At 37.6% G+C, this 72,089-nt stretch overlaps 1 protein-coding gene across 2 annotated transcripts; it reads left to right on the plus strand.

Moving 5' to 3' along the window:
- Positions 1–8,660: 8,660 nt before the first annotated feature.
- BNIP3 (BCL2 interacting protein 3) lies at positions 8,661–46,312 on the plus strand. 2 transcript variants are annotated; one of them, XM_065237378.1, is made up of 7 exons: positions 8,661–9,687; positions 40,106–40,377; positions 44,961–45,080; positions 45,265–45,267; positions 45,849–45,925; positions 45,992–46,153; positions 46,220–46,312. In XM_065237378.1, exons 1-7 carry the CDS (start codon positions 9,609–9,611, stop codon positions 46,269–46,271), a joined length of 765 nt encoding a protein of 254 aa, XP_065093450.1. In that variant the 5' UTR covers positions 8,661–9,608; the 3' UTR covers positions 46,272–46,312. The 2 variants fall into 2 exon arrangements, with proteins under 2 accessions (XP_065093450.1, XP_065093448.1); XM_065237376.1 differs by lacking the exons at positions 44,961–45,080; positions 45,265–45,267 and having other exon boundaries at positions 8,662–9,687.
- The last annotated feature ends 25,777 nt before the right edge of the window (positions 46,313–72,089 follow it).

Below are 72,089 nucleotides of genomic sequence, written 5' to 3' on the forward strand. Positions count from 1 at the left end.
TTCTCTAGCGTTCAAAACGTCAAATACACCAGGGAAAGGTTTTGTAGCTGAGTAATTACCGAAAGAGAAAGTCGTTGACAAGAATTGATCAATACAGATAGGACCTATTCAAATGTTTAACTTTATTTATTTCCCAAGCAGTTGCCACTCCCCTTACCCCATCTATAGAGAGCTGCACCGTCGGGTTAACTCGAGGGGTGCGTCACATTTCAAACTCAATCCTTGATGCTCGAAAAATCTCTCACTAGCAAATCAATCTACGAAACATCTTCTTTCATTTCTCGCACCTACTTGCATCGCGCATCATCTTTTTTCAGGAAATCTTCAAAATCGTCACCAATCTCCTTTCTATCTACTCAGCGTGCGCACAGCTAACCAAACCAAAACCAAATCTTATCTGTATCGTAGATAGAGTTACCCCCCTGGGGTTAACTTCACTTTTTTGACATCTTGTGGTGGTTTGTTTACATGGACTTGATGATTTTTTAGATGTTTTAGAGAGGATTTTTTTATAGAAAATAGTCGGATAACATATCTTTTGGCCCTTTTTATTTAAAAACTCGAATCAACTTGAATGGACTAACAGGTAGAGGATAAACAAACCATCATTGAATGCCGAACTGATAAATGAACGGTAGCGCTGGTGTAGTGGTAAACGGGAATGCCTCTCACCCCAAAAGGCCTGGGTGTTATCCCAGTCGGCACCGCCGGGATTTTCTGAGGCATACAATCAGTGATCAATGGAAGTAAAGCCATCAGTCAACATGAAACACATCAGAATTCGACGACAAGATCCTTTTCAAAATGGGTCATAGCGAGTTTCCAAACCACATTTGGATCTAGCCTCGAGAGAGTTGCCAGCTTCAAACTAGAACTAAACCCCATCATGCGACACATAACATTACTTTAGAACTCTAAAATATGGTCATTGCTGGTCACATTAAGAACCCAGGACCGCATTGGCCAACACCAGATACCAAAAAGGAAGTTACTCAAAATTTGATTTAGTAAGAAGGTCAGATCTAGGGTCAGATCTCATGTTCTGAGACTGACATGTACGAGCCCAGAGTCAATGTTAATAAAGACTGAACGCGCAAAAAATGGTCGACAAAAAATCGTTTCTTTCAGTCAAAATTCATATCACAAAGATCTTCTTTTTCTTCTTATGGCAGTTCAATTCATGTATTTAAAGGAAAAATGTTCGTTTATTCTTTTGGTTTGGCAAATCTGAATGCTTTTTGCCCACACACTTAGAAAAATTGATGTAAATTTAGGTGCTTTGAGACTGACATATACAAGCGTCAATTTTGACATAAAATTGGGTCATAATAGACGTGAAATTCAGCTCAATCAAACGTACTTTCAAACTTTTCAGTCTCGGAGCACTTAGTTTTACACGACATGTTTGTTTACGTCTCATCCTTTATGTCAAAAATGGATTCCGTTACGTGTAATATTAAGCATTTCTAAGTGTGCATAGTGTCAGCTCGCCAAGTCTGGCCAGAACAGCACTATTATGTTGCTTTAGGAATGGTAGCAGGCGCTTTTCCAGGTACTCCTGGACGTAGATCTCGTGATTGATGGTTCCCGTAGTAATGAAAATGCCGCTTTTTAGACCACACGTTCATATGACCTGCTAGACGAGATATTTTTTTCGGGAACTTCGATAGTTTGATGGTCTTGAAAGTTTCAGCCACCTTCCCTTTTCCTGATGCGGTATAAAACTCCTGTTCCGGAAGCTGCTTGAAATCCGCCGTTACATTATTTTCGTGGGAGAACGTCGTTTGCTCTTGCTGCGCGAGCAAAATTTTGACACGCTGCTCCTCTAGCTTGGACGTCATTTTGAAAACTGGAGAACAAACGATGAAAACTCATCAACTTCCAAATGTAGTATTTCAGGTTTTTTTAAATGCATTTTTCACAGAAATACACCAAATTGACCAATTTTTGCGCGTTCCAGACTTTAAGAGTCCCGCCAAGAGTGAAGCCATATGTACCAATTGAACTTTCAAGCGGGATATCAAACAAGTAAAGTAAATAAACATTATTGTTCCCACAGCCAGTGAACTACAAATATTGCATTCATTACTGACAATATATAAGTAATTTTAGATGTAAAACATATCTTCGCTTCATTTAGTACATTGTCATATTTATAAGTGATACCAAGCACTTGTTTGATCTTTTTTCAGGTTTTATAGTTGTTTTTGTCTCGCAGATGGTCCGTTATCGACATGCAATTTGTCACTTCTGAACAGTGCTGAGTTGCATCACGGTACTGACAGCCTTTAGATTGACAAAAGAGATTCCTATACACTCAGAATAATTTTCACGTAAATGCTACGTGAAAACATACGTAGATTTATTCCATCGTACTTTTCACATAAGAGCTACGTTAGGCTTCCGCTTTTCCAAATCCGAATTGCCGGGCCTTACGCTTGACCCCTGCCATCAGATTTTGTACAGCCACCTTGTCCAACTTCTTCGCCGCAGAAAGCCAGTTTGCCTTGAACTGCTGCTCGCCCTTAGCAGTTTTTTTGGTCTTCTTTAGGTTCCGCTTGACAATAGCCCAGTATTTCTCAATTGGGCGGAGCTCTGGCGTGTTGGGAGGGTTCTTGTCCTTGGGAACCACCTGCACGTTGTTGGCGGCGTACCACTTCATGACCTTTTTACCGTAATGGCAAGATGCCAAATCCGGCCAAAACAGTACGGAACAACCGTGTTTCTTCAGGAAAGGCAGCAGACGTTTATTATTTAACACTCTTTCACGTAAATTTCTTGGTTGACAGTCCCGGAAGCTATGAAAATGCTGCTTTTCAAGCCACAGGTACAGATGGCTTGCCAAACCAGATATTTCTTTGCGAACTTTGACAGTTTCATGTGCTTGAAAACATCTGCTACCTTTCCCCTTCCTTTTGCCGTACTCCTGTCCCGGAAGCTGCTTGTAGTCGGCTTTGACGTAGGTTTCGTCGTCCATTACCACGCAGTCAAACTTCGTCAGCATCGTCGTGTACAGCCTCCGGGATCGCGCTTTGGCCGTCGTATTTTGTTTATCATCGCGATTTGGAGTCACTACCTTCTTGTAAGTCGATAGTCCGGCTCGTTTTTTGGCTCGATGCACGGTTGTAGACGATACACCCAGCTTATTTGCGGCATCTCGGAGAGAGAGGTTAGGGTTTCGCTTGAAACTACCGGCAACTCTCTTTGTCGTCTCAGCGGCTTCCGGTTTTCGATTTCCCCCCGATCCAGACTTCCTGGCTGTCGACAAACGTTCCCCAAACACTTTAATTACATTTGTAACGGTTGATTTGGCAACTTTTAGCGATTTAGCCAACTTTGCGTGCGAGTAGCTCGGATTTTCGCGATGTGCGAGCAAATTTTTTTTTTTTTTTTTTTTCCTTTATTTACAAGGCTTTCAGCCATTGGCTGGTTCGCCTTGGGACAATGCGCGAGCAAAATTTTGATACGCTGCTCTTCTTGCTTGGACGGCATTTTGACAACTGAAGAGTGAATTCCAAAATCAAAATAGGAGCAACATTCTACACACACACCTTCAAAATGAGGGGTGTTCAGGTTTTTTAAATGCAAAATTGAAAGAAATACGTCAAGTTGATATTGACCAAATTTTGACCGTAACACCCTTTAGCAGTTACGTGATTTGATCAGTGACATTCATTGGACGATTCTAGTATAAATATTTTGATACTTTTTTTACAAATATATCCTTAATATGTAGATACAATCCTAGTAGTATAATTTAATAATATTTCTTTAATTTATTCAGATATTCTAAATACACCACATAAGATTTTTTTCAATATTCGATATGCAGCACAAAAAATCTGGACGATCATGCAGATGGGCTGAGATACATTTTTCCTTAGAGGAATTAACTGATGGACAGCTTGACATCATTCTGTTGAGCACGATGAAACATACCGTTTATATTTGTTTAAGAGAATAAAATAATCGATAATTTTATACTTACATCTTGCCACTATCGAATACCAAACAAAAGCACATTATGATCCCGCCATGATTTGCAGCGCTCTGAGTGTACGTACCTACCACTCTTTTTTAGATGTGGAAATCACATAAGCTTTACGTGAAACGCACATAGACTCAGTGCTATGGGAAAATCACGTACATTTCATTGATTATGTAGGTGTGTTAAAAAGAAACTTTTTGTGAAATTCAAGGGACATCACATACATTCTACGTGAGTCACGTAAAACTGAGAGGAGAGGAAAAATTGAGAGCTTACGTGATTTTTCACGTAGCTTCAACGTGTAGATTATTTTGGGTGTACGGTTAATAATCAAAACAACTGAGAACCCTCTCTCCGTAAAACTTCTCACCAGTATGACACATCAACCGTGAGATTTCGTTGTTTTGCTTTTCTCACTCATTCGCAATATCACTAACATCTGCCATGTGTTACCATCATATCACCGAGGAAATATAAACAGACATATAAATTGACCGTCATCTCATTTCGAGCATAAGTACGGTTATGACGGTCATTCCCCTTCCAAAATCACGGATTAGGCAATAGCTGTGATGTATCAAGGAAAAAGTCTTATCCTGCGTTATACAATCGTATCATAACCAATAATTATTATTGTGAGAATTCATATCTGCATGAACATGTACTACCTGCAGTCACGAATGCTTATTCATGGATAGAGATTTTGCAGCTATTCATTTGAGCTCCAAGAATAAGGATGCTGACCGCATACCGTATCCACATTACCGAAGCCCAAGTATCAAGGGATCCGCAAAAAGCAAAACCAATAAAAACAATTCTTGCGTGAATAGGAATTCCCCTCTAAATATTGGAATTGTGGCTAGAAATCAAAGCAACCATTGGTATCCATCAACAAAGAAAACTTTAAATCGTTACTTTGAAGTCCGTAAGGGAACGCAATGTATTTCAATAAATCTTCGCTAAAATTAATAGCGAATTCGTTTATTATTCAGTTCCAACCTGGATCGGGTATCAAGATTGGATCTGCTTGTTTTCGGACAAACGTCAGTTTGATCGTTTGCTTTTAAAACCCAGCTCAGGTTGAGGTTTGCACTGACAAAAAGTTCGGTTTCGCACTGATTTCGAGACTGATTTGTCGAAGCTCTATATGTTGGTGCCATGATGGTCCTTGCAATTTTTCGGAACAATTCAAAAATTTAAGATTTTTCGCTTCACTTTTCGCACGAATAACGTTGAAAAGATATTTGTTTTGACAGTAAAATTCTCGTGAGCTTGTCAATTGTGAGTTGTGTCTGTTTTTAGATTTATTAAGCATCGTAAACAATGACACGTACGTAAAAGAGAATTGATATTGCCGATGAATCATAAAAAAAGTGAAAGTGGCTTTAATTTGCATATTAAGACATGGAATTTTTGAAGATATACGGATATTTTCCGACATCGTAACGTAATAGCACCCACATATTTATTTTTTACAAGGAAAATGAAAATCCAACGTTTTCTTCAAAATGTTTCGTATGTTCTGAACTCAACAACTTTTAGCAAGAACAGGAAAATGAGGGAGCATTATTCTCACTTCCCACTAACAACAGAGATGATCAGTAAGTGAATGATTTTGCTACTCTCTCCTTGTCATTTAATCTAACTGTCATGGATGGCTTTTATGAAGACGGTCTAGTGAGGTAGAGGTGTTTCCAAGTGATATGCTAGTTGACCGTCATTTCTGAGATGTGACGGTTATGCGAGGAATACCGTCAAGGTACAATAACCGTTATGATAATGCACAGCACTGCTTCTGAATGAAAGTCATCCGATGGTAACGCAAAAAATCTGGTTGCCGTTTACTCTGACGAAAAATAAATCACAAACAGTGCTGCTTGTTTGCAACATTTTCTCTTGGCGGGACTTTTATTATTACATCGACTCTGCAGCACACAGGAATGAATGGATGATTTGTTTTCCCACTAATCTGTTTCTCTCTTGCTCACACTCCTTCACTTTTAATGGTGAATTAGTGAGCGCCGATTAAACGTCAAAAAGCTCTATATATTCAACATGGCGTCCAATATTTTTGTTTTGTTTCTCAGTACTCATTTCCTTAAAAAAATATTGCAACCCGATTGAAACATTGATTGATGTATCGAAATTCCAAAACTAGTTCATTTATCTTAATGAGCCCTTTGTCCCATTGCACCAGTTTTAGGGTAAACCAACAAGAAAGTGGGTACCAACAACTTAAGTATCAACATAAATGTGAGGTAGATGCATTGTATGTTGGATTTGACAGCCACAGCATACCTCTTGTCATTATTGACACGTAATTCAGCTCAATAAAACGTTCTTTTAGTCGAGTAACTTTTTAGTCTCGGAGCACTTAATTCTACAGGTCATGTTTATTTACATCACATCCTTTATGTCAAAGATGGATACCATCACATGTAAAATTGATTATTTCTAAGTGTGATTAATTAATCATTTTGTTCGACTCTTTTCCACAGAGATGGCGCTGTTCCGCTGGTAGGAAGTGATAAAAATCCCCATATATAAATTGAGAGAAGTCGGAATAATTCGCTTTCGGTGCATATTCAGGTGAAAAAAAGTGAACGACAATCTAAAGAAATAAATCAGGGACTTTGCCGTTCGGTTTTTTCCCGAAAATTATTGTTAAATAAGCTACAATTAAATAAAAATGATTATTCCCCATACAGTTTTACCTGCTTTACTACCAGTTCTCAGAGAGCCAAAAAAATTCAAATTGGTGAGAGAGAATTTGTCTCACGACCTCAATATCTCAGCATGCCATATATTTTGTTGACACTCGATTTGTGATTTCCCTTTCACAGATTATAAAATAGAGTACCTGTCACTGCAAAACATGTCTGGTACCTCTATACATGCATTTACTTTAACATTTGAAATTCCCCCCTTTTTTACATATTGTGCGCAAAAGATACTTAATGCCCCGCCCCATACATAAATATCAGCGGGAAATTCTGTGAGGGGTGAGCAATTTTGTGTGCAGAATGTGTAAAAAGGGAGGGACTTCGGATGTTAATCTAAATGCATATATAGAGGTACCAGACATGTTTTGCACTGCAGTGTCCTCTGTGAACAATTATAGGAAAACAGATTGTGTGTAGTTTCCGATAGATGTCACCACAAACAACAGCAGTGACATCTGATGGAACATGAATGCAGAAGCTTGACAAAATGATTAATTCAGGTTTTTTAGTTGCAGGGCTAAAAGTATCCTTCATAGAGATATAAAAAAGGTTTTTTTAGTTTGAGTTATCTCAAATTATCACCGGGTCTATAATTTCAAGATATTCGAGATTTAAATAAAAATACTAAGCTCAGGTCGATGTTTCCAAAATACGACCTAATGACCCATTCAGACCAAATAGCATCCGGTGCCCTTTTTTATATTCTGACTTTAATTTTTTTTTGCGATTTTGGGCTTATATTTTCTTTGCAAGATTGTTGAGCTCTACACTGAAAACTCACTCTCTCTGTTAGATTCGTTTTCAGCATACACACTTATTAAAATTCTGAAATTAAATATTGTTACCGAATAAGGAGGGTGCCTACTCAAAGAAGAAGTGTTAGTTTGTTTACTAAAATGAACTATGACGATGTACACTGTTATATGGCAAGTTTTGCTTGCGTTTATTCGTGAAATTCTCATCAAATAATGATCACTTAACCCGTAAAAAATCCAATAAATATACAATGATTTTCATTGTCATTGTAACCAAGATATTTAATGTCAAAACATTGGACATTTTTGTCGATGACCACAGAATCTCAACGAAATGTTTGGTTCACAACAATGAAAATCATGGCATTTGAAAAAAAAAAAAAAAAAAAGACAGTAAAACAACCCTTCTTTGTTAAGCATCTTAACAATAAAAAAAAACTAATTTTTCTCGAACAAATTTGATCTTATCACATTATTTTTCATGGTTTGAGCATTGTATCGTTAAAAATCGAAATTAACGTTTTCTCCCGTACAACAATTTAACAATAAATTTTAATGTACTCGATATTCAACAGTAAGAATTATTGTAATTCCGTTGTTTTATTATAATTTTTTTTCGGATAGGAAATCAATTTGGCAAAACATTTGTAACCAGCATACATCTTCCGGTCGTATGAAACACTTCCAAATGTATTCAAATACGACCGTTTTTTTGCACTGTTTATGGCAAATTAGTGAACTTTACATGATAATGAATGGCAAATAACTCACCAACACGAACCCTGAATACATGAGCACCTATACATCTATCACTCTAGGGATCCCCCCTATTTCCTGCTGGCTAAGGCTATGTGCATGAAAGTAATTTAAAAATTGATAATTGATATAGCATTTCTGCTTTGAGTGCTTGCCCATTTTACCACAGTTGTTCATTGACGAGTTTATAGTAAATGTGGTATAAAGCTACATTCATGTTGTTCCATAATTTTGATTCAGAGAGCTTTTATAGCGCAGATGGTATGACAGTAGTTTTCCTCAATTATCACAGATGCCACCGACATCCGCAAGAAGACTCTCACTTTCTGGCAGGCCTCATTTCTTTTTTGCAAACACAGCGCTTCAGTGGTTGTTTGCTAAACTACAAATCGTCACGTACGCAAGAATCACCACCAAAACAAAGAGCTGGACAAAACGAACATCAAAACAAAGTTGAACTGCAAACAGTGAAGTCGTGTTTTCGCGAGTCTCTTCGGTTTTTAAACAGGGAAAAACAGGGATTTCGATTTGTAGTTGTGAGATGCGCAAACTGGTGTACTGAAACGGCAAGAGAGATTGTATGACGTACACTGGGAGAGTAACTCGATTCTGTTGTTGTTTTGTACAGTCGCCCATCCCCATCGTGCATAAAACAAGATTGCTCGAATACGACGTAGCCTTTTTGATTCATTCTTTTATGTGCCGAGTCCAAATGCGCAGTGACCAGCTGGCAATTGGAAAAACATCACAGGGAAATTGACTGCAAAAGTGAATCGTTGGTTGAACTGTGAAGACGCGGGCCGTTTTAAAAGTTCCATCAGAGTAGTGTTTCATAAAACTTTTGCTTGACATTGTAATTAGAATGCAAATTTGAAATCTATTTGTGATCGCCATTTTATTACACCTTTCCTATGTGTTCCAGACTGTGGATGTAAACAAAGAAAAGAAGTCGAAAATCGTTTGCTTTGACATCCTTTAAGACATCAATACTTTATGTCTGACTGTTTACAAGGCAGAAATCGTTTAGTTCTATGTTGAAAGTCGCAGAAAACAAAACTAGTTCGCTAAAAAACTAGTCGACGTAAACAGTAGTGCGAGAGAGAGAGAGTGTGTGAGTTTCACAACAAATTGCGCGTCGGGTGGCAGTGCACCTGTATCTGTGTTTTGTTTATTCACCGTTCTACTGTTCGCTGTTGCGTGTAGCCAGGAGACACGGCTCTGGCTGCTTGACGAGTCTCACGTACACCTTCGGACCCTTTGTTTACAAATATAGTGAAGCGGGAGAATTGATTTTTCGCTTGTTTTCGTGCATCAGCGCGCATAGGATATCTTCCTGTGGATCAATTCGGGATACCTTTGTACATTCCAAACAAAGAAAGGCAGAGCATGTTCAAATCTATCAACTTAACAAGTGAAACGAACAAGATGTCAGCAATGCCTAGAAACAGTGAGGATTTGTTAGGAGGTAAGTGCATATGGAAAATTGTCTTAAATAGGTTTTTCCTATGATTCATAGGAACAAAGATCAGTAAATGCGTTGCCACGTTTGCAGTGGCATATTTTTGTTTATCATTTCATATTTTCCCATTATTGGCCATTGTTATTGTTGTTGTTGTTGTTGACCGGTTACTTTCATTCGGAGTTATTGCGACGTAGTTAGGCAATACGTTGTCGATACTGTAGACTATTGTGAAATGCCTAATGTGACTGATGTGACCAATGTGGTCCCGGGCTTTCTAGATAACTTTCATTGAACTACTTTTTGAATTCTCATGTGATTTGAGGTATCGTGTGTTGGATTTTGACTCTAGTCAGGAACTGGCCACTTCCACGTAGGAACATGTCCGGATGTGACCAGTGTGGTCCTGTGTACTTCTAATGACTTCCATTGAACTAGTTTCATATTTCTAATGTGATCTGTGACACATCATAGGTTTTAGCCGTTTCCAGTCAGATTTAGTTCCATTTTTTTCTTTATTGAGATTTTTTAACCAGTCGACTAGTTTATTTCATAATTCAGTCTCATGACTCTTACAATGCGGAGAATTTTCCGGCCATATCGTCAAAACCATTTATTTCTTTATTTTTATTTTTAAGAAAAATAAACTGCTTTTTTTTTGTACTAGTCTACGTTGGTTGAAGAAATAGAGAAATAAATAAATAAAAAAATAAATAAATTAATTTAATAAAAATAAATTCTCAAATGAATTTTACGCAATCTCAGTTTTAAAATTATGAATATGTTTTGTAAGATTGTGCTACATGATCCCAAATGCCGTTACTTCGAATGTCACTTCTCCGTACGCCATTCGGGGTAATGGCGTTCAGGGAAATGACATTCGGGGTAATGTAGCTCAACCGTTTTGTATGTATTGCCTGTGAACTTTCATTCGACTGCACATAATGTATGTGTTTCAACTTATCTGGAAAATAATACATAGAGTCTGGCGGTTACAACAAAGTAGCAATAAACAAATAACAAATGTACGATGCCACAGAGTAAATATCAACAAACCATAGGTATCGGTCAAAGGAGAACGCATTCACAAACGCGATTAAAAACAAAACTCAGACTACAAAGACCTCTCTTATGGCCTAGAAAATCTACTTCTGTGCTTGGGTGTCAGCATCGCCGGCGGAAGCACTGATAAACAAACATGGTTCGAGACCGTTCGGTAAGATTGCCAGAGCGAAAGAGAGATAGAGCGGGAATGATTCAGAATGGTCAGCCAGTTGTATGTGTCGTTGACATCGTTTTCTATTTTTGGAAGTATATTAACATGCGCTGTTAATGAGACGAAGCATCTGGTGTCCAGAAAATCGAGTGAAACTGTCGCTTTATCTAAAAAAGTGCAATCAAGCTTCATACATACCGGTCGCTAGTACATATATTGTTTTGTGTGCTTTGGTATTTTGTATGCCATGTGCATTGACGTGGCATTATTTACAGCATCATTCTGACGTAAACAAAGATGGAGATCAAGAGATAAGGAGTTTTCATTAGCTGGTTACAGCTGATTTGAGTGATTATGTAGGAGTAGGAAACAACGTGATAGGTAAACTTCAAAACAACCGTCATCACTTTTACCAGAGGAGGCTTGTAGAATGAGCTTATCATGTTGATTTGCTGCTTGACCTTGTTATATTTTATATACACATGCCAGAATATGTGTTTCCAATATTGTTATGGATTGAATGATTTCATTTAAGCTGTAATCTTTGTTATCTAAGTACACACTTTTTCACTATGATAAAACACGCTGCATACAAAATCACAAAAATCTTTATTTTGCGGATTCACCATTACTCGATAGCACCAAGTGGAAGTAATAAAACATCCAATTTGTGCCCACTCATTCACACGCATATGAAACATTAGCAGAGTAAGTAGAGCATGCTGTCTTGCAACCATTATCTTAATAAGGCAAATGCACTAAATGCCTGCACACAAATACAAGTGTGTACTGTTTATAAACAACTAAACGAGTGGTGCGGTGAAATCTAAATAGAAGTTTGTTTCATGCTACATCGAAAACTAATGGAAGGAAGCGTGTTGATTGGCTCGCTGTGATAATTTCGCCATCCAGTTGTAATTGTATTCTTTATACTATAAATAATTCTTGATTTAATACTCATAGCCCCATTGTGCGCATTTTAAATACTTTATCAGTCATGCGTCAGTTGTTTGTTTGCCATGAAATAAAATAAAAACCGCTACGAAGCCATAAGCAATTTTTACCAAAATTCGATAGCTTCAGTGTGCGCTGGCTTCCCAAGGTGAACTACTTCGTTTTTGTTATTATGTTTATTATTTTTTGTCGCATCAAAATATACCAGCCTCTGCACAACACAGAAACCAAAAAAGAAAACACAACTGCAGACTGTCTATTGACTGTATACAGTTTGATTTTGAATTATTATGGCCTTACTCGTTCACGGGGGCTTGTTTGTAAACATGGGTGAGGTGAGTTCACGCATACATACAAATGTTAAATCAATCATAGTTGGAAGGTGTTCGAGTTTCGACAGTGCTTCTTCTTCTTTTACTTTATTATAGAGACTTTCAGCCCTTAGCTGGTTCGTCTCTTCGGAGTTTCGACAGTTATATCCATCTTACGGTAATAACTCATTTGGTGGAGAATGTGTCCTGCATCCCAGTAGCAGTTTCGATTTTATCACGGTAGAAATTTTTGTTCGCGTGATTTATTTGAAACCCATTGAATTTAGATCAGAAAACACTGCAATTCTATGCCAAATGCATGATTCAAAGACCAAATTTGATTTAAGAACATGTATGGTGTTAAGCTTCAACCGGTATTATTCTCGGCACGGTATTAAAAGTTAATTCGAGCTGGAATTTATCGTAAGTAATGTATTAATTTATTATGTTTAATGCAAAACATAGCACTTAATTAGTGATGCAGTTTACGTATACAACAATTTCTACTCAAAATAACCGCAGACGGGGAAATTGTCAGAAGATTCGCAATTGCAATTTCTTTACATTTTTCTTAAATTGAAGACAACATATCAAGAAGACTGGCAACCCTACCAGCATTTAAGAGACAAAAACTGTAGCACTGCGCTTGAGCAGCACTGGATAAAAAATGAGCAAATACGGTAACCTTTCTTTTGAGGTTGGCATCTTTGTTATCAAGTTCGCTTTGAGATTTAACCTTATAGGAATAGATAGTGAGATTTTGTCTGTCTTTTGGCATTTGTGTAAGTAAGTTTAAGAGCTGTTAGTCTTCTTGATATGATGTAAAACTCGATTCAAAGTAAATCTGGACGCACGGTTTAATACACCGTCCCTGGTGGTTGGAACAAAAAACGTTTGACAGGCATTTGTTGATGTTTCATTGACGAAGAAATTGGTGAAAAGTTTTTCTCGATACGGATCATGGAACTTGAGAAAAGAAAATTAATTGTACACAAACATCTAGAGAACCCTTCGTGGTCTGCCTCAAAAATAGCAAAAGTGTTAAAATTCCCAAAGTCAACGGTGAGTCTTGTAATCAAACGTTACAAGGATACTCTGAGTGTGGATAGAGCACAGCGCATCTATCATAAAAGTGGCACTAGGGGAAAAAAGCTAAGGAGAAAGGTGTTGAGGTACGTGAAAAGCAACCCAGGTGTCTCCATACGTGATTTGGCAAAGAAATACGATTTCAACTTTTCCACCGTGCGTAACATCCTTTCAAGAGAAGGATATAAGTATTTTTGTGCCAGTAAACATCCGAATCGCTCCCTGAAACAAAATTTAGTGGCCAAAAAGCAAGCACGATTACTATACGAACAAGTTTTGACGAAATTTGATGGCTGTATTTTAATGGATGACGAAACATATGTCAAATGGATTATAAACAAATCCCCGGACGAAAATTTTACCTGGCAACTGGTCGTGGGGATGTCCCTTCCAGGTATACATTTGTTTTTGCTGATAAATTTGCTCGGAAACTAATGATTTGGCAATGAATCTGCAGTTGTGGCCTTAAAACCAAGGTTTTCATCACATCTCACACAATGACGTCTAAGGTTTACATTAAAGAGTGTCTGAAAAAGCGGATTTTACCCTTTATTTGGCAACACAAGACCAACGTTATGCCGGATCTAGCCTGCTGCCAGTACTCTAAGGAGGTACTAGAATGGTATGCTGCAAACAATGTTAATTTCGTCGCCAAAGAGATTAATCCTCCGAATTGCCCTGAGTTCATATCGATCGAAAAATATTGGGCAATTGTCAAGCGAAAACTTCGAGGATGCGGTAAAGAAGTGACAAATGCACAACAAATGCGTTTGAAGTGGGATAAGTTCACCGGTACAGTGTCACCAGCGACTGTGCAGATCATGATGGCATCGATCACAAGTAAAGTATGGCAGTTCGTTCGAAACGGTGAAATGTAATAACTTGTTATATATCGTTTGAAAGCTGAATAAATACCCTTTTGTTTGAGGTTTTGATCAACCGTGTATGTTGTTTAATTCTTGAGTTATGATCACTTGAATGCGTCCAAATTTATTTTGAATCGGGCTTCATTCGTTTAGAGATAAGCTATAAGCACAGACATAACTCTTGCATATTGTTCATTGAACACGTATTTAACGGTCAATTTATGTTTTTTTCTTAATTGGTAGTACATTGCTTGTGGCACTGAAAGAAAATTTCTTTGCGTTTGACGTTTACACACTACCGCCATTTGTTGAGCTTGCTGTCCGTGAAAGTGTACTAATTTAATTTCTAGTTTTTTTTTGTGAAATGCTATTCTGCCCAAATGTAATATTGTTTTGTAAACTCTATGAGAATACCTTGCTCTTTATGTTCAGTAGGAAACATATAATAACAGTGCTATTAGAGATTGAATGTGTGCCCTTGATAGAAGTAATGTGCGTTCTCAAATATCGATTATGACGATGGTCCCGCCACTTACCCCTACAAAAGATTGAACTTGATGATTTATCCATACAATAATTGAGTAGATTTGCAAAAAGACGAAATAATTTTATCTACAGGCGATTTCTTTGAATGTTTTCAATTTCTTTAACAGTAAGTGAGCAATTCCCTACAAATTCACAAATCGGTTTATTTTTGTATTTTTTGATTTGGTTGAAAATTTGCAGAAACGTTCCTTATGACCGACTATGCCATTTTGCATCTTCATTTCGCCAATTTGAATCCAGTCTTATTTTTAAAAATGGCATATAGAAAATATCAAGCTTATTTTCAGAAAATTTTTACTCGAAAACTGTTTGCCCGATCGCTTTGAAAAAAAAATGCACTTTAATAAAAATCACCCAACTTAAAATCTTAAAAACAGAAATTGGTTGATCTGGGTTTTGCGTAACAGAACCAACTTAACAGTAAATTAAAAGTTTGTGATTCTTGTCGTATACAGCTTTCTAAACCTACCGAACTATCAAGTAGCGACGAGTTATTGAACTGCGATGAACAAGATATCAACATAAATGTTTCAAGTCAGGATCTAGTATTTTGACCAGTGTTCGGAAAAACTCAAAAACACAAATCTCATGCATGAGTTTATGCGCCTATGAGTTTTGCCTTGCAAAATTCAACGTCGCAAAAATCACCTTGTATGCTTGTACATCAGGGGCTGGAAAAGTAACACAACATGCATAGACATGATATCAATTGACGTTTGAGTGGTTTTTATAAGTTTAAAGCTGGAATGATTTTTCGGCGTTGTGAGTATGAGTGCGTGAATATGCATGAGAATCTCAAGCGTGAATTTTGTTTGCCGCATTCGTACGCGAGTTTATTCTCACAAGGAGGCTCAATTAATGAGATTTGAGAATGATTTTCCGAACACTGATTTTGACATCATCAATTGATAGGAAAAAATAAGTTGTGTAAATTATGCTGTGAAGAAATACCATGAAATTAATCAAAGAATTAGAAAGCACATATTTGCACTTAATTCAGAAGCAAACTTAGATGATAACAAAACTGACGATACAACGAAAACTGAGAAATTTCAGCTCTTGGCAGTATTACCTAGATCATGGACAGTTCAGAAAATCATGGAAACATTTAACACAACCAGGTATATGGCAACACAATCTAAACAACTTTTAAACGACAAAGGTGTACACTCCACTATTACTTCGAGGTTAGGCAGTAGATGATACGAAGGAACTTGCTCTGCAGTTTTTTTTTTGAAGACGAGGGTTTCAGCAGAGCAAAGCCTGGGCATCGTGATTGAGAAAACCGAAAAGCCACTGAATTTTTAAATTTGTTCTTCGATATACAAACCCAAAACCCTAATTCAGATTTAGGATCTTGTTGAAAAGGGTGTTAGGATAGTGACGGGTTCGGTGGTTGATTCTGTAAATTCCGGATAAATTTTGTCATATCAGAAGACTAACCGCTGATTGATTACAACCAACATATTTGTCCATGAAAACAAGACCTGATTGATTTCAACCAACATATTTATATCTAATCAGTGGCGGCCTGTAACCTCACTTTTTACCTTTTCAACAACTTTCAAAACCAGATTGCTACATTCATCCTCGAATCGATTGAAAAATACATTTAATCCTTTAGTTTATTCGATATCTATCCATTGCAAGCAATATTTTGATAGTTGTTTATGTTTTGAGAGTTGGTGCACAGGTAGATTGTGGTTAAGGAAACGCCACTGTATCTAATAGAATGCTCCATGGTCAAATGCTGTCTGATTAGTGATCTTCGAATGATTTTGTCAACAAAATATTAATCCAAACCACAGGGTGTTATTCAGAGTGGCAGTTATCTCGAAATAATTCTTCAATTATTGTAAATTTTACCACCAACCTTGTATTTTTTTTTAAATTCTCGTGTTGTTGAATCTGTTTATGTTTATATTTTATTTGTTTTTGTATAGGGTTAACTACCCCATTTCCGGCCTATTAAGCACAACTCGCACTTAGTCTTTCTTAATCTAGCGCAGGTTAGCACCAAACGGAATGTTATTAGCATTGATGCCTTCCAAATTTATTTACCTTTCCGTACGTAAGATTTGATAATGAGAAACCAATCGTTGAGATATTTTCAAAAGTATAACACTGCTTCTTGACGCCAAACTCGGCCCACGGATTCTAAACTCGGTCTAACGCATTGAAACGCCATTGAAACGCTAATGAATTCACTTCGGCCTATCGGATGAAGATAAAAATTGATTCAATCGGAGCGCTTTTTTGTTTTTGGGAATAATGAGTGCAAACCTTCATATCACGCGTTCTCATTGACTTCGTTCTGTAGCTTATTAACTAAAGTATCGTATTAAACGCAAAATTGACTGGTTAACTCTGAAATCATGGATTTATTTGAAGTTTTCTGCTCGATAGGCCCAAAATGGGCGATTAGGCCGAAGTAGTTCTCTACCCTATTTCTTTACATTAAAAATTTAAACAAATCAAAACTAAACATGTTTAGCACAATTCCATATCCGAGATCCCCGTTTTTTTTTTCTAAGTCTCAGCATCATTATAATCATTACGTTGTTTATTCTAAGTCTGAGATTTCGAATCTTTCTCCTGGGTCCAGATTTTCAAAATGTTGTCAGGTCCTAGGGTTCTTAAAATATATTAAATTCGAGATCGTAAATTTTTTCCGTGTCTCAGAATCTTGATCAAAAGATCTCGAAAAAATGTCCAAGATGCATGCAAATTGGTCTATGTTTATAAGCAACATCAATGATAATTTAGAGGTTGTGGAGCATTATTCAGAGTGGCAAGTGCACCAGAAAAACCGCGAAATAGTCAGTATTGTATGTTCACCAGGAAAACCGGGAATTCGAGTAATTTTCTAGGAAAATAATCCTGTTGCTATAATTCCAATAACTTCTGAATTTAACATAATAGATAATGGCACAAGTTTTAGCAAATCGGATATCATCGTTTATATTTATGAGCAGGTCAAAGATAATCATTTTATTCAAACTTAAATACACATACTTACAAACAAGATGAATACATTTAACGTATTTATCGTTATTTTCATTAAAATTTTCGAAACATAAATCGTACATTGTTGACAGGGTTGCTTCCACTCAATTGCTATAAGCCCTCTCAGTTCCTCATCATGGAAGTTCTATTAAAAACAAAGAACTAATCGTTTGATGCATACTGAAGCATTATGACGGTAATATGTTTCACTATAGGATATCATCATAGTTGCAAATATAAAGCTACTAAACTACTAAACATAACCCTTTGCTTCAGTACCGTCAACCTCCATGCCCATGGGAGGCTATCTGATTAAATTTTAGATCAATATGATGATGATTTTTGATTTGATGATCGCAATTTAATTTTTTTAACTAGGTATTTGATCAGATTACTACTTTTTTGGGCACTACCAGCCTGGAATTTATCATTATTTATCGGGGCTTCCCTCAACCTAGTCACTAAAGTAAAAATTCGGCTACAAAACAAAACATAGCTTGAGGACAGGCGTAATGCCATGAAGAAGAATAATGTTTATTGTCATTGAATAACAAAGATTGAATATACTCACAATTAACCACTTCATTCGAGCAGTTAAAATGACGTTTACTACCACTCGAACTTCGACACAAAACAATATTTCGTGATTTTTTCTTCTAGAACCTCGAGAATGGTAGCCAATATTTGTGCATTTAAAAAAATAGCAATTTGTTGATCCAGTTTTGTGCAATCGCTGGTAGAAGGTGACGCCAAAACTGCTTGATCCATTGCTTGGTCTATTATTTTCGAGAATAAATACTATGTTTTTACTACTAACAATAATTTGCTATTTAGCTGTTGAATTCCGTTGCGCTCCACTGAGTTCTATGTGATGCAGGACGAGCAGTGAAGCGTAGTATACACACATTCATTGTAGTCTATTTACACTTATGCGGATTTCCCGGAAATAAAATCGTTGCCAATGTAAACAACGTTCGACTCGAAACGCCCACAATCCGTAGTATCTTGTTTCTTGTCTCATTTCATACTCATTCTTTATGCTACTGAGATTGTAAATTGTTCTACAATTTTCCCATTTTCAACAGTGCGAATCATCACCGCACCGGTCCGAGTGAACCAAATCAGACTTGGCTGCAAACAGCGCCAGGCAGCAAAGGCGTTTTCTTTTTTTTTTATTCTCAGTGACAGATATTCTCATAAACAACGCAACAAAGATATTCTAAACGTTAATTTACACTGCCATTACCCAACGCCTCAGTTTGTTGCGTTTGTTGCAAAATTCTTTAGATGAGGACATTCACTGTGCGCGTGTTATTCTGTGTTACTGTTTGCTTCTATATTGTGCGCTGTAAGAGCGTAGACTGTTATTGCTATGGACTCAATGAGCTAAAAAGAAAGGCTAGCTAAATGTTTACCTCAGTATTTATCTCGTTTTCAAGTGCCAAGGCTGTTGATATTATTTGAAAAAAGATTTCATATTTGTTTTTATTCGGGCGCATTCAGACTGTTTGCAAAACAAAATAAATGGAAAGCACTTCCTCCACACGATAAGGGACTTCAGAATCATGCAAATCAAGGTTGAGCTTCTGCTCTTCCAGGTGACTTAGGTACATGCCAAGGACCAAGCTAATTATAGTTTGTTTTTAAATAAATGCTAGCTAAAACAATGCATTATGATAAAACATTCTAGTTCGTTTACTTCAACCCGATTATAATTGTGTGCTTCAGTGACCGGAACGTGTGCGTTTTGTTTTTTTTATATCGAGTGCATGCTGAATTTCAGTAAATGCTGAATCTTGCAATGAAGAAACTTTCGTTGCAAGTGTACCTGAAGCAAACAGATCCATCTGACATTTAACCTAAGTAGAGTGGAAATTGATCAAGGTGTGATGCTGACTGTCGCAGCAACAATGTTTACGTACTCGGTCGTTACAGAACCGGTTTGTAAATCGAGTAGCTTTTCCATCTGGTATTTACTTCTATGTTTTCCCATTACGGATGGTTAGCGATGTGTTGGGCACCCTAATATGGAAGATGGAAACATACAGAAACTCATGTTGTGCTGTAAATGGGTGAGTTTCTTAACTTGACGCTATGTTGGTCAATGCTAGTTGGATTCGTTCTTCGGTTTCTGAAAATATTTTTCATCGGCTTGTTCTTTAAAAATTCTGTTTCCAACTGAAATATTAGGTGAAATTACTTGAACACAAATCAAAATTTTCTGTTTAAAATCATGTAGAGATTTTGAGTTCAGTAATTTTCATACGTTAATTTTCAGTATATTGAATCCAAGTGACTTCTATATACAGTGAGTCACAGTCAAAAACATCCTGATTTTTTTTCTTTTTAAATTAATAAACTGCACATTCATGGAAAATAATCATGGAAAACAAATAATCAATCAATGGGTTCATATGTATCAACAAGATAAGATCATGCTTTAGGCGGATTATGAGTTGATGGGTCGATAGGTAGGGTCCAGTTGTGGGAGCTGCCTCCCTGACGTCGGTAGCATTGGTGCACAGCACGGAAAACAAGATCGACGGAAAACAAACCAAAAGGAAAAAAAAAAAAAAAAACTTCTGAACCTGCCGGAACTCCAAGAAATTTAAACATTAAAAACATAAATCATTTCACAAATCCTTCAGTGTGTTCCAGAAGTACCCTGATGTTATGTTTCTGGAAGGATTTGGAATGATCGAAGCTATCGAAATTCTAGTTGCACAAAATTTTCCGATTTTATCTCCAATTTTTAGAGATTACCGTAGGTTACACTAGTTAACAAAACAACATAAAAGTGTGAACTTTAGTGGTTGATCAACGTTTCTAATGCAAAATCCTACGCTGAATTCAATGCCGTGGTCAGAAAAAATTAAAGTAGAGCCATTTTTGAGATACACAAAAATTTTGATTTTTTGAATTTTGGACAAAAGTACGATTACTAAAATGTCAATATCTTTAGAACTAGAGCACCAATTTTATTTTTTTTTATGAAAATGAAGCTAAATAAATTTGCTATCGTTCACTAGAATATTGTGTCTTGATTAAAAATTTAATTTTGAAGTTATTTAAAAATTTACAGCATTTTTTTTTTATTTTTCCTGCGAATTTTCCATAAAAATCTTGTTTTAATCAACATTTTTAATGGGATAAAAAGATTCAAAAAATCATTCCATAATTTATTCTTAAAGTCCATTAAAAACTGGAGAAAATGAGCCTTTAATGGATGAAATCGGTTGGAAATTGTCGAAGTTATGAAATTTTTTGTAAAATCATGGAAATTGAATGTTCCAAGATTGGTCGTTGTCCCGCTCCTAGGTTCATGCACCACTTCCAGTAAGCCTTTCTGCGGACGTGTATGCATATGGTGCATTTCACTAACACTACCAGCTGTCACGCAAAATTAAATGGGATATTTTCAACAATATAATTTACGCTAGTGTTTGTGAGACCGCTCGGCGAGAACCTAACGCAACCAACTCAATTTGACAGCTTTCTTTCTTTAACATTGCTTAACGATGTATACGACAAAACGTGAATTCAAGTGTAAAAATGATCCTCAAAAGTTTTGTTACGCGTGTGGCAACTATATATTTACAAAATCGGTCAATTTCACTGCTTCGTTGCAAACTGCATACAGGCTTTATTTTAAAATTGATCCTGGAGACTTTGACAAACCGTGGATTCCAAAAGTATTATGTAGTTCGTGCAAAACGTGCTTGGCTAGGTGGATGTCAGGTGCAAGGTAAATTGATTTTTTGAATAACTTTCATATAAACAATTTATGTACAGCATGGTAGTGCTTTGTTCTTTCCTGATCGACATTATCTTACTTCATCTATTTTTGATAAGTGTTAATGTCTTACTTACTAACTCACTTATTTGTTATCTGTCAGTCGCTATTTGTCCTTTGACATGCCCACCATATGGCGTCGACCGTTTTGTCATGCAACGGATTGTTATTTCTGCTTGACAAAAGTTAAGCAACAAGGACGTCACAAAACAGTTGAGTATCCACAAGTGGCTTCTATGAAAAAACCTGTTCCACATTCATGTTCGGTCCCGTACCCTATTTATCCAAAGCGGAAACGAGCGCCCTCTGTTGAATCGACCGTTACAAAAAGTGAGGAAGAATTAAAGGAGGAATGCGAGGAAGACTTCGAGGTGGAATTGGAAAGAAACCCAGAACTGTTTACACAATCCGAATTTAATGATTTGGTGCGAGATCTCGACTTATCGAAGGAGAAATCCGAATTGCTGGCATCACGCTTGAAAGAACACAACATGCTGAGCAAGGAGGTCAAAATTTCTTGTCACAGGAATCGTCACAAGAAATTTGACAAATATTATTCTACAAAGGACAAGGCATGTTTTTGCCATGACGTAAACGGCTTGTTTGAAGAGTTTGGTGAGCCATATGATCCGGCTGAATGGCGTTTATTCATCGATAGCAGCAAGTTGAGCTTGAAAGCCGTTTTACTGCATCAAGGGAATGAGAAACCTTCTTTTCCATTAGCTCATGCCGTTAATATGAAGGAAACGTATGAATCAATGGCTCTATTGCTCAATTTGATAAATTACAATCAACACAATTGGAAAAGTGGTTGCCATGTTGACTGGATTGCAACAGGGATACACAAAATATATGTGGTTTTTGTGTAAATGGGACAGTCGAGCTCGTAAGGAACACTACGTCCGAAAAGATTGGCCAAAACGGGATAATTTCACAATTGGTAAAGACAACGTTAAAAATGATCCTCTTGTGGTAAAAGAACGCATAATACTTCCACCACTACATATAAAACTTGGGCTATTCAAAAATTTCGTCAAAGTGTTGCAAAAAGAAGGGCCGGCATTCCAGTACTTGAAATCAGTATTTCCAAATTTATCTGACGCAAAGATAAAGGAAGGTGTTTTTGTTGGCCCACAGATCAAAAAACTGCTCAATGATTCCGCATTCAATACAGTTTTGACACCAGATGAGGAAGAAGCGTGGAAATCGTTCCAGCGTGTTGTCACAACCTTTTTTAGGAAATTTCAGAAGCCCAGATTATGAGGAAGCCGTCGATGAATTGTTCAAAAATTATGAGAAAATAGGTATAAATCAAAAATATTGTGTTTGTTACATATAATTAATTTCAAATCCTTTTATTTCACTGAACACAGGTGTGAATATGTCTTTGAAGATACATTTCCTACATTCTCACATGGATTTTTTCCCGGAAAATCTTGGTGACGAGAGTGATGAGCACGGCGAACGTTTTCACGAACGAAGATGATGGAACGTCGTTACCAAGGGTTTTGGGATGAAGCAATGATGGGTGACTATTGTTGGTTTCTGATTCGAGAAACAAGTTCAAAACATCGAAGACAAAGTCATTCGATTCTCAATCATTTTTAATAAAACCTAAATAAATTTCTTTTGTATCAACTCGGTTTTAAATCCTGATATGCCTTAATCAAATTGATATGTAGAGAAAAAAATCTCCCATGAAAACTTTACATGCGATTTGGATGCTTACAACGACACCTAGAAAAGGAACTCTAAAGCTGTTGTATTTCAGCAACATTTTTAAGTGTTTTACAAAAATGCTCATAACTTCGACAATTTCCAACCGATTTCATCCATTAAAGGCTCATTTTCTCCGGTTTTGAATGGACTTTAAGAATAAGTTATGGAATGATTTTTTGAATCTTTTTATCCCATTAAAAAATGTTGATTAAAACAAGATTTTTATGGAAAAATCGCAGGAAAAATAAAAAAAATGCTGTAAATTTTTAAATGACTTCAAAATTAAATTTTAAATTAAGACATAATATTCTAGTGAACGATAGCAAATTTATTTAGCTTCATTTTCATAAAAAAAAAATTAAATTGGTGCACTAGCTTCAAAGATATTGACATTTTAGTAATCGTACTTTTGTCCAAAATTCAAAAAATCAAATTTTTTGTGTATCTCAAAAATGGCTCTACTTTAATTTTTTCTGACCACGGCATTGAATTCAGCGTAGGATTTTGCATTGGAAATGATCATCACCTTACCAAGTTCAAAAATGCTGTAAACTAGTGTTATATTCAATTCTTAGAGTTGCTGGGGTTTTCTGGTGTATCCGAAATTGAAGCATTGCCATGAATTTCTCAAGCTGGTTTTCTGGAAAATTGGGAAAACTACTATTTTATGAAGGAGACCCTAGAGTTCAGAGATGGGTTCGAAAAAACTTGTTGTTATGTTTCAATTAATTTGGGATAGTGATAGGGGAATTTACGTATTCTCGGCAATCTAAGCAGACTCCGCAATTCTATTAGCATTTCCTCAGTGTCACGCACACATATGACGTGTCTGTTTGTTTACATTTATCTGCTGCTAGCTACTGTATCCATTCCAATCGACAGAACTGTCCAAAACGGTTTGAAAACGTTTTTAAGGCGCTCCAAACTTCTCAGGTGAGTGTGACTATTGTCGGCAGCCTCTTTTACTTCGGCAACCTTTCCGTTTAAACTGTTTGTTAACCAGTTGTTCTATTATCGGCAACTCGAAATCAGCCGTATTTTCATGTGTTTATGTTTCATTTGAAGAAACACCTGACATAACATAATATTAAATAAGACTTAGGAAAAATCAAATGGTGCGTTAGAAAACAAAACTGCAATCTTAATTAGTAATTTAGATTAGAATCCGACTGATATTAACCCTCTACAGCAGAATAATTTGCACAAAAGCCATCCAGGTTGCATAACATGTATCCCACGGTGTAATCAGATTTCGCGTCTCGTTGAAAGGAGAATAAAAATAAAATTCAACGCCTTAGGGAACGCGTCAATTATTGCTTCAATCAGACACAACATCCATCAAGCAGTAGTGAGCCGTCACGAAGTCTGTCACGTGTACGTCCTGTAAAAGCAGTTATGCACGCATGGGCATCGTGATGGCTTCAATCCAGCATATGCGGTATCATGTCATCTCCAGTAAAAATAAACAACTCTCTAGAATTCACCGTCGGTCTAATGTCAAACAGAATGCTTCAGACCGATCGCCAGTGCGCTTCAGGGAATCAATCGTAGAAGTATCACGAACTACAATGATAACCTTGAACCCATACCACTTGGTGGGAACTTCACAAAGAGGGGGTGTTTTTGTTCGCAGAGATTGAAGCGGTCTCAATTGGTGCGATAATGAAAGTTCACTACCAACTTGGACAAAGTAAAAGTTGTTCGCATGATGTGAGCCATGTGCTATGATCACCACTGGTGTGGTGTTGAAGTGATTGTGACTGAATAGTGGTTCACTTACTATCAATTCCAATAATGGCAACGAATGTGTGTAGGCAGGGTTGCTTCCATTCACTTTGCTATGAAATGGTTTTTTTTTAATTATGAAATCATTAGATACTTACTTACTTTTGCTGGTCCCTACGTCCCTCCGGATTCTACGTGCATCACAATGTTGCGCCTACAAACTCGGTTCATGTCTCTAGTTTCTCGAGCGTCCCACACTTCCTAGATCTGGCTCCACTTAGTTGTACCGGGTGGATTCGAGCTATATCGCACTTGGTTGGTCCAGCCAACAGATACTTCATCTTCGACGTCTTCTTAATCGTTGACTATATTACATCCCTACTGGGACTTTACGCCGGTCATCAACTTAGTGTTCTTTGAGCACTTCCACAGTTGTTAATTGATAGCTTTCGTATCAGCCTGGTGTACTGCTCAGCAGCCGTCTAGAACGTTATTCCGATAATGTCCGCGTCGTCAACGATGTAGAGCCACAATCAACGACTTTATGACTCGTGAGTGTTCACTCAGAGTGGAGCGCTCACGAACAATAAAATTGCTGATTGTGGCTTTCTAAAAGCGAAGTTAACAGGTACTTTATAACCTTTTCTTTTAGCTTACAAGAACAAAATATCGTTATAGCATATAATTATTGAAAAATTCTATTCTTGTAAAGCAAAGTGAGTGGAAGCAACCCTGTAGTATAGGTATGCCTTGCAATTTGTAATCGCGTCAAATGGTTCTCTCAACATCTGATGTGATGATGGGGGAATTAATATTTGCGCCTGATACGGTAACACTGGGAGCCAGATGGCACATTGTGTAACACGATTGAAGCGATTTTATTTATACATATAAAATCCATTTGACGAAGTCCGATTCACTTTCACGATTGTGCTCTAGGGTTGAATATTCATTGACGAGTTAGAATTGAGGGGTGATTCAAATATGACATCCAAAAAAATTTTCGATTACCTACAGCTACATCTTCTCCCCTGTGTCTCGCATTTTCCCATACTTATTACACGTAGGGAAAATTGGTGACACTTTATTTCTGTGGACACTTGATCCTCCCTGTTTTCTCGACATCCAAAAGTGATTTCTTTCGTTTAAGTTGCTGGAAAGTGCATTTATTTTCATATAAGAGTTATTCAAAAGTTCCTGATTCATGTAGCTCAAAATTGTTTGGTCAGCAGCTGTTGAGTAGTTGCAGTGGAGTAATGCAAAACGTTGTAACGTCACGCAACATAACCACTTGCCAAATCGTTTTGAACTATTAAAATCAGAAGCTTCTGATCAATTCTTATAGGAAATCCAAACTCTTAGCATTATATATCATGTCAAAGACTCCACAATAATTAAAAAATATTAATTTGAAATCCCTGAGTACACTCTCTTACAAAATTGCATGTAATCGAAAAGGAATCAAGTCTTCCCGAATTAAAAAAAAAATGTGTTTTTGTTCACATTTTAGAAGATCTTTATGAGCTTGTGCATGAGCCGCATCTAATTTTGATTTTCCTCAGAGATATACCCGAAATTAAAATGGGATCAAGTGAGTTCACTCTCTCCTAATGTCAAACATTTTAGGAACCCCTCCCCCTCAAAAGTGGACGGCACATTATAATCGTCCCTGAATAAGTGATTAGGTTACGTAATTTATGGATTAAAACCGAATCAATGTCTTGCTAGGTTGTAAATCAAAGAAAACGATTGATGATGATGGTCCTACCTCTTTCCTCTACAAAGGTTTGAGCTGGATGATTTATCTTTAACTCAAGAGCAGTCGCTTCAAATCACCGAAAAATGGGCGCTTATTGTGCAAGGGGTTAAAATATTAAATTTAACTCTCATCGATTCGAGTTTTAATTCTTCAAGCCAAGTCTTTCTCTTTCTAATGATGTATAAACATATTGTTTATAAAAAACCTGTTTCAATAGTGTATAGACCACATAATATTTTTTTTTATCTGCTACTATTAAATCAAATATAAAAAATCCATCATCACCATCGTGTTAAATCGTTTTTCAGTCGACATAGAATTGGATACCACTTGGCAATTTTCTTGATGACATCGTCAATGTGAGCGTTGAACTTAAGTTTGTCATCAATAATCACGCCAAGATATTCCACCTCCCAACCGCGATCAATTGATTTAAAATTGACAATACACTGGAGTCGCTTTTTACGCGGGTGATACGTCCCGCGTAAAAAAAAACCGCGTAAAAAAAACCGCGTAAATTCCGGAATCCGCGTAAAAAAAAACCGCGTAAATTCCGGAATCCGCGTAAAAAAAACCGAGTAAAAAAAGACCGTGTAAGAAAAAAACGCGTAAAAAGCGATATACCGCGTAAATTCTGAAATCCGCGTAAAAAAAAACCAAAATCCGCGTAAAAAAAAACCGCGTAAATTCCGAAATCCGCGTAAAAAAAAACCGCGTAAATTCCGAAATCCGCGTAAAAAAAAACCGCGTAAAAAAAAACCGTGTAAAAAAAAACCGCGTAAAAAGCGACTCCAGTGTATAGTATATAATTAAAGGAAGTAGTACCTTAAAAACGGTAAACTGTCAACGATTCGTTTCCAAATTCATTGAGCCAAGTATTCCCTTTGCTCAAGATCAAGGTTAGAAAGCTATATCAATACATATCAAATAAAGAGTCGCATGAATGAATGAGCCACCTTACAAGTTGAAGCTATGTACGATTTGCCGGTACGAAGCTATTTGCTATTTCAAGCGCCAACAACGAAATTGAATATGCAACAATCGTACGTCGAGACGGTACCTGACGAAAACTATTGACGGGAATAGCTTGAAATCTAAAAATATCAGTTGTAGAAGTACGAAACAAAATGGTAAATTCAACATATTGGGTAAAAGTAGTAGTTTGGTTTTGATATGAATTTAGTTTTGTCCCATTTGAATAGAGTGCCTAACTCCACAATTATTTAATGGTAAATCCACACTTAATATATTTTGTGTTCTTTATTACTGCAATGTTGAATGTTCCTCAACGTCACAACTGTTAATCAATGTATCAGTGATAGAAATAACATAAATGTTTAACTAGAATTGGTTCACTTACCCTATATGTGCTAATGTGGTTCATTGCGCCTGAGAGGGAAAGCTGCATGCAGTTTTCAATTTACGGCATGTGGCAGGTCAAGTTCGGTTATTTTACGTTGCAATTGCCGGCTACATACATGCACTTGTTGTTGGTAGAATAAGCTACACAAAATAAATAAATACAAATGAAAAATAATATGAATATCGATTTGGTTGAATTGTTCGAAACAGTAGACAATGCTTTTGACTATAAGAGCAATTTGGAATCTTTTCTATAGATTTATTGTACTCAGCGGTGCCTGTGGTGTAGTGGTAAGCGTGACTGTCTCTCTCTTCAAAGGGCCTGAGTTCAATCCCAGTCGGCGCCGTCAGGATTTTCTGAGGAATAACTTCTCTGTCTTTGTCGACTATACTGGGGTGTAAATCAAAAAATATGTGTGGAGAACTTCACTTCGTAAAGGGTGATACGGTCAAAATTTGGTAAATTTCTTGGTTGACAGTCCCGGAAGCTATGAAAATGCTGCTTTTCAAGCCACAGGTACAGATGGCTTGCCAAACCAGATATTTCTTTGCGAACTTTGACAGTTTCATGTGCTTGAAAACATCTGCTACCTTTCCCCTTCCTTTTGCCGTATAAAACTCCTGTCCCGGAAGCTGCTTGTAGTCGGCTTTGACGTAGGTTTCGTCGTCCATTACCACGCAGTCAAACTTCGTCAGCATCGTCGTGTACAGCCTCCGGGATCGCGCTTTGGCCGTCGTATTTTGTTTATCATCGCGATTTGGAGTCACTACCTTCTTGTAAGTCGATAGTCCGGCTCGTTTTTTGGCTCGATGCACGGTTGTAGACGATACACCCAGCTTATTTGCGGCATCTCGGAGAGAGAGGTTAGGGTTTCGCTTGAAACTACCGGCAACTCTCTTTGTCGTCTCAGCGGCTTCCGGTTTTCGATTTCCCCCCGATCCAGACTTCCTGGCTGTCGACAAACGTTCCCCAAACACTTTTATTACATTTGTAACGGTTGATTTGGCAACTTTTAGCGATTTTGCCAACTTTGCGTGCGAGTAGCTCGGTTTTTCGCGATGCGCGAGCAAAATTTTGATACGCTTCTCTTCTTGCTTGGACGACATTTTGACAACTGAAGAGTGAATTCCAAAATCAAAATAGGAGCAACATTCTACACACACACACCTTCAAAATGAGGGGTGTTCAGGTTTTTTAAATGCAAAATTGAAAGAAATACGTCAAGTTGATATTGACCAAATTTTGACCGTATCACCCTTTAGAGCGAAGAGTGGGTGAGATAAATTACAAAATCGCTTATTGCGACTCTCATGTAGCAAAATTGGCAGGTATTATGTGTCAAACACAAACTTAACAATCTTTTCTTGTAGTTTATATAATAAAAATATTTTCATAATATCTTATTATTCCATAATTTCTTAAAACATTTTTTTAGTCAAAATGAATGGAAGGCACCCTGTGGTGAAGAAGTGTTAGGTTTTGAACGCTTGTAACTTTGTCATTTATAGATGAAATTAAAATCCAAATACGCCAATCGATAGGATATTACATTACGAACCTGCTGAAATAAATATTTTTCAAATTTTTCTGTGATAACACTTTTGAAAAATGTACAAATGATAATTTTATCACTGTTTTCATGAAAAAAGCGTTTTTCTCAAACCCAGTCATCATAATCGAGTACCACTTGGTTGCACATCGTTCTGAAAAGATATAAAAGAGCACTGCTGTCGCGCTTCTGCTCATTACCGCTTCGGACGGCGTGGCGCTTGGTCCTGCAGTAAGCAGGAGCAAGTCAGTGGTTAAAGGTGACTTGGGTCCCGTTCAACTAAGGGGCTCATCATCTTCCTAATAAACATTTTTCAGCAAAGTTATCAATTTCCTTTAAGTCTTCACCATAACGATATACGGAAAAGATTGCTATCTGAACTTAAAGGAAATTGATAACTTTGCTGAAAAATGCCCTTCGGCTAGAACGATAAGTGACATTTCCCATAATAATTCCCATAAAAAAACTTCAAAAGGTCTGTGCAGTCCGAGTTCACATAAAGATTAGCTCAATTATGTATTAATATTAAGTTGAATTGTTTTGAATTTAAACACATCAGATATATTTATTAGATTTAAGTTTCGTGTAATTACAATCAGGATCTACATACCTACATTTAATGATCTTCAAATTAGTTTAGTATTGCTCAAATTTGCAGTGTTCCCTGAGAGCTTTTTGAAGTGCTTTGACTTATTATAACATTTATTTATTTTTCCTTTCCAAATAGACTATCCTCCAGCGATAAAATATGCTTCACTCGTCACATGTCCAAGTTAGTGTGTTTCTCTTGCTAGTTTCTATTATTTTATTATAACTACTTCTTCCTCGCATTTCAAGCTCCTTGCTTATCGCATATTAGCTTATTGCGTGCTCTCGATTATGTGGCAATTACAATCATACTCAATGCCCAGGGAACCGGAAAAATTCCTAGACCGAACCGGGAATCCATGGTCTTTCTTTGTAGATGCGCCTTCATCGACTGAGCTAAGGGAGGCCCCTATCACTACTGTGCGCATGGGATTAAATGAGAAATTTCAAGAACTTAATTGTGTTCTAAGGTCTGTGTACATTTTGACGTTAAGGTGTAGCAACTAGGCATATTGGAAGATGACACTTTCTGCAACCTACACACTACGAAAAAGTAATGTAAATTTCGGTGCCCTGGAACCAACACATGCAAGCGGCCCTGATGACATAAGAATCAGTTAAAAGAAATTGTTGATTGTGCGAGTCAGAGCAGTAGGTGTAATGTAACGTAAAAATGTAACATTGTTAATATGATATTCAAATTTAGCGAGTGAGTGTGTTACAATAATCCCGAGTCAACCGCTGGTAAACGGTTTTCTTAAATGTAAGTTAGGTTAAGTTAGGTTCAGTTAGATTAAGTTGGATTAGGTTAGAGTTATTTATTTATTTATTTATTTATTTATTTGTCGTCAATCAGTGTAGACCGTTTTACAATAGTGCTGTTGCCTTACATGCTTACATGTTACGGAGAAGGAAAAAGGTAAAAAGTAAAAGGAAAATGTATAATCATGGAAGATAATAATTATCCAGAAAGATTTTGCCAAGTCAGTTTCTTACCAAATGAGTTTAAATTTTGGGAGGCTAACCAGGACCCGATTTGAAACCTTTTGATCATTGTGGAGCGAAAACCTCAAATTTTGCATCAATCATTTATACATTTCGAAGGGAAGCATTTTTTTGCCAATTTTTCACTAGCCATCAAAAATATCCATTTATATTGTCCAGATGACGCAAAAAGTATTTTAAACGAAGTACTCAATATTTAGATCCATAGGCATTAAGATCATTTCCTCTATGTATTTTAAGCCGTCACCGCATTCTCAAATGTCTGATAAGCGTTTATTTATGTCAATACAAGCATACATGGAGCACAATTCATTTATCATACAAAAAATTTAATAGCATTGCATTTATTTCGTGTGGATTTTGTTGTTTGCCAAGTTCTGACAATATCTGAGAACAAACTTGTGGTTTCCTTGTGAGCAGTTCTAAAGGGTGATACGGTCAAAATTTGGTCAATATCAACTTGACGTATTTCTTTCAATTTTGCATTTAAAAAACCTGAACACCCCTCATTTTGAAGGTGTGTGTGTGTAGATGTTGCTCCTATTTTGATTTTGGAATTCACTCTTCAGTTGTCAAAATGCCGTCCAAGCAAGAAGAGCAGCGTATCAAAATTTTGCTCGCGCATCGTGAAAATCCGAGCTACTCGCACGCAAAGTTGGCAAAATCGCTAAAAGTTGCCAAATCAACCGTTACAAATGTAATTAAAGTGTTTGGGGAACGTTTGTCGACAGCCAGGAAGTCTGGATCGGGGGGAAATCGAAAACCGGAAGCCGCTGAGACGACAAAGAGAGTTGCCGGTAGTTTCAAGCGAAACCCTAACCTCTCTCTCCGAGATGCCGCAAATAAGCTGGGTGTATCGTCTACAACCGTGCATCGAGCCAAAAAACGAGCCGGACTATCGACTTACAAGAAGGTAGTGACTCCAAATCGTGATGATAAACAAAATACGACGGCCAAATCGCGATCCCGGAGGCTGTACACGACGATGCTGACGAAGTTTGACTGCGTGGTAATGGACGACGAAACCTACGTCAAAGTCGACTACAAGCAGCTTCCGGGACAGGAGTTTTATACGGCAAAAGGAAGGGGAAAGGTAGCAGATGTTTTCAAGCACATGAAACTGTCAAAGTTCGCAAAGAAATATCTGGTTTGGCAAGCCATCTGTACCTGTGGCTTTAAAAGCAGCATTTTCATAGCTTCCGGGACTGTCAACCAAGAAATTTACGTGAAAGAGTGTTTGAATAAACGTCTGCTGCCTTTCCTGAAGAAACACGGTTGTTCCGTACTGTTTTGGCCGGATTTGGCATCTTGCCATTACGGTAAAAAGGCCATGGAGTGGTACGCCGCCAACAACGTGCAGGTGGTTCCCAAAGACAAGAACCCTCCCAACACGCCAGAGCTCCGCCCAATTGAGAAATACTGGGCTATTGTCAAGCGGAACCTAAAGAAGACCAAAAAAACTGCTAAGGGCGAGCAGCAGTTCAAGGCAAACTGGCTTTCTGCGGCGAAGAAGGTGGACAAGGTGGCTGTACAAAATCTGATGGCAGGGGTCAAGCGTAAGGCCCGGCAATTCGGATTTGGAAAAGCGGAAGCCTAACTGAATATTTTTCCTGAATTTTATACTAATTGAACTTGAAAAAGAAATTTAATTTGATTTTTTAAATAAACGATTTCACCGATTTACACGCGTTTTTCCTTGACCAAATTTTGACCGTATCACCCTTTAGGTCAAATAGCAAAAAAAAAAAGCTTTGGATTGAATAGAATAACATAAGGTAACCGTCAACAATGATGATGATGATGATGATGGTACAGCACGCAACACCACCTTACTGTTTATCTCTGAGAGGGTAAAGAAGAGTTGCATTTAACGCACCATCGCCTGGAAATGCTTTCGGTAACGTGGGGCGTTAGGTAGTGATAAACGTTGCAAGAACTATTCCACAGCTGCAAACAGTACATGAGCAAGTCAAACGGGCACTCTTTTGTCTGTGGATTTGAGGACATACCTCAAATCACCTCACCCATCAAAGTATGAGTTAGCCAAGATGAAATTAGATATAGAGGTGTTCTCACTTGCTGACTTTTTGGGAAAAACCAGTAAGTGGTAAACTGCGGGTAAGAAAAGGGTAAGGAAATGAGATATGCGATAGAGGTGAACGGTTTATTTACGCATAACCAACATTCTGATTGGGTAGTGAGTTGCGCAAGCAGTTGAATATGTGTAACTAGAACTTTCAGCAAAACGGACCAAGAGCAATATCATTGCTAATGACGATTTCCATTTTGTAGTATTTGAATAGCAACTCTTTGTTGATACCTGAACAATCAGGATATCGGGAAGGTCATTTTTTTTTTGGATCAAACGTACTTTTGAAACAATTTCTAGGCCCTTACTGTTAAGTACAGTTAAGCGCTCTGGAATTACGAGTTCGTGAACATTAACGGCAAAGAACTCACCAACACTGGGAGACCGTGAGTTCCTGCCCACCTGTCATAAAACCGTCTCGGGCGCAACCATAGATTTGATTGAGAGATTTACAACTGACAAGAGGTTGAGAGCGAGCTTTTGCGCTCTCTTTCTCCATTACTCTTTTTGCCTGCAATCAGATATCCAAGTGCGAGACGGTTTTATGACAGGTGGGCAGGAACTCACAGTCTCCCAGTGATGGTGAGTTCTTTGCCGTTAATGTTCACGAAAAGTTCACTATTTTGCTATACAGAAATTCAAAACAAAAATTTTATCTGCGGATTTGAACAGTTTTTGACCTGTTTCATACTACCGGAAGGTGTATGCTGGTCACAAATGCCGTGCCAAACTGATTTCCTACTCAATTAATCAATCTTTGATGTGAAATTCGCTAATAAACACGAGGCGCATTTCTTATAGCAAACATGCCATAACAAAATGGGCATGGTTCATTTAAGTAAACAAACTAACACTTCTTCCGACTGTTACACCTATGTATTAGCCGTCTCGATCCAAGTGCACAGCAAGAAATGCACACTTTAGGCACCCATCCATCAGAAATGTTCTTCTAATTTAAACTCACACATTCATACCGGTCTGTAAGTATGATACACGTCCAAAGCGTACCAGACTCGAGACGGTTTTATGACAGGTGGTCAGGAACTCACGGTCTCCCAGTGTTGGTGAGTTCTTTGCCATTAATGTTCACGAAAAGTTCACTATTTTGCGATATAGAAATTCAAAACAAAATTTTTTATATGCGGATTTGGACAGTTTTTGACCTGTTTCATACGACCGGAAGGTGTATGCTGGTTACAAATGCCGTGCCAAACTGATTTCCTACGCAATTAATCAATGTTTGATGTGAATTTCGCTAATAAACACGAGGAGCATTTCTTATAGCAAAACTTGCCATAACAAAATGGGCGATTCATTTTGGTAAACAAACTAACACTTCTTCCGACTGTGGCACCTCTCTTACTCGCCTGGTACCAGACTGCTGTTTCCGTGTTGCTCCCGTTTGACGCGTGACTGCTGAAAGTTTCAATTACCGCCATGTATTGTGGAAAATTTGTGGTATGTCTCAAGAGGTGAAGGTCTGCTTGACTTACATCAGGCATTTGACCATTCACAAACTTGCCACCCGCCACCCAAAAATGCTCGCTTTAGATACACTATTTAACGAGTTTTGTCATGGTAGTGATATTGACATGCTTAGAAATCAATGCATTAGGGATTAGGCAGACCATCCAAACTGAATTTAATGCTTTTTGAAGCAAACCAAGGTCGAAGATTCAATTGAGCCACACTATAAAACAGTTTATTCATGGTCACTTGTGGCCTGGAGTGAAATCTATAAAAATCTAAACGCATTTTTTTTAAATTATTTACGCCTGTGTCGTGCACAGGTTGCACATGTGGACGCGACGCCACTGTGCTTCATAGTATTTTTTGGAGAAACTTTTAGAGGAAATCGGTATATTCCGGTGTTTGAATTCCTGCCCCGCAAGCAGCCAGAGAAGCAACAACGAAGAACGGAAGCAAAATGAAGAAAAGCGCGGGGCGACCCCGGCGTAGTGGTTAACATCCATTCCTCTCACGCCAAAGTCACGAGTTCAAATCTCACCCCCGGACAAGTCACGAATGACCCAAGAGTGTTAAAGTGACTATAATAAAAAAAAAAAAAAAAGAAGAAAAGCGCGACCAGGACGAAGCTGAAAGTGACAGCAGTTTCGAAGCTAGCGCATACGCAGGAGTGACGAAAAAGCGCCTAAACCTAAACCGTCACTCACCGGTCGAAAAATTCATGTAAATTTCTGCGAGATATAGCGCACATAAAATTAACGCTAGATTTGGCATGAATTTACAAGATTATTCGTGTAAATTTAAGAGCAATATTGTATAAATTAGCAATCTTGTATGCAAGCTTCTAAACGATTTCGCTGTTTATGTCAAGTATAGCTCAAAATTATACGCAGGGAGATTTTACGCGATAGTTAAAATTCAGATTTTTTTTTCTGTGCTGCACCAGTGATTTGAAATAATCAAGTACACTCAAAAAATTCCACACGCATCATCATGTGTCTCACACTTAATTTTGCTCTTATTGTGAAACACATCCATTTCATGTGTGAATCTTATGCTATGAACCATGCCTAAACACTATGGATTTGAATTTTGACACACTTGGATTCTATGTGTCTCATATGGTGATATCAATAGCTTTGCACACCATAGTTCAATATTCTACAATATTCTACTTTATCGACTTCTACTTTACCGACTCTAAAAATTGAAACGACAAATTATAATCAAAACTGCCAGAGGCCAGAGCTTTCACATATCTTTTTAATGGGTCTGATTTGGGATTCGATCATGGACTGTTGGGGTAAGCTGCTGCCGGAGTATTCGTTCTATCTCACTGTGCCAGGGTTGCTCTCATATATGAGGCGGGTTAATAGGATAAAGTCACAACTCTTGTTTTCGATGTTTACCTTTCTGAGCAAGCAATTCACATCGTATTGAAATGCAAAACACTTTAAATCCATCTGTTTTGAACAGTAGCGTGATTCAATGTGCAATACACTTGAATAGAAAGTGAAAATTTTTCAATATTTCAAAGTTTGAAACACTCTAAATTAACGTGTATAACACATCGAACCAAGGTGAAATACACTTAAAGTACATGTGATTCTGCATTTAAAAAATCAAGTGTTTAAACACTTCGATCAAACGTGTGAAATTTTTTGAGTGTAGAAACCAACGAGTTTTGTCGTTAAAAGTCAGAGATGAGCAGCATATAATTTCGAAATATTTTAATGATTAAGGGGGATTTCCGGTTCAATATTTTCAAAAAATCGATTTTTTTTGCATGAAATCAAAGCTAAACACATCTAGAATATGTGGGTAAAAGGATATTTCGATCCGGCAAATATTTACGTCGCTACAGGCCTTTGAGTGCATCGACCTCCCGAGCGGTATGGATCGCGCAGGTATAAGAAAAAATGTTTCGCAAACTTTAAACGCGTTTTTCTCGAAACTACAGGTTCAACCAATTGACTTCGTTCTTTGCTTCCCTTATTGAAAACACTTTTCTTCATGGAATGAACTATAGACTCAAGGAGAAATGTGCAATTTTCGATTTTTCACAGCCTGTCAAAGTCAAAAATTCGACCGAAAAAAACGACTTTTTTCAAATGCCCGCCATTTTGTCAAATCTTGAGATTATAGTTCATTCCATTCTCTGAACTATACTCTTCAAGAAACTGAGCCGATTTTCTTTCTAGGTGACGATTTGCGACCTCTAGGCTGCTCGCAGTTTTGGGAAGTACCCGCCGGGCAGCCGCCACATTGGACGCCATTTTGGATTTTTTGACTTGAAAAAATTCCCAGTTGTAGAGCAAGAATGAATAAAGATTTGACAAAAAACTCAGGTCTCTAACTCTTACCAGTTCCCTGGAAAAAAAAATCCAAAGTTTAGGTCAATTGAACCGGAAATCCCCCTTAATTTATCCATCAATGTAGCAGAACCTTTAAAATACCTTACAGCTCTATTTAACATATTCAAATAAATGTTTACGCCAGGGTTTCAGAACCAATCCGTCAAACAGAGCGAGTCTTTATCAAAAGAAAGACTTGCCCTTTTGATGCATAATTTCCATCAGTTATTGGTTTTTTAGGATTAAATTACTCAGAAATAGTATAAATTGTCTTCCTTGCTCCAACCAAGATGTACTGTGAGTAACCTGAAACTAATCATAAAACCGGACTTTGGAAAAAAAACATGTGTGAAATCTGGACCGTAATTCAACAATTTTCGAGATGGGTTTTAACGGTTCAAAACCAAAATTACCATGCATTTTTTTTCAGAGTTTCCATAGTATTTATCCCATAGTATCAATTAAATTCTACTCATAATTATTATGAAATTCTCCTTAAACATACCGGAAAATTCCCTGGGAAACTCCCCTCGTTATTACCCTCGAATTCCTTTGAAACTCTTCTAAAAATTTCCTTTGAAACTATCCTAAAAATAATATTCTTTGGATTTTTTTTTAAATTTCTTTGAATTTTACCCAAAACTTTCCTCAGATATCATTCGAAATTTTTCTCAAAAAACCTTGGAATTCTCTTCTCAATATTTTAAAAATTCTTTTAAAATCCCATGCTTTTTTTATTTAACCTTAGAACATGATTCTTTTAGTTTTTTTTTCAGAGCTTCTTTGATTTTGTTTTTTTTTTAAATCATCCCAAAAGCGGTGCCGGTGGTGTAGTGGTAAGCGTGATTTTAAATTATCCTCAGAACACTTTATAAATTCCAATTGAGTTTCTCTTGAAATCCTCTCTAAAATTCATCTGCTGTTCTCCTCACAATCCCCATATAGTTCTCCTCAGAATCACATAGGAATTATCTTTGATATTCTCCTCACAACTCTCTTGGGATTCTTCCAACAGTTTCTTAAGGCTTAATCTCAGAATTATTTTGGGATTCTTGTTAAGAATTCCTTTGAATTTTTGAGTTTTTCTAATTGTTTTTAGAAGCAATTCAGGATTTACTTTTAATTTTAAAATTTATGCATACAAATTCTTCACATTATTAGAACCCTAAAATTTTTTGAAAGTATTAAAATTTATTTTCTTCCAAATCTTGGATTTGTGTTTTCAAAATTCCGCGTTTTGAGTATTTTTTTCAGTCTCAGATTGTTAAACAAAATTCCAATTCGATATTTTTTCCGTCCGAATCTTGGATCACGATTGTTTTTAAAGGTCACAAGTCTCGAGAAAAATGTCCTAGTCCTAGAAGATTCTACACAAATGTAAAAGTCTCAGAATATTGGAAATTTTCTCGATTTTTGAAAGATTCCTTTTAGTACAGATCAAGGTGTGTTAAAACATTTTCATGGTCCAAAATTTTCGTATAAAGTTTTTCCTCATTTAATCGTCTATAAAACAATTTCCTAATTTAATCGTCCGCATGCAGTTCGATAATGTTTGGCTTAAAAAAAAAACAGTCAAATTGATTTGAAGTACACTGAAGTGTTTTTACACGGTTTTTTACGTGGTTTTTTACACGGTTTTTCGCGATTTACACGGTATGTTTTTAACGATTTCTCGATAACGATACAACCTATCAACTTGATTCCAATCACATTATCCGTTTCAAGCTAAATGTAATTTAATGGCATATTTTAAAGAAAAATCACAACTTTTGGTGTAGATACAGAATTTTTTTAAATATCTCTATATGGACCATAGCATGCTTTAATTACAAATGGCATCAAAATCCTATTTTCAAAAACATTAAAGCATGTGAAAAAACAAAATCTTGGTAGGTTTTTTAACACGATACATATCCCCGGGGGAAGAAAAAATACCTGAGTGTATCTCGAATCGTGGTTTTGCATCAGTTAAACACTTTCGGTTTTTGCTAACTATTGACAACTGGGATATTTTTTATATTTTAACCGGGGAAATCGGGAAACACTGGGAATTTGAAAATGAAAATTCACTGGCCACTCTGCTATACCCAAAATTGATTGTTTTTTTACTTATCGATTGCAATTTCTAACGCTACATCATTATTTCAAGAAAAAAAAAAACTGTTTCGTCAACTAAGTGCAAAGTTATTTACAAATAAGCCATTTGTGCGCAAAACTGTGCATGCCAAGCGTAGTTGCTGGCAATAGCGGACTTTTTTAAACAATTTTGATTCATCTTTCAAAGTGACACCCCATCGTAAGCCCAAATGACCGGAATTCAATATACTAACTAGAACGCAGGAATTAACCGGAATCAAAGTTCTATACTTCTAGCGTGCCTTTCAGTAATCTTTGGTATGCATGGTAATGTAAACAAACTTTTTTTTTCTAAAAATACATTTTCATTGCGTATGAGGAAGCAGCACACTTACGTGAAGCAATAAAATGCTGCGACAGGTATGCAAATGAAATAACACGTAAACTGCGCAACACCGCATTTGATCGCGTCTGTAGATAGGTAGCTACGTGAGTTCATGAGCAGCTCACCAGACTGTCCAGTATACATACAGCAGGTGCATCAGTGCAAGCACCGGCGACAAAATGTTAACTAACTCTCTACAAGTCATAATTTATCCGGTATCAAGTTCCCATACCGGCATTTCAACCTTGCTATTACTCATTGTAAACAAACTATGTAGTGATATCAGTGAAGTTGCGACTCAAGAATCGAATGACGATGAATAGGATACTGTGAATGGTGGAGAACGATTACACAATATGAACTTGAAAAATAACCAAATCCCCAGATTTACATGTTGTTTCGAGGTCGCTCTGTATATTGAAATAATCGAAAGCAAATTTTTATGGTTTACCACCGGAAACATCGATTGTCTCATTTTTTTATTTCCATTCCAGCAGGAAGCTTTCAATATTCTAATTTGTTTTTCTCATTGTCCACCTTCCATTTTTCTTTTTTTTTTTGTTGCAGAATCATGGATCGAACTATCATCTAGCACAAACACATGTCCCAAGAGCCCCGATCGGACGACTCCGTTACCATTTACCTCGGTGGAAGAGTATCTGAGACTGCTACGCGAGGCTCAGCGAGAGTCGAAAGAATCAAGCCGAGTTGCGTCATTGACTAGTTCGCGGAGGGATTCACCTCGTGGAAGCCCGAAATCGCCACCCAACAGCCCTAATACCGAGCTTGCCACCACCGAAGAAGAGCTTAGAGGTGTCTACATCAACTATCTCAATAGGGTAAGCGCGTGGTTGTGTTTTGCTATTCCGCACGCGTATTCGTCGTAGCCTTGAATGGTTCTGCAAACGAATGGAATATATTACCATTCCCAACAAAGCTGATTAGAGCTAACACGGCAACAGAACAAATGGAGACACAGGAATGCTTTTTTGGAGTCAGCCAATACCGATACATTCTGGGTTGTTGTTCCTTGGGGCACGGAGGTTTTTTTTTATAGTCGCTTTAACACTTTTGGGTCATTGGATGAGATTTGAAGTCGTGATTTTGGCGTGAAATATAAGGAATGTTAACCTCTACGCCAGTCCCGTCCCATATTAAGTTTTTTTAGCGTGGCTCTATGGACTCCATTTAGGTTTTTAATGCAATTTTGTCGACTTATTTTTTTAATTCATTAAATCGACTTTTAGTTTTTTTTTGCGTTTTCAATACTGTTGACGCGTTTTAAGACTATTTTAACATGTTAATGCCATTGTAAGTTTATTCTTTTAACATCATTTTTACCGTTTTTCAAGCTAAGATCGGCTTCAACTGCATTTTTTATGGCATTTCAAAGGGCATTGCAAGATGATGTTGGTGTCTTATGGCATACTGGGCAAACTGTGCGTTTTAAAGTCATATTAACGAATTTGCAGCCCTGTTAGTTATTACTAACCCCTAATGTAGCCCTATAGAAAAAAAATCTACCAACAACTTTTTCACAACTGCACTGAAAAAATCATAGTTGAAGTTTTCGCAGCAGTAATGTTTTATTTAAATTTTAGAGGGTACTGGGTGAAATTCATCTGCGGGCGGCCACTCAACCGAGAAACCGGGAATCGAAACCAACCGGGAAATATGCGGCAATTAGAATGCAATCTCAAAATATGTTTCTATATTTTTTATTCGAATTCTGTAAACTTGTTAGTACTTTTTCCTCCATTTTATGTACTTTGCTCTACCGGTCTATGTAAACCGACTTGTACTTTTCAGAGCTGAAACACTTATCGACTTCATTTTACTTATTATGGGATAGAAAAATAGGGGAAATGGATGTAATGTCGGTCAAATGCCGCTAATTTATGCCCATACATAAATTCAGCAATCGACTACATTTTCAATAGCGACCAAAATATCCATTAGTATCGTCCCAATGACGCGTTCATCTAGATGAAATTGACAAATAGAAGATTTTTAACGATGGGCCCAATCTTAAATCCATATTCTACGCGAGTAAAAATATTCTCTATATAGGGGAAATGGCTCTAATGTTGATGGGCGTTGGCCAAATTTGGATTTTTCAAATATAATCCTAAATAGGATCTAGATTATTTAATACTCTAGTAACCTCAAGTCCGTGCTCTGTCACAATGTTTCATTGTGATCAATCAACACTCAAAGGGGTAAAATATAAAATTTGGGGTGAATTTGAAAGAAAGGGAACTTGGAGTGTAGAGCGTACTGCCCACTGGACGATTCTGAAGCCTGGCCAAGTGAGTGGGGTATGGGCCAGGCGAGTAAGAGAGATGCCACAGTCGGAAGAAGTATTAGTTTGTTTACTAAAATGAATCGCCCATTTTGTTATGGCAAGTTTTGCTATAAGAAATGCTCCTCGTGTTTATTAGCGAAATTCACATCAAAGATTGATTAATTGCGTAGGAAATCAGTTTGGCACGGCATTTGTAACCAGCATACACCTTCCGGTCGTATGAAACAGGTCAAAAACTGTCCAAATCCGCAGATAAAAAATTTTGTTTTGAATTTCTGTATGGCAAAATAGTGAACTTTTCGTGAACATTAACGGCAAAGAACTCACCAACACTGGGAGACCGTGAGTTCCTGCCCACCTGTCATAAAACCGTCTCGGGATATGGGTTTATTTGATTGAACGTCATTTCCAATGTATATATTAATACCCTCAAACTATTGGCATTTAAGATAAGACAGAGATAGGATGCGGACGAGATGGGAAATGACAGGTGGGCAGGAACTCACGGTCTCCCAGTGTTGGTGAGTTCTTTGCCGTTAATGTTCATGAAAAGTTCACTATTTTGCCATACAGAAATTCAAAACAAATTTTATCTGCGGATTTGGACAGTTTTTGGCCTGTTTCATACGACCGGAAGGCAAGGTTTCAAAGACTCATTTCAGCTAAGACAATGTTTTTCTAAATTATGAAATAATTAGATGCCATGATCAAATTTTGAATTGGTAGGATACAAGAAGAGGTTGCAAAGAATGTGTTTGACATATTAAACCTGTTTATTTCACTTCACGAGAGTCCCAATCAGCGATTTTTCACAAACTCACTCACTCACTCACTCACTCACTCACTCAGCGATCAGCAAATCGCTGATTGTGACTCATAGAAAGCAAACTTTACAGGTTTTATGTTTCCAACGCATACTTTGTAACCTCTTCTTGTAAGTTACAAGTAAAACATGACATCATACCATCTTTTGGTTTTATTATTCCGAAAAACATTATTTTAGCTGAAATGAGTCTTTGTAACCTTGCCGGAAGGTGTATGCTGGTCGCAAATGCCGTGCCAAACTGATTTCCTACGCAATAAATCAATCTTTGATGTGAATTTCGCTAATAAACACGAGGAGCATTTCTTATAGCAAAACTTGCCATAACAAAATGGGCGGTTCATTTTAGTAAACAAACTAACACTTCTTCCGACTGTGTCACCTCTCTTACTCACCTAGGGATGCGGAGGGTCCGCTTAGGGGGAGCGTAACCCATGTTATGGTTTCCATTTATTCAATAGTTCAGATGGGCTAGAAATGATAGGTCCATAGTGAGAAAATGTACCATATGGGATCCGTTCACTGATCAAAATCAGATTCACATCGTCAGGCCCTGCCCAAGAATAAGGGGATTGACGATGTTTTGTCAAGTTTTATTGTATTGCATTTTGCATTTAATACTCTAGTAAATCTCACGTCCGTGCTCCATCACAACATTGTGATGTGTCAATACTCACTGGGCTATATGTCTTAGACCAGTTTCAGATTAGTTTGCTATTAATATCTTCTGCATCGCAGTTCACGAGAGATTACTGAATATGGGTTCTCTTTTCCGACCATAATAGTGTGAGGGAAGTGGGTGAGTTAAACGTTGCGATCTGAGAGCGAAATAGAGGCAAATAAATAGGGAACAGAAAAAAACAACAAATACTCTATCGCTCTTCTCTATTCTTTTATTCTCTTACCTTCCCCTACAAATCTGAAGCTAGTGGGACTGCCTACGGGAGCAACAGGCCTGCTGGTGGAAGAAAGTCGTTATGCTATACGGTCTAGCATAGGCCACGACCAAAATGTCCGTAGGTTCATACCTAGCTTAAGTGCAGATGGGCGGATGATAGTCGGTCAGGGTGTGAGCTGAGCAATAACAATAACAATATATAGGGTAAATGGCTCTAATGTTGACCTATGGTTCTAAGATTGGGCCCATCGCTAAAAATCAGCTATTTATCAATTCTATCTATGGGACGGTTCTAATGGATATTTTTGGTCGCTACTGAGCATTTATTCGATTGCTGAATTTATGTATGGGCCCAAATTAGGAGCATTTAGGCCGACATTACATCCATTTTCCCTACCAATGCAAATTATTATACTAACACTTTAAACTTTTTTTTTTTCTATAGTCACTTTAAAGCTCTTGGGTCATTCGTGACTTGTCCGGGGGTGAGATTTGAACTCGTGACTTTGGCGTGAGAGGTATGGATGCTAACCACTACGCCAAGGTCACCCCCAACACTTTAAACTTAATTTTGCTCTAAAGTGAGCGGTGAACGGGTATCACCCTTTCTTATCATTTTTGAGTTATAATTTGCTGTAAATAATGTTTGCAAAAGTTCACCTCTTTTCAAGTGGAAGTCTGCATAGTTACTTAAAGAAGACGAAATCTTTACATCCACAAATTTTCACAGAATTTCGACTAGAATGGGGTACGCTTATAGATGTACTTGGGACCAATAGGCTAGTCAAGTAGTGAGCCAATTTAAAAATCGTTAGTTTCCACCGGTTGTTTATACTTTTTAATGAGCAATTATTTACTTTATTTGTATTTCGAATTGTTTGCTGACAGAATCTGTAGAGTAAGGTGGAGCAAAAGTTCGTTTTGAGGTTCTTGACATCTGTGCAAAATAAAACTCATTGTTATAGCACTTGTCTACATATGTCTATGTCACCAGGAAGCTCGAATTACCTACAGTGGGGCAAAATTTCAAGTCGTGTCCCAAACCCATGTAATCATGCACAAATGTCTAAAATGCATTTATTTACTATAAACATCAAAAATGGAGTACATTCTGCTCAAAATCTCGAACCTTACGCTATGCCTGTATTCTTATTTTACTTTCACAATCTATAATGCCGAAATGTGCAAATGAGAGCTTATCATTTTAATTTAGCTGTCCTCGTCAATGGTTTGAAGATTGAATACCTCTGAGAACAAAATATGATACAGTGCATGAAATGTTTTTGTTGTTCACGTCCGTTGCAGCAACTGTCACCTATGGTGCCGGTATTGAAACGAAATGAGGCTAATGGTGAATTGTCATTGATAATGATTTTCTTTTTGTATTGCTTGCTAGGTCGACGTCATACCAAATGGAGACCTGATACGCCGTGCATTCACTTCATATTTGCTTCTGAAGTTGGAAGCCTGCGCGAAGCAGATTGAGGAGCATGAAGCGCGAATGAAGAAAACCATAGTAATAGCAATATAAATGATAATAATAGTCATAGTAATGATGGCCATATGTAGTGTATATGTGTGGTTTGATACGATAACACAATCAGCTGTTTTGTCCATCGCTGGACTGAGGCTTTGTGAAATGTGCCAGTTCGAGGTAATCACAATGCGGAAAGATTAAACCTTCTTGAAAAGAAAAACAGAAGGTCAATGTTCAGAAATAATTCTGATATAGTGAGAGGGACTAATTTTAAACAAGTGGTTTTTGCAGCCAGACTGGAAAGTAAACAAATGCAATATTCCATAGCGTTGTTTTAAAAGATGCAACTTTTGTTACAATGAATCTTGCTTCTGTTGCATTTTGGATACATTAGATATGATGAACCAATATGAATAAATCTTAATAATTTTGCTAGCATTTTCAAGAATCAATTGAGTTACATTGCTAAATGGTGTACAGCGTAGTCAATATTTTGATAAAGGTTTTTAGGATAGCACAAAATTTCAATTTATAACCATATGTTAAACACTGTGGAATAGATTGAATCCTGCTGATATGGAATTAATGATCATTTACGAGAAAGTTATATGACACATTGTGTCTCTTAAGTCTCTCATCAAATATTACTCGGAAAATGGCACAGAATTCTTGCGAAACCCACATTAATTGGTCCGGGCTGAATTTGTTATCGGGCATTACTGTTACTTTAATCAACATGTTTAATTTTCAAATAGGTACATAGCAAAAATCCGAAACTGTTTAATTAATATTTCTTCTTTTTTATAGGAAGGAGCTGCTACCGCTCAAAAGGATAATGACTGGGTATGGGAATGGAGCAGTCGGCCGGACCAGCTGCCTCCAAAGTAAGTTTATTTATTGTTTTCAGAATATGTTTTGCTTTAATTATAAAATAATACCGATCTTTGCAGAGACTGGAAGTTTGAACATCCCAAACAAGGTGTTCGACGTGGGCAACAAGGATATTCCATGCGGCTGACTCGAGTAGGCAAAAATTCACTCTTCTCTCGAGAAGTTTTGTATTCACTTGTACTGACCAATGTATTATCGTTGCTGCTGGGTGCCGGAATTGGGTTTGTTTGCGAAATTGCATTGCATGCATTATATGGCCATTAGACTAACAGATAATCTACTTTTAGCGCCTGGTTACATAAACGAGGACTGCTTTTCACACGTATTTCGATTGAATAATCTGCTGAAGGACTATCTTAAGAACATCACTAGATGGCTTCCGGTAGCAGCGAAATGATCATGATCCATGCTTTATTGTCCAGAAGCCGTTGCTCGACCTGTGGTCATCTCCCGATAGAATTAGTCATAGTGTCAAAAGAAACGAAAATCAGTTCAAGCACAGAGAAATAGCAATTTTCTTCACAAACACTAGACGTTTCCTGAAGCAAACACATTCTAATGGAAACTGAAACCTTCCAGTTCATTTGAGTTAAATTCTTGTTGGCAAATTTGCTGGAAACTCAGGAAAGCGATTGTATCCAGAAGTCATTTAAATAGGCTGAGATTGATGTGATGAATAGTAGGGGAAACGAAAGATCAGACTAGCTAGAAAATGTACAGATTTATTAATGGACATTACGTACATCGATGTTTTGAAATAATTTTTTTTAAATAATTCCACGTAGAAAAAATGAAGGATACATTATAATTATTTTTTCTTCTGTATACCACCAACTACGACAACAATAATGTGTTGCTTTATTCAAATTCCCATTCATACAGATTTTATGTTACTACGAACTTAATTGTAAAATATACAGCAAAGAGGTATACATTCTTATTCTGAATTTAAAAGAGTTGGCTGGAGAAATAATTTTATGCATTGTAAATGATATGTCTGTAATTGTTCAAATGGGCAATTGATTTCATTTTCGCTTAATTTCCTACTAAAACGATATTTTTTTCAAATCTTTAAAACCTCTCTGAATATTCATCTTTTTAAAAATCGTGAATAAATCGATGCAGCATGGGCGCCACACGCCGTGTCAGAAATGGTGGATTTATCAATTTTCATGTGTATCTGGTTTTTCTTCGCCAAAAGTTAGTTTAGGTCCTCACATTCCTAAATCGGTTCTCTTTAAAATATTCAGTAGGGGAAATTTGAATTATTCAATTTTATCATAATTTTCTAACCAACCGATGTAGGGATGTTAGCACCCAAACTAACATTTGGCGAATAAAAATCGGTTGTACATGAAAGTTGACAAATCCGCACTTCGGTCACGGCATTCCGCGAATAATGTTTCCAGATTGACTGGCGGAAGGTTTTACAGTGTTCTACAATAACATAAACTAGGGGTTATCACATACAGCATCGTAATTATACACTTTATAGTAAAAATACCAGAGTTCTTTTTAATTGAATGGAGTTTAAGATGCGCTTTGTGAATAACCGTAGTATTATTTTGCCACAATGTTTAAAATCTGGTTACACTGAAAACAAAACCAACTCAAAGAGTGAATCTCTTCGCTTTTACTCAGTTGTATGGATAAATTTCTAAAAACGATACGCTTTTAGAAATTTCTCCATACTACTAAGTAAAAGCGAAGAAACTCACTCTCTGATGAGTTTTATTATCAGTGTATCTTTTTTCGATGAATATTTCTTTCAAGCGCTAGGTGCGCCATCTATCAACAAATCGTTCAATTTGTTCACCATAAAGCTTCACTCATACGCGGCCGATTAAAACAACTCAAATTTGATTTTCGTTCTCTCAAATCCGTAAAAACGTAAGTTGCTCATAGACTGACTAAAATTTTCCTCGATTTTCTTGGAAAAACTTTTCGAATATAAGGAAAATCGAAAGGGGCTCGACTGAAGAGTGGTCTACTCCTAGACTGAGACAAAATTTCGTCGATTTTCTTGAAATTCCAGCAGAATTTTGAGGAAAAGCTAGGAAAATTTTTGTATCTACTGTCTACTGTCACTGAAAACGAATCTAACTCAGAGAGTGAGCCACTTTTACTCATTCGTATGGAAACATTTCTAAAAGCGTGCTCAGTGCATGACAGTTTTAGCGATTTTAATTGAAAAGCCACTTAATTTCGAACGATCTCATCCGACCGTGTACATGGCCTTTCATTCTAACTCAGTGACTGCACGGCTAATGAGATCAACTCAAATTTGAGTTCAGTTTACTCAAATCGCAAAAAGTGCAGGAACTCAGTGATGAGTCAATTTGCCTCATGTTTTTCCAGGTAACAAAATCCAGAATATGAGAAAAGTAAAGATTGGATATTCTCAGTGTGTTGGTACTACGCCTAGACTGAGTCAAATTTTCGTCAATTTTCCTTATTTTCCGACAGAGTTTTTAGGGTTCTCCGCAGGAAAATTTACTCATCGCTGAGTTCCTGTACTTTTTGCGATTTATGAGTAAACTGAACTAAAATTTGAGTTGATCTCATTGGCCGTGAAACTAAAATTGTATTTTTCCTCTTTTTCTCTCACAAAAATATCGCTCAATTATCACAGCTCTGTGTAACTCCAGTTTTTTTTCGATAATTGTGTGATATTTCCGTGGGAGAAAAAGAGGAAAAATGCAATTTTACTCTCACGGCCAATGAGATCAACTTAAATTTTAGTTCAGTTTTTCTCGGTCACTAAGCTGATTCAACGGCAATTTAAGAACCGGTCTTGCATTTTATGAAAACCCCGTAATATCGACAGCAATAGGGTGATGATGTTAGAGTATAAGCAGAATGATACGAGTTATTGCACTTCATACAAGTAAACCTCTCTGTGTTATGCTAAATTCTTTATTGTAGGATTAGGATATAAACCCAACTTAACAATTTATTGGCTTCTTCATTATCGGTATAGAAGCAAACAATATCAAAACATATTCAATTTATTAATAATCATCCAACTCCATAAATTATTATTATTGTTTAGAATCTGATTTTTATAAAAATTATTAAATCAATATAAAATGAAAATAAAAACGCTTTATTATTTGTATCCTGAAAGTGCCTCATAATGAAGAAAAGAACCACACGGTTGGTTCATGATTACTTAAGATTCAGAAAATATAAGCGGTGACATTTAACTAGTTTTTCTTGGGGGACGGCATTGGCGTGGTAGTTAACATCGATACCTCTCACGACAAAGTCACTAGTTCAAATCTCATCCCCGGAGAGGTCACGAATGACCCAAGAGTGTTAAAATGACACTAATATAAAAAATAGGCTTTGATCTGCTAAATGTGTAAACAATTAGTTCTAGATTTAACTGAGAGAAGATGTAGAGTGGTCATAAAACAGTTTAGGATGGGAAAGAGATGCCATCGTTCTTTTCATACAAGAGCATTTGATCTTTGCTCTATGCGTCGCTCTTTTCACTTCACGTGCATATTGAACGTTTTGCTAGACTAGCCTATGGCTAAAAATCTCTATAATAAAGTTTAAAATTGAATTACGCAGTGTGTTAACTAACAGTGATGGCTGTGGGTTTCTATTGTAGTGTTTTATGGTCTATGGAATTTTCCAAGGTGATACAGCTATAAGGGCGAGGAGATCGCGGGGCGAAAAGTGCAGTTTTAGGGCAAATTGTAAACAAACTCGGTCGCTCCCCCATTCGAAAATTCAACATGATGGCTGAAGCATGAATTTGGCACATTATGTAGTCACCTTGGAATTTCCATAAGCCATGATTGGGGCACAATATGGCGAAGTGTGTGTGTGTGTGTGTGTGTGTGTTTGTGTTTTTTTTTTATACGGGGGGAATCTACTCCCAGACACCTGAGAAGATAACTCAGGGTATTGGGATGGGAGAAGTAGCGCTCCCGACCCACTAAACCTTACCCTGTGCTCTTGGCCCTTGCCCTCCCCGGAACCGCCCGAAAGCATTACATCATGGGAGGCGGCCGGTTGCGCTATGGCGCATCACACTAGTGGTGTGTCACAGACGTTACACTCGCTACTGCACAGTGAGCAGCTGTGCAGGGCCTTCCTCTTATTGTTCGTTGTTAATTGTTCGCCTGAGTTCTAGAGCAGACGTGATAGCCAGCCAACTGTCCACGGCAGGACAGGACAGACGTGACCGCTTACCAGCTGCGTGTGCTGCGACTTGGTTAGAGTCGTCTACACTCTAAGAATTCGGTGTCACTCCTGCCTTTGCACAACGAGGGTTTGTGCAGGGCATATCGACCTCCTGGGACGAGCTGGATGGGGCTCCAGCGTTCTTTCTCTGCTGTAGTTCGTTTAGCCGCAATATCTCTCCCTTGGGTTCGATAATTAACGTTTCCAGGACACACCACGAGGAGGCGAACTACTTCATGCACCATGGCGGAGTGTGTAGCCGTGACTGGTACACCTAGGGCATACTAAAGAAAGAGGCGCGAGGTTGATCATAATCTCATAATTGGATGTTCTTTTCGAAATGAAATCGTTTTTGTTATTTTTGTGAAGGAATTTATAGTGTTTGTTTATAAATATTATTCCTACACAATATTATTTTTTCAGCTGAAAGGGGGATAAACCTGTGGCTAACAAGTGCCAACATGAGAGGAAAGAGATGTTTATTAATCAGCTGATTTTCATGAATTTCGATTATTACGGATTATAATGTGATTTTTTGAGTTTAAGTTGAGGGCGTTAGAAGGAAAGGTAATTTGCGATACTTTCAGCAAAGTTTTTAGGACGCCATTTACATTATTGCGTCCATAAAAATATATATTTTAAGCGGGCGAAGGAGATGTTTAAAAGTGTGTACGGTTCATTTTATTTTAAAATAGTGATGTTTGTCACTTACACCCCTTACACCCACTCAGTTTTAATAGAAGGCCTGAAAAAAAAAATCAACCACGGATAGTGTATAAATCCACACCATAGGACATCGATGTTCGATTAATTTGGTAAGTCGATTCCAGTTGAACAATATTTTAATAAATTTGATATAATTGTAATTATTCCCTTTGGTACCTGTTGGGATAGCCTCGATCGTGCGTGATCTATTGTTTGTTCGGTTGATGTGGTTTGGTATGTGTAATGAGTTATGCTTTTGTTTTTTCTGAGACATGATTCGTTTTGAGGGAGAAAATAGATGCCATAATCGAACATATAGGTTTGGTACTTGACTAATTAAATTTCGGTTTGTTTAGACAAAATGACTTTTCCTAACTGATTTTTCGTAGCATCATGTCTCTGGGCGTGATCGTCGGTCAGAATGGTTTGTTTTAGTGTAAGCGGCACGTTTGTCTAGTGCCAACAGTTTTTACTTCCTATCACGGAGGAGATCACGAGTTCTATCCCAGGCCCTGAGTTGATAGGATTGCTTGACTTTCCAAAGTAAATCCATATCTAATTCACACTTGCCACTAAAAAAACACCGTTCGTGTGACAACCGTGGATGCAGACTCGGTTTCTTGTAACAACGGGAACATAAATAAAAATCCCCTCCCAAATGACCGTTAGGCTTTGCCGGCGTCTATAATGATATTGAAAGTACTGAGCGGTGCATCCACGTTCAGATATATGGGTAGAACAAATCATTGTCAGATGAAAGTTCTGCCAATCTGCAGATTCGGATCGAAAGAGTTAAATTCCTGTGATAAATCGACGGTATTGATCTATATCCAGCTTGGGTCACGTTCAAATGTTACGTACAAAACGTTATGTCGATGTATACCCAATGTTAGATTGATGACGGATCAATTCTGGGTTTATGTCGGGTCAAAATCCGGTTGGGGTTTGGTAGAAGTCAGGTTGGTGTCGGGTTGGCTTAGCTTTTCGCCGGAATGTCGATCAGAGCTTCGTTTGTGAGTTGGTTACACTAAATTTTAATGATATCAAGCGTTTCTCAAATGAGAATGATCCATCGCTTCGTCAAATGACTAAGCAAAATAATAGCACCCATTCGAAAGGGGTTCCTTTGATTTTCTCATTTTCATCAAAAATGTTCTATTGATTTTGATAATTCAAGACCAACAATTGAAATGGCCTTAACTCCATATTGTAAACAAACCTTGTAAGGCCATTTTCTAGCGAACTGACGTCCGCAAAGGCAAACCAACATAATGAACAGGTAGGGCAAATTCTCCTCTACCCGATTGTGGTTTAGGTTTGCGAATAAAGGTTTCGGTTCGCGAGAAAATGGCCTTACAAGGTTTGTTTACAAAATGGAATTAAGGCCATTTCAATTGTTGGTCTTGAATTTACAGTACTGCCTTAAACTATCGTTGACCGGAAAGGTAAACCTTAGACTTCTCTGACGTTTTCAAATTGCACAAGTATTAGTGCAGAACTTTGGGTAAATTCAAAGGTTTTCTTGCATTAACACTTATAATTTACCCCCAGTTCTGCACTAAAACTTCACAAACGTCAGAGAAGTCTACACGGTAATCGCAAAATACCCAATAATGACTACAAAGTGAGCATTTTCGAGGGAGACTGGGACTACCCATTCAATGAGTAAATATATTACCTATTTATGAGTATTTGCTACTCAAAAATGAATACTTACTACTTGTTTTTGTAGTTGTAATTACTCATAAATGGGTAAAATTTTACTCATTTAATGGGTAGTCCCAGTTTCCATCGAAAATGCTTACTTAGTAGTCAATATTGGGTATTTTGCGGTTACCGTGTATTCTACATATATTTTGTATGATACTACGAACACGGTTGTTTATAATTCGTCACGTTTCTATTTTTATATTCATATTTGATTGAAATTTAGGAGACAAATGTAATAGAATATGCATTCGCATTTTTATGAGGTCCTGAATTTGGTAAAGTTTTACTAAGCATCAAATCCAAAATATGTTCCTTGGACCGATAATAGGTTACTTCTATTGTATTTTATATCAATATCAAGAAAAATCAACGAGAAGTTCACTAAGAGTGGCGCCGGCGGTGTAGTGTTAAGTGTGATTACCTCTCACCCCAGCAGGCCTTGGTTCAATCCCAGTCGGCGCCGCCGGGATGTTCTGGGGTATAACATCTCTGATCACGCCTTCCTTCTGAAGGGAAGTAAAGCCGTTGGTCCCCGGTTCATGAGTTGATGGATCGATAGGTAGAGTCCAGGTGTGGGAGCAGTCTCCCTGGCGTCGGTAGCATTGGTGCTCAGCACGGAAAACAAGATCGACGAAAAAACAAATCAAGAAAAAAAGTTCACTAAGCAGCTTAACGTCAACCGGTCGTATCTTGTACACAACCCCTCAATTTTTCCAGAACCATCATCCAATGTGAAATTTTTGAGCGTGCGCATGGCTGCAAGTGGCTCGGCAAGTGCTCAGGTACACTTTTTTACGACCACTTGTAAAAGCTCTGAACAAGAAACGTTCTCGCTTGCATTTCCCGACATTCGCAGAACTGCTGCAAGCTTGTTTATGACGGACAAAATGTCACTGGATGGATTAATGTATAATTCACTCTGTTTTGCCAAATTTTACTATCTATGCATTGGAGTGGTTAGTATTTAGTCTTATCTTATGGTCACATGCTATGAACTTCAAATATATGCGGTAATTAACCAGAAAACCACAAAATTACAAAAGTCCGCATCGTGCATCAGAACCCTAGTCTTAACCACTTCTAACTAGGGAACAACGAATAGATGATTAGAAATCACACACTGAGGTAAAAGATCGTAAGAATTCAAAGAAATCAGTATGAATTACCATGATTTGCTTTATGAAAAATAATATTGTCAATAAAAATAATAAAACAGTGCAGACTGGAACTGAACCAGGGACGTTGAGATAACAGGGATGGTGTGTTCAATACTCGTCTTTTAACGCTTGGAAAAATAAAATAGTTAAAGGATACCTCTTGTTAGACGAAAATTATTCATAAGACACGCTTATGAAATTCGTATGTGTCGTTCATAAGTCGAGCCTTATTCTTGAGATTATTTGCCTCTGTGTATAGATGAAGACTAACTATTTTTTTCTTATTTCAAAATCATCCTCGGTGGACAAAGCCGAGTCTTGTCACTATCAACAAGGCATAAAAAGTAACAAGGACTAAGATGTGTTACTTTGCTAACTGAAAATCATGTTCCCCTAATATGAAGTAGTCAGGACTAGGAATTGGTGGCAGATCTTACGGGGCTTAATTTCATTTTCATTTTGCAGCGTTTGGTGGGGAAATGGGAACGCAAGTCAATCCAAACCCGAGGATAAAGGAAGAGTAATGACTGAATAGTCTATGCGAACCACTTGAACACCATGGGAAAAGGAAGGGATTGAAGAGGTCGGTTATTGGGGGGGGGGGGGGGTTTGAGAAAATTACACCTAGTACTAGATTTGTGCTGCAAAATGTAAAGAAACCCTACATTCATCTCCCATTCATCCTTTCACATATATCTAAATAGAGCTGGAATTAGGGCGTAACAGTTTTTGTAAACAATGACTTCTTTCATTGATTTCTAGAAAGTTAAGGCTCGCCAACGCAAATCAACATCACCATCGGCAAGAAAATCATTTACATGGAAAATCATTTGCATTCATTTCGTGCATTCATTTACATTCATTTGCCTTAAACTTTTTTCTTCAACAGCATTCCGCAAAATGATGTATAGAGCTTTTGTAGGTTTTGTTATTATGTTATTAACTACAAATTTTGTTAACAAGTCAAATCCGTATCTCTTATGCATGACGAACCAGAGCAAACAGAAGCCACTACTGTTTTTCAGTGAATGTATTTTACATTCACTGAAAAACAGTTACAAGTTCTGCCCGCTCTAGTTCGTGATGCATAAAAGATACAGATTTGAGTTATGAGCAAAAGTTGTAGCTAATAACAAAACCTATAAAAGCTCTATACATTATTTTGCGGAATGCTGTTGAAGAACAAAGTTAGAGGCAAATGAATGTAAAGGAATGCACGAAATGAATGCAAATGATTTTCCATGCTCGAGTCTCACCCGATATTTTTGAAATACTTGACGTTTTGAATGAAACATTGCCATTTCCAAACTTCATGTTGTTAGTTTTCTTGAAGGTCTTGTGCTTAATGCTTGATTTGTCTTTCACTTAGTATATCAAAAAATTGACTATAAATAGATAACAAAAACAAAAACAACGCTTCCCGCCCACAAGCTGTAGACCGAGTGCAGAATCTTTGTGATGATACTTTCCAAACGTGCATACCCATAGAAATAAATCCAATTCAATAAAGGATGGATTAAAAACAGATGATTTTTACTGCGACTAGATCCAGCATTCCTACTAACATATCAAATGCTGTGCTTAATCATTTATTATTAGTACAGAGCAATAAACAATGGTCGGTGATGATTAATCTGTTAATATGCTTCTATAAGCGGGTTCAAATGCACTTTTGGTAAGCATCAACACTGATCTGGCACCACTAGTGTGCATCTTTCCAATGTGGTAAAGATCCAGATCAGCCCTGGGACCTGGTAGCCTAATTAAACTACCTCAAGGTTTTGCCAAAGCCCAGGGAGATCTTACGGAGCTTAATTAGCTTATTATTCACCATATCCAACACGAAATCAATAATTTCCATGGTGGTCATCCTTGTGCAAAATTGAAACTAGTCCGGATATTTTCGCAGCTCCTGGTAAATTCGGTAAAACTCTCCGCCTTCTATTTCGGTTGATTGGATGTACAGCAAAATCTCTTTCTTTATTCAATATAAAATTAACAGCAAACAATTCATCATTGGACGAATCCATTTTCACTTGTGACAAAACACATGCACCTTGAATAAATTTTGACATCAGAAACGCGCTAGCAACGCGTTGACAGAAGCTTTTAGTATGTCATAGCACGCTTTGCACAACGTTTTGTTCATTCCACTTCTTCTTCTTTCCTTTATTTAACGTCGGTCTCTGTTCCGCAATCTAGTGCTAATCACCGACGGACATCGATTGCCATCAATTGACGGCAAACGAATGTGCAGGAAGGCAGCTTCCACACCTGCGTAGAATATCGCACCCATTCAACACACATGGGCCGGAACCGAGATGTTTTTAAGACAGGTGGGCAGGAACTCACGGTCTCCCAGTGTTGGTGAGTTCTTTGCCGTTATTGTTCACGAAAAGTTCACTATTTTGCCATACAGAAATTCAAAACAAAAATTTTTATCTGCGGATTTGGACAGTTTTTGACCTGTTTTATACGACCGGAAGGTGTATGCTGGTTACAAATGCCGTGTCAAACTGATTTCCTACGCAATTAATCAATGTTTGATGTGAATTTCGCTAATAAACTCGAGGAGCATTTCTTATAGCAAAACTATGCCTCAGAACAATCCCACCGACCTCGGCTGGGATTGAACCCAGACCCATTGGGGTGTTAGAAAGCAGTCACGCTTACCACTACACCACCGGTGCCGGCGTTCATTCCGCTTATTAAAACCGCAACGCCACGCTTCGCGTTACGCCTTGTAGTTAGCAACCTGTTTGCACACCGGTCGTTGCTATCAAGGATATTAATTTATAATACTCGATTTCACACCGGTAGTTGCCAATCGTAGAGCTTCGTGATTTCTTCAAAATGATTCGTAATAGTGATATAATAATAAATGTGGGTTGTCATATAACTGTTGGGCCTTGGGCAGTATCGTGTGTTGCTGTGAAAAACACTTGGAACTAATGGTTTTCCCACACAAACTTGCAAAACAAGCAACATATTATACATCCTGCCACATCCTTACAATCGCAGGGGATAGGAAGGAAAATTTGTCCGACATCTACTTAAATAAGAAGGTGCAGGGAACCAATTCTACGTTCTTAAATGTCGTGGGAGAGAACATTTGTGTTAAATAGACCCTACACGATTGCTTTTATTGTCAAAAATCGTATTGTCAATACATTTTATATTGACGTCAATACATCGATATTGACAATATTTCTGTGTTCGCATCATCAATATTATTGTCAATAATTCCCCTTCACGTCAATATATTGATACGTGTGGGGTTCGCTTTAGTAGGAAATGATATATATTTAGGAATCTGTACTCGGCAATATAAAGTAAAGATTATGTGAAAATTCGTATCTGCCTGTCTTTCCTATTGGTATTGGTGTCGACTAGCCGCCAATGATTGTCGCGTAAAAAAAAGAAACATCAACAGGTAAACGACAGCAATGAAGCCATCCACGTGAAATGACCTCCCCGAAAGGGTTCAATCGAGATTTTCGTCCCGGATCGGGCACTTTTCCGGCAAAGTTCAACAGGTTCCATTGCATCGTTAGTAGCACTTCACTTTCACACCGGTAATAAACGGGATTCGATTCCGTTTGATAAGAATTTTTCACGATGAATGGGACCGTCCACAAATACGCGCCATTTTCCTTCTCCGCCACACTTTTTCCTCCCAAAAACATAGTTAAAACTTATTTAAACAAAATTGTTCTCTTGAGTATTTTTTATTATTTTTATTAAAATGCTATCTTCTAAGAAATTTTCAAGAGGGACACTTAACACTTAACAAACAAATTGAACAACAACCTCCGGACAAACTTTTACACTTGCTTAATAAGTTTTGGTAAAATTTCAGACGTAAACAAACAGGTAACATAAAATTAAATGCTCCGAGACTGAAAATTTCATTTTTCGACCAAAAGTACGTTTGTTTGAGCTAATTTTAGCGTCTGTTATGACTCAATTTTATGTCAAAATTAACACTCGTATAGGGCAGTCTTGAGCACCTAAATTAACATGATTTTTTTTTCTAAGTATGGATGTTGGAAAATTTGAAAAACTTAATTTGAACATGATTTAGGCTGTATGGTCAATGAGGGGAGCACTAACTTCATAAAAGGCACACTTCCCTACATGGTATTGTTAACCAATTAATGATGAGTTCAATGCACTTGCAAGTTTGACCCGTTTTGAAAACATAACTTATATCCATCTAGATTAGTCAAATACCCGTTCGTGCGATGATCTCTTCAGTACCGAGTTATGGAGAGTTTACTGTATTTGGATCAGATCATAAATTATGCTTCTGAGTATAAATGAAAATACTGAACCATTCTCAACTTTTAAGTGATTTTATTGAACACGGTACAATATTATTATGCTGCAGTTATCAGTTACATGCTGCAATTATTGATTGCAATGCTTTTGTTTCTCAGAATTGGCAAAGCTCATCACATAACGGAGCATCCATTAAGCACGTCACACTATAAGGGGTGGGAGGAGGTTTCACAAATGTGTGACAAGCAATACATAGGTATAGGAAAAACGTGACGAAAGGTGGAAGGGGTGTTGATTTTCCGTAACTTTCACGTGACGTACTTAATGCATGCTCCCTATCTTCCATCACATAGTTTAACAGCATGTAAGCGCGGCGTGGTAAGACTTCATAAGGTTTGCTTAATATAATCCATACTAAATCAAAGCAGTACACATCCGTGATGAGTTACAGCAAGTCATAAATATTTACATGCCTTCCTTACACAGATTAAGCCACATGTGGTCCTTTGGCCAGAGGAGTCTGTGCTGTTCGATCAATGATAAGGTATTGGGGTAACATTTGAGAAAGCACTCTGAGAAACCAACGGATGCACACCATACACTAGACTAGCCAATATAGCTCATATATGTTTCAGCCAGCATTGAAAGCACTTGCGGTGATTCTCCTCTGCCTACGACTGGAATCTCAACTGCAAACGGTAGAATGAGGATTGATAGTTGCAATCCTTTGCAAATAAACATTCTCTACACAACAACGGCTTGATTAGGAACACGCATTTACACGCTCAATACATTCGAGGCGACATCGAGTAAAAGCGGTGGCTAGCCCAGGGCTTCCTTTAATGCCTAGACACATGCATCATTCACGAGATAAGGTTTTGATATATGCATAAGGTACAGGAGCATGGCTCGATCTACTAACGAGCCACTATTGATTCGGAATGCAGCATCATGCACCTAGCTGAAGTGTATCATAGGCAACGTGCAGCCATGCTTGGGTACATTAACTGAAATCAAAATCCGAGGGCAATATCCCTACATTTCTCCCTCTACCGAGCACAATTCCCTTCTGGAATGGAAATTGCTTCTGGTTAAAATCACGACTCAGCTCATCCGTAGATGTGTTTATTTATCGCACTTTGCAAACGCTCGACATGTGTACACTTTTAGGAGCTTGTTGGCAACGTACGGTTTCGATGCATGCTCGATGTAAAGCCTAATTTATGCATTCAGTTGGTTTCTCAATTAACGATGATTATATGTCAACAAATGCAATTGGGGCTTATTTGCGTGAGTTATCATCAAATAGTGATGTGACAAGCTGGTTCACGAAATTTTTGCGCTTTAGAGTTTTGAGATCCAGTTTGATTAATTTCATCACATTTCCGTTATTTGTTTTCTCGATTCTCTATTTATTTCGCACTGTTTCATATGCAACCAGATCTCCCAATATTTCTGCCGTTGCTGGTAGTAGTTCAGTAATTTTTTTTAATTTTATTTATTATCTACATTCTTACAGAGTTCGTTTACTACAGAGTTTTTAAACTATCCTAACTCCCTTAACTATTATCTGTCAATCATCATTAAGCACAACTAACAAATGTAAAATTAATGTAATGTAAAATAAATTCCCAAAATAAAATATAAAAACATTTCGATTGTGTTTTTTTTTTTCATTTAATTCGAACTGGACCTACAAGATCATGAAAATTTGAACACAACCGGGACTGTGTAACATAACTGCACCACTCGAATATTTGTTGGCTTCTGGATATGCTTTCAAACGGTGATGGTTCGAATCAACAAAACCACACTTTTCACAGCTTTTCCGATATTGTACGCTTGCTATCTTTCACTATTTGGAATCAAATCATTCAAAAACGCAAATTTTTTGAAACAGTCGTGGATCGAAAGAAAATTGCAAGACATCACTCTCCAATCAGCAGCCACACTTATCTCAATATTCTGCACCTGCGTAGATGACTCAAAAAAATTACCATACAAAAGTTTCGTTGTTGTGAGATCTAAGTGTTCTTTAAAATATTTCCCGTCAGTAATCATTCTCTCGCATTTCTTGTGAGTCTTTCAGGAAACTTGCACAAAATCAAAAAAGTGTCTTCCTTAAAGTTTATATCTTCATCTTGAGAAAAAGAAGACATTTTTCAAAACCTTTTAAGCTTTTAAAAAGCAAAGCTTTACATTAATCTCCCTTTCCAATAGTTTAGATACAGTTGATTTCTGATGAGTTTGAATATAAAACCCTTCCAAATAAATTTACCACATGCAGATTTGATATTTCTAAAATGAGCATTAGATGGAGGAATAATCTGAGCAACTTACCAAAACTTCGAAAGAATGTATGTATACAGCACTTGACACCTTTCAATTAATCATATCGTCCGGCCATTTTTCACAGAGATGGCGCTGTTCCGCTGGTAGGAAGTGATAAAAATACCCATATAGAATTTGAGAGAAGTGAAAATAATTCGCTTTCGGTGCATTCAGGTCAAAAAAAAGTGAACGACAACCTAAATAAATAAGTCAGGGACCTCGTCGTTTAGTTTTTCCCGGAAATTATTGTTAAACAAGGGACTTCAACTCCTTTTTTACATATTATGCACAAAAGATACTTTCTGCCCCGCCCCATACATAAAAATCGGCGGAAAATTCTGTGAGGGATGAGCTATTTTTTGTGCAGAATGTGTAAAAAAGGAGGGACTTCGAACATGAATCTAAATGCATATATAGAGGCAGGCTTGAAATTGCTCATTACAGCTAAAATTATATTTTTCGTAATTATGAAACAATGAGATACTATAATGATAATTTTTATTTGTATGATGCAAGAAGAGGTGGTAAAGTTTGTGTATGACATATAAAATTTGTCAATGTTGCTTTCAGAAGATCACAACTAGCGATTAGCTGTAATGATGAGCAACGCGATGAGCGAGCAATCAGTGATCATAAAATCGCTAGTTGTGACCTTCTGAAAGCAAAATTGACAAATTTGATATGTCATACACAAACTTTACCACCTCTTCTTGCAAGCTAAGTGAATTTTGAATTGTATCGTAAACACTAACACTCACCCTCACATCACTCTGAACACACCCACACACTGTTTACACAAGAACCAATTTAACTGACATGAATGCATCCGCAGGAAGTAAAATGTCACTAATAAACAACAACAACAACAATAACAACAACCTCTTCTTGCATCTTACAAATAAAAAATATCATTATAGCATCTCATTGTTTCATAATTACGAAAAATAGCATTTTAGCTGTAATGAGCAATTGCAAGCCTGTATAGAGGTACCAGACATGTTTTGCACTGCAGTGTCCTCTGTGAACAATTAACGGAAAACATATTGTGTGTAGTTTCCGATAGATGTCACCGCAAACAACAGTAGTGACATCTGATGGAACATGAATGCAGAAGCTTGACAAAATGATTAATTATGTTCAACCGTCGAACACTGTGTGGATTTAGAACAGCTTTAACGTTATTTATGAATTTTGGATAATTTGCATTGACAGTAGTAGTCCAAGTTTTCTCGAAAACTACTCCTCAAACTTTTAAACTGTTAGTCTTAGAAATAATCTGAGCTCTTAATGGTGCTCAGTTTATCCGAAGAACTACAATTTTTTTAAAATTGATTTATTTTTTGCAAATTTAGCAAACGAATCAAAAATGCCGATTAGCCTGTCAAATTCTTCGTCGTTCCTGATAAATACTGATGTTATGTCATCAGTGAATGTCATCACAGTTATGGACTTTTCGTACACAAGATCACCTGATATGGAAGCTACTATCTTCCTCAAAAGAGGTTTGATGTATAGCAGAGAGAATATCATACTCAATGGGCATCATTGGCGAACGGAGCAATTGATTTCCATTTCTGAAGTAAGAAATCCATTAATTAAAATTCGTGACTTAGAATTTTCATACAAAACCTTCAAGTAATCTATTAGCTGAGAAATAAATCCGAATTTGTTCAATACTTTCTACTCCATCGAAAGCTTTGTTAAAATCCAAGCTTACAAGGCAACCTTAAAAAGTTTTTGTTTCGCAAGACTTAGTATTCTACTCAGATCTTTCAGGTTATCAACGCATGACATATTATTTACCAAACAATTTTGTCGTTATTTATGATGGGAGAGTGTGGTGGAATAAAAGAGAAGTTATCATATAGCAGCTATTGCAAAATAACAATTTCTAAATCATGTGTATCAACAAACTATTTGAGAAGAGATTTGTTAATTGTGCTGTTTGAACTATTCAAGTTAATCGAGGCAACTTTACAAACGTAATTCATTTTTTGATGCTACATTTTCTTCTGACGGTTGGGGCATGAGCACTAGCTCTTGTCCTAGCCTTTTATGACTTATGGCTATAGCGCCATTACTCGCTTTCTGGAAAAAAAGAAGAGGGAAAGGAAAAGGAGAAGGACAAAGGTAAAATGATTAAAGTATACAATACAGAAATGCAGAACGGCGCACCACGGCGGTGGTCACTACCCGAGTCTTGTCACTATTATCAAGTCATAAAAAGTAACAAGGACTAAAATGTGTTCCTTTGATTACTAGAAAATCCGGATGCTTGGGGCTACCAATCGCAGGTCAAGAAAGGAATGGGTAGGAATGTGTTGACGTGACACTCGCTTTGATGAAAGCCGAGAAATCCTCTGAGCGGCGCCGGTGGTATAGTGGTAAGCGTGATTACCTCTCACCGGGATGTTCTGAGGCATAACATCTCTGATCACGCCTTCCTTCTGAAGGGAAGTAAAGCCGTTGGTCCCCGGTTCATGAGTTGATGGGTCGATAGGTAGGGAGGGTCCAGGTGTGGGAGCTGCTTCCCTGGCGTCGGTAGCATTGGTGCTCAGCACGGAAAACAAGATCGACGGAAAAAAATCCTCTGCACTTACACGAGGAATCACTGGGATGTTGGGTAAGAGGGTTGGGTTTGCAGCAGGGTTCGTTTTGGTAAACGATAAGCTGAAGTGAATTATAAATAGATAAATAAAGATAAAAAGAACGATCTCACTGAGTGACCAAGTGAATCTGTATCAAGCTTCCAAGCAATGTTCCAGCGCAGTAGTCCAAATCGTTTGCTTGATCAGGATCAACATCCGGTCTGGCTGTCTGGCAAAACTTTAATGAATGGCCTGAATCGATTGCTCTCTTGATAGGTTCATCACTCCAACTTGCTCCTCAGTGTGATCAAGACATCGTGGGTCCAATAGAGGATTTACTTCGTTTTGTAAACTGCTTAAGTAGTGAATAGCAGGGGCGTAGCTTTAATATTTCTTTGAGAATCTTGCAGGATGGCTGCTATATAGGCGAACTCGGCAAAACTCCCTTCACCCTTTCTCCTCTATCCAACGCTGACCGATCGTCCAACACTCCTCCCCACCAACACAAAAAATTTCACTGCCTCTTTCAAACAAACAACAAACGACTAAATCTATACACCAAAAATAATTTATTGTCCGATAAGTCCATTCCGGATTCACTATCATTAATGCCTTGTAGGGTTAACTACTCCATTTCCGGCCTATTAAGCACAACCCGTACTTAGTCTTTCTTAACACTCCGAATACGGTGGGTAAAATACTTTACGCCGACTACGAAACCTCCGAAAAATGTGTAACAGCAAGTTTGCAATAGCATAACTTAGCCATTTCTTAATGAATTTTAAAAATTGTGGTACTTCTAAAATTCCTAGGGTCTGTAGATTATTTTAATTGTAAAAAAAAAATTAAAAATAGGGTCGTCTACTTTATTCAAAATCGAAAAGAGTCGTTACACGTTTTTTTAAAAGGAGTGTTTATGGGTTTTGCAAGTGGCCTAAGATCCATAAATTACATTAATGGGCACAAATGTTCATAACTAGTCAGAATACAGTCATGATTCGTATATATGGAACCTGGATATAACGAAACGGACCTCAAAAGATCCGTAACATCCGTAAAAGTGTTCTATCCATAAACCCCTGATCCTAGAACTCCGCGGTTTTTTCGAAAACATTAAGAACTGTGATATAAAAAATAATTTGGGTTTATGACATAAATATGGACCCGGATGGCCATCGGACCATCCTCCGGAAGATCCGGAACATCCGTAAAAGTGTTCAATCTATGAAACTGATCCTAGAGCCCCACGGTTTTTTAGAAAACACGTGAAAGTGTCATAGATAAATTAATTAAGGGTCATGACATAAATATGTACCTAGAAGACCATGGGACCGTCCTCTGGAAGATCTGGAACATCCTTGAAAATGGTCAATCCATGAAACTGATCCTAGAAATCCCTGGTTTTTTTTTCGAAAGCATTAGGAAATGTGATATAAGAAAGAATTTGGGGTCATAACATAAACATGGACCCGAATGGCCACGAGGCCGTCCTCTGGTAGGTCCGAAACATCCGGAAAAGAGGTCAACCAATGAAATTGATCCTAGAGCTCCACAGTTTTTTTTCAAAAACATTAGGAACTGTGATATAAGAATTTTGGGTCCTGCATGGCCATGGGATCGTTGTCTGGAAGATCCGGAACATCCGTAAAATGGTCAATCCATAAAACTGATCCATTAGTTCCACGGTTTTATTTTTCGAAAACACGTGGAACTGTGATATAAGAATTAATTTGGGGTTGTAACATAAACATGAGCCCGGATGACCATGAAACCGTCTAGCGGAAGATCCGTAAAAGTGGTGCATCGATGATACTGATTCTAGAACTTCAATGTTTTCTCAAAAATACTTCGAGCTGTGAAGTTTTCGAAGTATGTTTCATGTATGAAACACTTTTACGGATGTTCCGGATTTTCCGAATGACGGTCCAATGGCCATCCAGGTTCATATTAACACAGTTCCTAGTATTGTTTGTAATAAACTGCGGAGCTCTAGCATTAGTTTCATGGATTTACCACTTTTAAAGATGTTCCAGATCTTCCAGAGGATGGTATCGTGCCCATCAAGGCCCATGTTTACGTAACGACCTTTCTTATATCACAGTTCCAAGAGATTTAAAAATAAACTGCTGAGCTCTAGAATCAGTTTCATGGATGCACCAATTTTACCGATGCTCCGAATCTTTCGAAGGACGGTTCCATAACCATCCGGGTTCATGTTTATGTCACGACCCCAAATTCTTTCTTATATAACAGTTCCACGTGTTTTCTAAAAAAAAAAAACTGTGGAGCTCTAGGATCAGTCTCATGGATGGACCACTTTTACAGATGTTTCGGATTTTCCGGAGGATGGTCCTATAGCCATCTGGGTCCGTGTTTATGTCATGAACCCAAATTCTTTCTTATATCACAGTTACTAATGCTTTTGAAAAAAAAAACCCTGGAGCTCTAGGATCAGTTTCATCGATGGACCACTTTTAAGGATCTTTCGGATCTTCCTGTTTATTTCACGACCCTATATTATTTCTTATATCACAGTTACTAGTGTTTTCGAAAAAATCGCGGAGCTCGAGAATCAGTTTCATGGATGAATCACTTTTACGGATGTTCCGGATCTTTATAAGGATGATCCCAGGGCCATTCTGATCGATTTTTATGTGACGACCCCAAACTCTTTCTTATATCACAGTTCCAAGTGTTTTCGAAAAAACCGCGGAGCTCTAGGATCAGTTTCATGGATTGACTACTTTGACTGATGTTTCGGATCTTCCTGAGCACGCTTCCATGGCCGTCCGGATCCGTGTTTATGTCATGATACCAAATTTTTTTCTTATATCACAGTTCCTAATGTTTTCGAAAAAACCGCGGAGCTCTATGATTAGTTTCGTGGATTGATCAATTTTACGGATGTTCCGAATCTTCAGGAGGACCGTTTTGTTGTCTATATGATCCATATATAGGAACCATAACTGTATTCTGGCTAATTATGAACATTTGTGCCCATTAATCTAATTAATGGATCTTAGGCCACTTGCAAAACCCATAAACACCACTTTAAAAAAAACGTGTAACGACTTTTTTCGCTTTTGAATAAAGTAGACGACCCTATTTTTAATCTTTTTACAATCAAAATAATCTACGGACCCTAGGAATTCTAGAAGTACCACGATTTTTGAAATTCATTAAGAAATGGCTAAGTTATGCTATTGCAAACTTGCTGTTACACGTTTTTCGGAGGCATCGTATTCGGAGTGTTAATCTAGCACAGTTTACAACCAAACGGAATGTTATTATTACTGATGGCTTCCAAATTTACTTACCTTTCCGTATGTACCGCAAGATTTGATAAAAAGAAACCAATCATTGAGATATTGTCAAAAGTCTAACACTGCTTCTTGACGCTAAACTCGGCCTACGGATTCTAAGCTCAGCTCAACGCATTGAAACGCCATTGAAACGCCAATGAATTCACTTCGGCCTATTGGATGAAGATGAAAACTGATTCGGTCGGAGTGCTTCTTTTGTTTTTGGGAATAACGGGTACAAACTTTCATATCACGTGTTCTCATTGACTTCGTTCCGTAGCTTATTAACTAAAGTATCGTACCAAACGCATAATTGACTTGTTAACTCTAAAATCATGGATTTATTTGAAGTTTTCTGCTCGATAGGCCCAAAATGGGCGAAAATTACCAATTTTTACGAAATTCTGAGAACCACTATATCGTTTTTCTATGGAATGGATGTATTAGAAGATAGAACGCCCATGTTGTCGTCGTCGTGTTTGTGCGTTGAGGTTGGGTTTCAGAAATGCAATCGATGTGTGCCGTGGCTGCTATTAGACGTGTTTGTTTTCGGTCGCTGGAGTTGTCGGTTCTGTTTTCGGCGTTGGTCGCGAGTTGATTCGGCCGGTGAGGAGCTGGCGCTGCCTCTTACAGACTGTGTACTGGTGAACTGAACCCGTTGTGTAACCTCTATGGTTGTGAGTGATTGGAGATGGAAAGTGCACCCAGTCATTTTGGTCTCTACTGAGATACCTCTATTTGGAGCAGCTAGAGTGTGTTTCGTGGTTGATGGGGTTTACGCTGCTGTGTGAGGAATGAAAGGCGATAGTGCTGTTTTTAATACCGGATGAAGAATTAGCGGCAGCATATCTATGGCAGCTCTTCGAAATCATCGCGGATTTCTTCGCAACATATCGGTTACGGGGGACGTTCCACCAGGGCACCCGATTGAAGCGTAATGGATGAGGAGAGTGGAAGTGCCAACTAACTGCCATTAAAATTTCGTGAAAATAGCGTGGGCTCTTCTACCCAACCATTGGGACATCCTCCTGTTGGATGGCCTGTTTTTTGACCGGTTATATGATTCTGTTGTTGGTCGGAGATTCTTATTTATCCCGTGGATAAATACAACAGCGAGGATAGCCCACAGTCTACAGACAGTTGTCTTAACTGTCGGTAGACTGTGGACTATCCTCGCTGTTTGACATGATCAACTTTAAAAACCTCTAATTGTACTCAACCTGCCACATCGTATGAAGGGCCAAAACAGTTTGGTTGAATCCGTGGGCAACATCACCCACGTGCATCCACGGGATAAATAAGAACCTCTTACCAACAACAGGATCATACAACCGGTCAAAAAACAGGTCATCCAACAGGAGGTTGTCCCAATGAGTTGGGAGAAGAGCCCGCGCAAGACACTACAGTGAGTGGTAGTTACATATTATCATCATCAATACTGATTCCAGAATTGGAGTTTGCCTTACACACTTAGAAATACCTTATTTTACATGTGACGGAATCCATCTTTGACATAAAGGATGAGACGTAAACAAACATGTCATATAAAATTAAGTGCTCCGAGACTGAAAAGTTCGGTACTCGACGAAAAGTACGTTTGATTGAGCTGAGTTTTGCGTCTATTACGACTCAATTTTATGTCAAAATTAACGTTGCGTAAGGAACGGAGCATAAATGTGGTGCATTTTGGGGTGACCAGCCTTGAGGAAAATTCGCTGCAAGGGGGAGAGGGTCCAAAGTTGGTGCTTCATCAAACGTAATTAAACGTTTAATGCTTCCGATAATACAAAACTATTAATGGACCTTACTGACTACCATAACCATTACAATTAAAGTTCTCAAACCATAAGTAAAAAGATTCTAATATAGTCCTCTCTCCGAAAATGTATGGAGAAAACAACTATTTTGAATGGTAATGGTTCTTAACAACCTCCTTAACTCAACATTAGGAACTTTTTTTTTTCTATCCGTGTACGTCGTTTATACTATACTTCTAATATGAAGCTGGGTGGAACGAGACTCTTAACGATATCCACGAAAAATAAATATGACATAAGCTAAATTTATATGGTCAAGGACAAACCCACAAACAGCGGACTGTGGCGCCAGAAGCGGCAAGTTTCGATTTTATTCGACTCATTCGATTCTGATTTGTGCTAATCCTTCAAGAGCCAATCATGAATCATCGTCACTCAACCGAACATTTGTTGCATCCACTTCTAGTCCGATGATGCAAGCCAATCGAGAACGCACAACCTACAGTTTGTTCATCGGAATATAAATTATGCTTCAGTTGGCGGTACGTTTGCTAGGTATGTGCTCGGGCACATTGTAGATAACATTCGGCAAACACCGGAAAATGCTGGTGACTGCTGTACTGAATGACCTCAAATCAAACTCGCTCATCAAAGTTTAACCCGCAAATAAAAACCATTACGTGCATGCATGAACTGCCACGTAAAATTAATTAGCACCATTTGTTCAACTGAAAAATGCAAATGAAATGTTTTCCTTTCGGCCTGGAAACTTTCCCGCCCTCTATCATGATACATACTGTACGGATCCTTGCGGCGGTACAAGGTATCCACATGTGTACGTGCATGTGTATTGCAACAATACCGGCGCTCTTTGGCATGGAACGTGAACCGCTGGCCATGGCTCCGAACGTCAACGAAAAGGAACAGCAGTTGGAACAAACCAAACTTGATGAGGAATCGCATGCGACAAGTGCATCTGACGGTTTGCATCAACGTCAATGACGTTTGCTGGAAAAACATTCGATAAATAAATATGCTCAGGCGAGACAGAGAGTAAAGCTATATTTGATTGCAAAATTTATCACAAATCATGAATTAATAATATCCCTGCGGTTGCATCCCTCGTCAATGGCATGTGTTGCAGTGAGGCGTGAGTGAAATGTATATTCATCTGTGCATGTGCGCCAGTATGCGTGAAGGGCCAAGTACGTGTATCTCTGATTCGTAATTGTTTTTCCAGTGACGACAGCCAGCGAGGCATGAAAATGGAACATGTAAAATGTAATTTTTCATTTCTGCTCCACTTATGGCGCGTGATTTTTTTTTTCTCGTGCCCGTCACATGAAATTAATATTTACTTTTCAAGCGTACCAAAGCTTTAGCAATCTTACTTAGTTTATATTTGTCTTTTACGCTACAACGGCAATCCACAAAAGTTAATAAAATACTTAAACCAAAAACCTACCTTTGAAATGTTATGCTGAATTGTATCCTTGATTTATGGCGGATTTCACACCTGATTAGACTCCTGCGCTATAAATAAGTACACAGTTTTTCGCACTGGTCATAAAAGTTAAATATGAAGCTTCTTAATGCTTTCTAGAGCTTTAATTCAACAGTGTAGCTTGTTAGTAATGTTCTAAAGCTGTTACTGCTTTCAAATAAGTCGATTTTTTAAAATTTTCTGGCATGTGCGAAAATATAACTGTACAATTATTTTTTGCACAGGAGTCTAATTTGGTGCAAAATGCGCAATATTTAAGTGAATGGCAAGCATGAATCTTATATATAAAGCTTAAAAAATCATGTGCTTATACATTATAATTATGACAATTTTTTTCGGTTCGGGACATTAATCCACTGCGACCAGTGATTTGATCTATTGATACTGTTATCATTCTTGCCTTTATCGCGAGAAGTCGATTCTAATGGTAAGGAATCGCTATTTTTTACCTTTCGAAGGGTGAGAGCACCCTTCAAATGCCCGCTCCTTCGTCAATCAAAATCGGATTCCTTGGCGGCAAAATCAAGCAATGGCACCGAATTTGACCATGCATCAGAGCCCTAGTCATACCCTAAGAGGAAGAGGTGACAGCTGGCTTCTTTTGGTCTGTGACCTGTTCTTCTTCTCTCGTGGAAACGACCGTACAAAAACTATCTCATTATGGGCGACGCAGTCGACTGTCAAAATACAAGAAAATAGATTCTCGTGTTTCTATACGTTCACTCGACCAATCAGACGCTGGTTCGCGTTTGACGTTGGTCTCCTCTTCCTCTTAGGTTATAACCACTTCACACCTGAGTACTGCGGAGTCAAACGATTTTATTTTGCAAGCCAGTTGAAAATTGTTTGAAAATTTTCTCAAGTGTAAAATTAGTTTTGCTATTTCTCAGTTTATTCCCGCCAAAACCTCTGAGCCAGGAGTGCTCGAGTCCCCATGACTCTACTAAAGTTTGTTTACGTACCTGTTTCGCCAACGTATGTTTTATTGTGATTGAAAACCCAGCTGAGTCATAAAAACTGTGCTGGTTTATAGGCTCTCGTCGCGTAGCCTGTTGGTTTCTGTTGTTGAGCTTACAATTAAATTCGGAAGGAAAGTAAACCCGTTGGTTCCCGGTTCATGGTAGCATTGGTACTCAGTACGGAAAACAAGATCGAGGGAAAACAACCCAATAAACAATTCAGAGTCACAAATAAGCATATATATTGAATAAATGCTTGATAACAGTGAACAATTCTGAATAAAACGGGTTGTCAAATTATAAGCTGAAAAAAACCTCATTGAGATCGATAGATGCGCCTTTATTCCGCTGTTTGCTCTGATTTGATTAATATACTTATTAAAAGATATACAAACGATGACTGTCTTCTCGATTCAACACTAGAAGTTTGATATACTAACATACTGAATAAGTGTAATTTGCACATACATTGACGCTTTAATTCGTCTGTTTTCAATTGATTTAATAATTATAACGTCTAATAATTGTTTTCTAGCTCCATTATTAGATTCCATTGCATTGCTCAACAATATTGCTGAATAAAGGTGAATACAGTCAGCATAATAGCGAGCATAATAGCTCTTATACCACTATGCGTCCATGTTTTAATTGCATGCTTTGTAAATGCTGTACAAACGGCGTATTCATTCATTATTCCACAACACTGTTTCAGGCTAACAACAAAACGAGATTGGTAGCATAGTGGTTACCGTTTCCGCTTTTCAAGTAGAAGATCGCGAGTTGAATCCCGACCTCAACCTTTTTTTTTATTTATTGTCTACGCCTAATTAATTTTTTATCGTAATCATAGATAGTATCACTCACGACAACCAATTCATCGATCTATCGAAAAGAATAGCCCAGAATTCAACGAAATTAGGGAGATGGAGAAATAACATTGGTCTCATGTTAAACAACCATGAATGAATTAATCATTCTCACATCTCCTTGAATTAGCTAGAGTTACGGCTGGGAGTGCTGATAGGTATTCAGATTCAAGCTTTTATTGCTTATTTAGCTGCCCATATGATGTATTCTAGGATAGCTCAGATAGCAAGGCAGGCGGCTGGTGATCAGATGGTCATGGTTCGAATCCTATCTAACGACATGTGTGTGTATGTATGTATATATGTAATACATTTTCGAGTAACTGTGTGGTGGGTGCGCGCTTCGACAGAAATAATGACACAACAATCACTAACGAGGAACACAAGGTCACATCCAGCTACATGTTTATGTCATGACCCCAAATATGTTTTTTTATATCACGGTTCCTAATGTTAAAAAATAAAAACCGCAGAGCTTTAGGATTAGGTTCATGGATTGACCACTTTTACGGATGTTCCGGATTTTTCGAGGACCGTTCCGTTTTCTCCAGGATCCATATATAGGAACCATGTGTGTATTGTGGCTAATTGTGAACATTTGTGTCCATTAATCTAGATTAAAGATGTTACGCCACTTGCAAAACCCTACAAACACACCATTCAAAAAAACGTGTAACAACTCTTTTCGCTTTTTTAAAAAGCAGACGACTCTATTTTCAATATTTTTACAATCAAAATCATCTACAAACCCTAGGAAATTCTAAAGGTACCACAATTTTTGGAATTCATTAAGAAATGGC

This window comes from Ochlerotatus camptorhynchus, unplaced genomic scaffold, assembly GCF_037179485.1.
Source record: "Ochlerotatus camptorhynchus isolate MF236.1 unplaced genomic scaffold, CSIRO-AGI_Acam_v1.1 ptg000610l, whole genome shotgun sequence".
In the NCBI taxonomy this organism is placed as follows: domain Eukaryota; kingdom Metazoa; phylum Arthropoda; class Insecta; order Diptera; family Culicidae; genus Ochlerotatus; species Ochlerotatus camptorhynchus.

Excerpts from the sequence above, each read along its gene's own strand:
- BNIP3 (XM_065237378.1), top strand. The coding sequence starts at position 9,609 with ATGTTCAAATCTATCAACTTAACAAGTGAAACGAACAAGATGTCAGCA. Across the intron at positions 45,926-45,991 it reads CCGGACCAGCTGCCTCCAAA|AGACTGGAAGTTTGAACATC; the intron begins GTAAGTTTATTT and ends CGATCTTTGCAG. Across the intron at positions 46,154-46,219 it reads CTGCTGGGTGCCGGAATTGG|CGCCTGGTTACATAAACGAG; the intron begins GTTTGTTTGCGA and ends ATCTACTTTTAG.